This window comes from Meleagris gallopavo, chromosome 1 (assembly GCF_905368555.1).
Source record: "Meleagris gallopavo chromosome 1, MGAL_WU_HG_1.1, whole genome shotgun sequence".
In the NCBI taxonomy this organism is placed as follows: domain Eukaryota; kingdom Metazoa; phylum Chordata; class Aves; order Galliformes; family Phasianidae; genus Meleagris; species Meleagris gallopavo.
In genome coordinates this window covers 178,150,742-178,222,830 of record NC_139404.1, presented here as the reverse complement: position 1 = coordinate 178,222,830, position 72,089 = coordinate 178,150,742, and the positions used below count along the sequence as shown (strand labels likewise).

At 42.4% G+C, this 72,089-nt stretch overlaps 1 protein-coding gene and 1 pseudogene across 2 annotated transcripts; one reads left to right on the top strand and one right to left on the bottom strand.

The window, feature by feature from the left end:
- The first annotated feature begins 12,060 nt into the window (after positions 1 to 12,060).
- Positions 12,061 to 13,110, top strand: LOC146545805 (uncharacterized; annotated as a pseudogene).
- A 24,692-nt stretch (positions 13,111 to 37,802) lies between these two features.
- SLC35F2 (solute carrier family 35 member F2) lies at positions 37,803 to 56,232 on the bottom strand. Of its 2 annotated transcripts, none has more exons than XM_085216257.1 (8): positions 56,010 to 56,232; positions 50,740 to 50,915; positions 50,051 to 50,178; positions 44,789 to 44,948; positions 43,380 to 43,536; positions 42,534 to 42,586; positions 41,744 to 41,898; positions 37,803 to 39,122 (listed from the first exon to the last, which is right to left on the bottom strand). In XM_085216257.1, exons 1-8 carry the CDS (start codon positions 56,135 to 56,137, stop codon positions 38,904 to 38,906), a joined length of 1,176 nt encoding a protein of 391 aa, XP_085072383.1. In that variant the 5' UTR covers positions 56,138 to 56,232; the 3' UTR covers positions 37,803 to 38,903. The 2 variants fall into 2 exon arrangements, with proteins under 2 accessions (XP_085072383.1, XP_085072384.1); XM_085216258.1 differs by lacking the exon at positions 56,010 to 56,232 and adding an exon at positions 55,066 to 55,089.
- Between the last annotated feature and the right edge of the window lie 15,857 nt (positions 56,233 to 72,089).

Genomic DNA, 72,089 nt, shown 5'->3' with positions numbered 1-72,089 from the left:
GAAACAAAACTTGTCATAAAACCATGCAGACCTGAGTTTTGTACATCCCTAGTGAAAATAAATTGTTATTCCTTCTTGGTGCACAGTGCTATTATGGAATAAAAGGAAAGTCAGACACGAACAACCAGAAACCTCCTCCCACCCAGGACCCAGACCTGCTCCCAGCTAGCACTAATGCAGCTGAGCCTGAGGCACTGTCAGGATCTGACCCAGAAGCAAAGTTCTGAAAAGCCGAATCGTGAAGCAGCCCAAATCAGCAACCTCCCCCAGTCTGGGCTCCCCCAGCACTTCTTTCCTCTTTCTTGGCCAAAACCCACATCTGATATAATTAGCCACTTAGGGGTTACCTTCCCATCTGCTTTGCTAGACATATGTTTGTTTGGACTCATTGCAAGACATGTGTTAAGAGTGAACAATGATTTTTAGCAGAACTACTGGCCAGTAACATACAGGGAGCAAAGTCTTAACACTCACAAGCTACAGCACTAAGGTTAAGATTCCTCTTTCATTTATGACAAATATTCCTTGCCCTCTTCTTGTCTTAGCAATCACACCTCATGCCTCACTGATGAACAGTTAAATCCAATTTTTGCTTTCTACAAAATCAATTAACACATCTCAGCATGAGCAGATGGAGGCTGTGTTACCTGAGGGTATACAACTGCAGGCAGAGAGCAGCAACTGAGCAGTGCACAGACACCTACGCTTGTGCCTACAGACTGCAGCATGGCATGGCTAGGGGAGAAACGGGGACACGCACTGCCTGTTCAGCTAGCATACCTCTCTCTATATATACACTTTACCATTTGTTCCTTTCTGAAATGCTTTACGCAGGGCTTGGTTAGGCAACCTGGATGCTAACAAAGCAGCTGTCAGCCCTCCTTTCCATGGATCAGGCCACAGGCATAACCCTGCAGCTGAGAGCAGCTGCACTGTTCTCTAAAGGGAAGCCCTGGGTTTCCAGGCTCACCAATTCAGTGTGCTTGTATGTAGAAGGGACTCTGTAATGTTCCCAGAGCATGTCTCCTGCTTGTTTCTCCATGCCCTACACACTCTTTGCAGACTGTCTGGCAGCAGCAGAATCTGTGCTTGGCAGAGGACTGACAGTGACCCACTCCCCTCAGACACTGGTATAAACAGGTCGCCCATACTGGGCGTCCTGCTTCCCATTGGCAGAACAGACCTCATAGGCAAAACTGGCCACACATTTCACTATACTTTTACTTTGCCATGGAGAGCTGTTGCATCTCATAATTTTTCCAATTTGTGCACATCTCTCAACACGTATGTGAGGAGAATGGTGGCTTGGGCTGCTCAGGATGCAGACAGATCATCTGGGTGGTAATTTCTAACAGGGAGAGGTGGAACTCCATGATGAACCCAGAGAAGTGAGAGTACATCATGGGGACAAAGACTGCAGCCATCTGCCTGCAGCATCCCCAGCACTTGCCCTGAGAACATCCCTGGGGTACTTGCTATCTGCTGAGTCCTGTCTCCATGGGGAATTAAATTTGTCCTTCTGACATCAAAAAGTCCCTTGACACTCATCAGTTCTGCCAGATTCACTACTGTACAATTTTTATACATTTTTGTTGTTTTATCCAGAAATTTCAGATTCCCATCTCAGCTTAGTGGATTGCACATGACATAGCCAATGAAGGAGTAGATGTGTTACATTACTCAGTCCCACCAGGCTTAGTATAAAAGTAGTGCAGGAGGCAAGCTCTTTATATCAGGAGAGAAGCATTTTGGACTGATGTGACAGCCCAGCTGTTACACCAATTTCTTTGGCAGGAAGTCTTCACCACATAGCATCAGTTGGCAATATCAGTTCATTTTTAGCATCATTTTTAGGACAAGCATGGCTTGCCACACTTGACCTTTTTCTTCCCTATGGCTAGGTGCAAATCCTCGTTTGCAGTCTTGCTGAAACTTTAGCTAAGTTCCAGTTAAAAAAGAAAATGGAACAGGATTCACCAGCCCATCAGTTTGTCAGGCCTATGTCTCTGCTGCTCCTCCTCTTCTTGGTGAAGACTCAGGTGAGCAGGAAGAGCTCAGCTCTGCCCCCGACCCTCTTACGAGAAGGTTCAGGCTGGATATTAGGAAAAAATTCTTCTCTAAAAGAGAATTCTCTAAAAAGGCATTAGAATAGGCTGCCCAGGGAGGTGCTGGAAATACCATCCCTGGAGGTGTTCAAGAAATGTGGAGATGTGGCACTGTGGACATGGTGGGAATGGACTGACGGCTGGACATCATAGAGGTCCTTTCAGTCTTAATGAATCTATGACTCCGGGATTGTTCCCCTGCTATTAAGATGCCTCTGCCTCTGTGCTCCACATCAGTCTCTAAGTCCCATATGCACTGTGAACCAGACACATCAAGGACATAATGTTTGGGCAAGATCCACGGGCCATGATGTCTTCTCTCACAGTAGACTTGCCCAGACCATTATTCTGCTGCTGCTTTGTGTCTGAGATAAAAAGAAAAGTGTAAAATTCTGCTTAGAGGAGCAGCAGCACATCTCTAAGATTCTGTGATGATTCTCATTGCTAACACAGGGAACGGGCGGAGTGGAGGCAGTCCTATATCACTGAAGGGAACAACCTCATGACGAAGAGGATCTGTGCTATTAATGGTGCCATGAGAGAACAGCTGTTCCATTTATGGCCCATGAAATGTTTGAAAATAAACTTCTGGAAAGTGATAAGAACACTTAATAGTATGTCACCTCCTGGGAATAATGGGGCACTAGAAGAACTGCAGGTCATAATCCTGCTGCAGAGTGGATCTGAAGGAAAGCTCACTGCTCTCTTCTGCTGGTTTGACTTTCTTTGCTATAGCACATGGTCAAGAAATCATTTTTGTCAAACACCATTCAGATACAAAATTAGCAATGGGCATATACACAGATTGCCATGGTTTTATGATTTTTATTATCGGTATTCCACTGCATATCATGTAGTGCGCTGAGAGTTAAAGAGTTAATGCTCCAGTTCCATGGATGGTTGATAGTTCCAGGTATACCTGTCTCAGAAGAGAAGAAAAACTATATATCCCAGAGGACTGTTCACTGTTCTGTTTCCATTTTCCATTCAGAAGGGAAGATAAAACTGTTAACAGGTCACTAGATGTCCCATTTAGTCCCTTTCGGCTCATCTGCAGTGTGTGCTCCCTAACCATCTCATCTTCAGCATTAGAATAAGACCTTTGGTTTTGAACACACTCTCATTTTATTTGATTTATTAGCCTCAATTCCAATTATATTTATTATATTGTGTTATCTTGCATTCTGCTATCATATTTAGTAAATTAGCTTTCCTCCTCAGATTGCTGCCGCTGTTCAGTTTTTAGGCCCATCTGCCTACCCTTTCCCCTTTTTTCCCTTCCCCCTTTCCTGGGGTGTGGGTACGTGGGTCCCTCACCCCAATAGTCACAGAACTGGGCCAAACTGGGCAGTAAACCATTGACATTTTTGATGGAGATTGTGGGCAGGCCACATTGGCTGGGAAAAGAACAAATTTTAGAACAAATCTCTTTCTGTTCTCAGAGAGTTTTGTTGGAATCTTATCTCTACTGCAGCTCTTGTACCGAAAACAAGGCCCTGAAGTCCAGGCAGACTGCCAATATTCTGGGATAATTTGTAAACTTTCTAAGTGCTGTTAACTTGCTTCAGTGAAGAGAAAAAAAAATGTATTTGCTTTCTCTCATGAAACTGTTCTTTAAGAGATTGCATTCAGTCATTTTTTCTCTTTCAATACCCAGAACGTACTGGACCTTAATTAAGACTGCCACTCTGCACTATGGAGCTATATGTATATACGATAAATTGAAAACTCTGATGGAAGTATCTATCTGGTATCTGCGTACAATGTGGCATACAACTCCACAGGGAGCTGCTAATTTTATAGAACCTGTGATTTTTAAACAAGCTTCCAGTCTCTCCCTTGAATCCCTTATGCATTTTTTGAATGCTCATCCGATGATCATGTTGTTCATCTCCTTGAGTGTATCCATCATCATTTCACTCAGTATCTGTATTTATAATATTTTGAGGAAGCCTTCCCCAAAACCAAAGCATATGAGTGGCAGGGACTTGGGAGAGACTTTAGAGAGATGGGAATCGTCAGTGTCATGGAACTTTACTTCTGAACACCTGCAAGATCCTGAGAGCCTAAGCAGATATCTGAGACAGGGATGTAGTGGCTCAGACAGATCTGAGGAGACACAAATGATTTGGGGCCTGGCCTATGCTTATCGGGCCTTATTCAGTACAATCCCAGAGAGGAAGAGAGTCTCCAAAACTGAACAAGAGACTTTCCGAGCCGAAAGGGAGAGTTTCCAAGAGTACAAAATGAGTGAAAGAGTCTCCAAGCTGAAAGGGAGAGTTTTCAGGAAAGAGTCCAAGCTGAGAGGGAGAATCTCCGTGTCCAGAAAGACTCCTAATCGAGAAATAGAGTCTCCATATAGAAAAAGAGAGTCTCCAAGCTGGGAGAGAGAATCTCCGGGTTGAGAGAGTGTCCTAGGCAGGAAAGAGAATCTCAAAACCTGGCAAGAGTGTCTCCAAGCTGGGAAAGAAAAAATTTCCTATCTCAACAAGATAGCCTCCAATCTAAAATAGACAGTCTCCAAACTGAACGATATAGCCTGCAAGCCAAACGAGACATACTTCAAGCTGAACGAGACAGCTTCTAAGCCAAACATGACAACCTCCAAGCAGAACAGGACGACTTCCAAGCCAAACGAGACAGACTCCAAGTCGAGCTAGAGAGAAAGAGCATCAAAACTGAGCAACCTGATCAATCACAGAAGGCATCAGAATCGATGTCACTTCCTCCTGTGAGAAGATGGAAATTGAAACAAACATCACCCCATTTAGAACAGAAGAAAGAGGAAGAGAAGAAAGGAGAGGAAGAAAATACTATCAGTGAAGAGGAGAAAAAAGAGGAAGGAGATCCAGGGGAGGGTCCTTCAAGAAGACCACTGTCAGGGATGCCAAAGAGGGCAACAACAAGGTTTAAAAGAGAAGAAGAAGGTGAGGAAGACATTGTCACTATTCAAACTCTGAAAATGACCGAAATTCAAGGTTTGAGAAAAGACTTTTCATGTCAACCAAATGAACCCATTGTCACCTGGTTAATTCGATGCTGGGACAATAGGGCCAACAATGTGTTGCTAGGTAGTAGAGAAACTCGCCAACTGGGAGGTATTGCTAAGGACTCAGCCATTGACAAAGGAATTAGTAGATGCCAGGATGAGACCTTCACTCTCTGGAAGTGGATGCTGTTAGCAGTAAAGGAAAAATACCCTTTCAAAGATGATCTGATGCCTAAAATAAAGTAATGGACTACTGTGGAAAAAAGCATGCATCCATTATTTGAGAGAATGCACCGTGGTGGAAATGTTACATGACTGTACATTCATTCCTGACAATCCAAATCAAGAGCATGATCCTGAGAGAGTCAGGTGAACACCAAAGATATATATATATATATTTAAAAAAATATTTATATATATATAAATATATAAATTCACAAGAACTACTCCAGAAAAGTATGCCAGTACATTAGCAGCAATGTATGGCAGAGGGCAAAAAAAACCCTTTTTAAATGAACTGACTAATAGACTTCATTACATTGAGCTACAAGCTTGTGTTTCAGCCATTTCAAAAGTAGCTGAAAGACTGGACAGAATGGAGAGTAATCAAGAAAATACGATGGAGGAACAGTCTACTATGCTTTATCCTGATGAAACTGGTGAACCTAAAGAGAGACCTCATGAGGATCAGGATTATCAAAACAGCCTATTGGAGGGGCTAAGCCAATTGGTTTCCTTCCGACCTGCATCATCCAATATCTCAGCTATTAAAAGCAGACATAGCCCAACCATTTGCCATGGGTTGATCCAAACTGCACTGGAACAGGACAGTGCACATTGATGACATTTTTGTGTGGGGCAATGGAGCAAAGGAAGTTTTCAAGAAAGGGGAAAGAATAATCCAGATCCTTCTAAAAGCTGGTTTTGCTATTAAGCGAAGCAGAGTGAAAGGACCTGCACAGGAAATTCAGTTCCTAGATATAAAGTGGCAAGATGGGCATCGTCACATCCCAACAAATGTGCTCAACAAAACAGCCACTATGTCTCAGCCCACTAGTAAGAAAGAGACAAAATTTTTTCTGGGTGTAGTGGGCTTTTGGAGAATGCATGTTCCAAACTGTAGCCTCATTGTAAGTCCCCTTTATCAGGTGATGCAGAAGAAGTATAATTTTACATGGGGTCCTGAACAACATCAGGCTTTTGAACAGATTAAACAGGAGATAGCCCGTGCCGTGACCTGGGGCCAGTACGGATGGGACAAGATGTAAAAACATCCTCTATACTGCTGCTGGAGAGAAAGGTCCCACTTGGAGTTGGTGGCAAAGAGCCTCAGGAAAGATCCGAGGCCGACCCCTAGGATTCTGGAGTCGAGCGTACAGAGGGTCTGAAGAGTGCTACACTCCAACTGAGGAGGAGATCTTAGCCGCGTATGAGGCGGTTTAGGCTGCTTCTGAAGTAGTTGGTACTGAAATGGAGCTCCTTCTGGCACCTCGACTGCCAGTGCTGAACTGGATGTTTAAAGGAAATGTTCCCTCCACCCATCATGCTACTGATGCCACTTGGAGTAAGTGGATTGCACTGATTACACAGTGAGCTTGGATGAGGAATCTCAGCCGTCCAGGAATCTTAGAAGTGATCATGGACTGGCCTGAAGGTAAAAAGTTTGGAATATGACCAGCAGAAGAGACATTGTGTGCTGAAGAAGCCCCATCATACAATGAATTATCAGAAAATGAGATTTGTCCTGTTCACTGATAGATCATGTCATATTGTAGGGAAGCATCGCAGATGGAAAGCTGCTGTGTGGAGCCTCACACGACAAGTTGCAGAGGCCATTGAATGAAAAGGAGAATCAAGTCAATTTGTAGAGATAAAGACTGTCCAGCTGGCCTTAGATGTTGCTGAATGGGAGAGGTGGCCAATACTTTACCTTTATACTGATTCATGGATGGTGGCAAATGCCTTATGGGGGTGGTTACAGCAATAGGAACAAAACAACTGGCAATGAAGGGGTAAACCTATTTGGGCTGCTGAATTGTGGAAAGACGTTACTGCCCAAACAAAGAATATGGTTGTAAAAGTGTGTCATGTGGATGCTCGTGTACCCAAGAGTTGGGCTACTGAAGAACAACAAAATAACCAACATGTAGATCAAGCTGCCAAAATTAAGGTGGCTCAAATAGGCTTGGACTGGCAACACAAGGGTAAATTATTTCTAGCTTGGTAGGCTTATGAGATCTCAGGCCATCAAGGAAGAGATACAACATATAAGTGGACTAGAGACCGAGGAGTGGACTTAACTATGGATGCTATTGCACAAGTTATTCATAACTGCGATACATGCACCACAATTAAACAAGCCAAGAGGATGAAACCTATCTGGGGGGAAGGGTGATGGCAAAAGTACAAATATGGGGAGGTGTGGCAGGATAATTATATCACCTTGCCACAAACCCGCGATGGTAAGTGTTATATACTTACCATGGTGGAGGCAACCACAGGATGGCTTGAAACATATGCAGTACCCCACTCTACTGCTCAAAACACCATATTAGGCCGTGAGAAACAAATCCTATGGTGACATGGCACTGCAGAAAGAATTGAGTCAGATAATGGGACTCAATTCAAAAATTATCTTGTAAATACTTGGGCCAAAGATCATAGCATTGAGTGGATTTATCATATTCCCTACCATGCACCAGTTTCTGTTAAAATCAAATAATACGATGGGTTGTTAAAAACCATGTTGAAAGCAATGGGTGGCAGAACATTTAAGCACTGGGAGAAGCATTTGGCAGAAGCCACTTGGTTGGCAATACTCAAGGTTCTATCAATCATGATGGTCCCACCATCCCACATTCTGTACACATCCCTACATTCTGTAGAGGGAGATAAGGACCCTGTACTACAAGTAAAGAACATGTTGGGAAAAGCAGTTTGGGTCCTTCCAGCTTTTGGAAAGGGCAAAATTCTCCATGGAACTGTTTTTCTCAGGTACCTGGTCCACTTGGTCGGTGATGCAGAAAGATGGGGATGTCCAACGTGTACCACAAGGGAATTTGATGTTGGAGGAGTGCAATCAGTAATTCCATGTATATATATGTATATTGATATGTATGTGTGTTTAATGAATGTTAATTATTGTTTTTTTGTATATATGATATATCAAGCATGATGTAGCAATGTGGAATAAGTAGTGGAATGTCATGGTTTTATGATTTTTGTTATCACTATTCCACTGCATATCATGTAGTGCACTGGGAGTTAAAGCATTAATGCTCCAGTTCCGTGGATAGTTGATAGTTCCAGGTATACCTGTCTCAGAAGAGAAGAAAAACTATATATCCCAGAGGACTGTTCACTGTTCTGTTTCCATTTTCCATTCAGAAGGGAAGATAAAACTGTTAACAGGTCACTAGATGTCCCATTTAGTCCCTTTCGGCTCATCTGCAGTGTGTGCTCCCTAACCATCTCATCTTCAGCATTAGAGTAAGACCTTTGGTTTTGGACACTCACTCCCATTTTATTTGATTTATTAGCCTCAATTCCAATTATATTTATTATATTGTGTTATCTTGCATTCTGCTATCATATTTAGTAAATTAGCTTTCCTCCTCAGATTGCTGCCGCTGTTCAGTTTTTAGGCCCATCTGCCTACCCTTTCCCCTTTTTTCCCTTCCCCCTTTCCTGGGGTGTGGGTACGTGGGTCCCTCACCCCAATAGTCACAGAACTGGGACAAACTGGGTGGTAAACGATTGACACAGACTAAGGATAGGGTCTTTTCCTTTCTTAGGGAATCAGAAGGTGTTTGAATGCACCTGACTTTCATACACCTATGCAGGGTACAACAGCCTCCTCCCAAGGTGGGCTGTGAATTCATCCAGCCTCCGATGCTAGTATTCAGCCCTCCTGAGACAGATGGAGGAGGGACTCACAGATTAGCCCCGGGACAGCTGAAGCAGACAAGGTGGAATAAGGCACAATCCCAGCATCATTATGTTCTGCGCTACAAGTACCACTGGACTGGGAACAGGCCCACACTGTTTGCAGAACACCCCAGTGGAGAAAGGTATTCAGTAACTCAAATGTTGCCTCTGTGTCACTTGTAAGCAACACATAAAGGTGACCTTTCAAGGGGTATAGTCTCTCATTGCTGTAACAGCCAATTTTAAATTAGTGCTCACCTGCTTGGTGCATATATGAGAGAACAAACTGTTTCATCCAAATCTGAAGGAGATAGACATGAATGCATTTGCTCTTGGCACCACTAAGTCAGATCTGAAGACACAGCCGAAGCGCTGCAAGAAGGGCACAAAAGATATACTAAGAAATAGGGGAGCTCTGGTCTTACTGCATAGGTGTTCCTCATAAGACACTAACATTGTGTAGGTTCAGGATTAAAGCAGGTGACTTCTTGCCAGCGAGGACTGCTGTGTCCCTTTTTCTGCATTCGACATAAATCTCCATAGAGGTCATTGCCAGATACGGTACCCCAAATGCCTGCAGGACTGACGTGAATGTGGGCTGGTCTGAAGGGGACAGCGTGTGAGCCATCGAGGGTGAAGGCTGCTAAAGGGAATGGGAAACTGCCAAGTGTTCAGAGAGTCTACCTGATGGTTTTGTGGTGGTGTAAAAGGCAATTTCTAGCTCAGCTTTTTTTTCCCTATCAAGGCTTTGGGAATCGTATGGCATTTTCTCATCTCTAGTTCAGCTTCTAAATGACATCTAGAAGTTCCTTCCAACTTTAACCATTCTGCAACTCGATGTGATGCACTAACAAATGCATAACCAAGGAGGCAAATCAGTCACACCTCCACTTCCAATTTCAAACATTTATGAAAGGTAGCAGTGTTATCTGGATGGAAATTTGTACTGGGAGGCACACAGGCTCTGCACCACAAGAACATCCTGGCCACAGAAAGCTTGTACAAGCAGAGAGAGGACCAAATGATCCAAAAAGCCAATTCCCACTCAGCATTCAGCCCAATAGGTAAATCACAGCCTGAACTGAACCGAATGGGAGGGAGCCAATAAGAGGATGCAGGTCCAGAGGTGTGCTTGCTTGGCTTTCACTTGGAATACTACATCCTGATTTGCCTCATCCCATATAATCCCAGCTACCAGAGAACATCAGAAGTGTCAAACTGGCTGCACTGGGCTTCCAGTGCACTATTTCCCATTAGGAAAACTTTACCAAACTGTTGGTAAAGACTATTTTTTTAAACACTGTTCCATTTTGCTAAAAGCTAGAGCTAAGAAAGCCCTGGGGAAAATCTCCAGCACCTTGGGTGAGATTTTAAAACACCTCTTCTCCTTCTTGGTAGGGTGGGGAGGAATTATTCACAGTTTAATTCTCACTATACATCATGAGAACTGTTCACAGAGGTGATAAACAATTATATCAGCTGTTCTGCCAGTATGCCACTTTGTTTTCCTGTAGTTTATTTATGGGTAAATGCGAAAATTTTAGTAGAGAAGCAGTTGATGTTTACTGCAAATAGCAGTTTCAGTGTGCTGAGGGAGAAACAGCTGCAAAATAACATCCCTCAAAGGTCTGACTTAAATCCCAAGAAAGACAGAGAGGCTCTTCTATGCTTTTTGGTTCAAGTGATGCTCATTCTGCCTATCTCTTGGACAACTTACACTCTTGTAAAAATTGGATGGACCTGCAGACCAAGAAAACACACATGCAAAAGAACATATATTCAATTCTCCTTATTTCATTTGGACAAAGATCTTTGAAATAGGATGTTGGGCTTTTATTGCATAGACAGAAAGAGGAAAACTTGGAATTACTGCTACAAAAAAAAAATTATTTCCTTTTAAAACAATTATGTTATTTATTTACTTTGCATACAGCAATTTCCTTTGTTTGAATTTCAGGTTTCCTTAGTATCACTGAAGACCAAGCTCTGTTCTGCTATGAACAATTTACAAGCTCTGTTCTGCTATGAACAGTTTGCAGACAATGAAACAGTGGCATCAGATGTTCTTTATTCCTAGATAATTCCAGAACAAAGAGAGGAAAAAAACGATGAGAAAGATTTACATTGAGAACCAGCATGATACTTTCTTTGCTCACCTGTCTTCATAATTAAGGCTTAGAGGCATACAGCCAAAGCCCATCATCAGCCCACAGAAACCAACCTTTGTGATGTCTCAGCAGTCAGTGGAAGGAAGGAGACCTAATTCAGTCTCTTTGGAGCTCCAGGTCTCAGCTGATGCTGTGGCAGCAGCCACAGGGAGGTGATGGACAAAGAAGTGATGCTGTGGGCACATGACTGCCTTGTTCCCAACCACCCATGGCTGGTAGAGTCTATAGCCCCTTGGGACTGGGGAGGGAGTTCCTGAGTGCTCCTCTGGTGTCTAGTCAAGCCCATCACTGGGATAGGAGGCTCCTTGCCTGCCTTGCATTTTCAAGGAATGAAGATTCTTGCTTCAATTTGTAGGTTTCAGAAAGTTGTTGGCCAGAAAAGCCAAAACAAGTCCTGAGAATGTTGAAGGCTAACATAGCTTTGCTTTAATGCCATCGCTGCGGAGACCAGCTTCAGGGCAAGGGACCTAAAGCAAAAAGACCAACCAAAAAGCTCTTTTTAGGGCTTTTTTGAAGCCAGCAAAAGCACTGTACTGGGGAGGGAGTTGGCAGCTTATGGGCAGGCTGCTGAGCCAGCAGGGGTAGAGCTGGCAGTGCCCACTCTTATCTCTTGAGTTTGACCTTGACCCTTTGCCGTGAGGCTAAAAGCAGGCCTCGGGAGCTAGCTTCTGCCTATGTAATGTGCCAGGTGGGAAGAGGGTGTTACTGTACACTGACAACAGGGAGGAAAGTCAGAGCGTGAGCACAGCCCGTATGTTACTGCAACAGCAGATGTGGGGGGTGGGTCTTGTGGCAGAACGCGTGAGTGCTTTTGTCTTTGCTCAGGATACCAGCTCTCCTACTGACAGGTCCTGAGACTGCAGGTTCAAACATGCTCTCTACCAAATAGCGGGCTTGCCCCAAGAGGACTGTGGCGACTCAGACAGAGAGCCTGCCCAGAAATGTGGCTGTTCAGGTATCTGCCTGCAGGCAGTGCCTGAGCCTACTGCTGCCTGGGGAGGATGGGAAGGATGCCACCTGTATGAGGTGTGAGCAGATGGATGAGCTGCTCAGCCTGATGATGGAGCTTAGGGAGGAGTAGAGAGATTAAGGACCATCAGGGAGTGTGAGCGGGAGATTGACTGGTGGAGTGATTCTCTGCAAGAAAGACACAGAGATTGCACCCACTGAACTGTAGTGGACCCTCTCCCTTGCTGTAGTTGAGCAGAGAGCCAACTTGATAGGAGGAACAGGTCCCAGCTCGGTGATGCAGGTAACCCCCATCCCAACCTACCTCGGTTCCCCAGGTGCCTTTATGTAATAGGTTCGAAGCCCTGAAACCAGAGGGAAAGGTGAGTGAGAATGAGGTGGGAGGACTGCCTCCAAGCTTGTCTAAGGTGAGATGGTCAGCTCCACACTTGAAGACTGCCTCCTCCAGTAAAGAAAGTAGGGTGATAGTTATAGGTGACTTCCTTCTAAGAAGAACAGAGGGTCCAATGTGTCAGCCTGACCCTACCTGTAGGGAGGTGTGCTGCCTCCCTGAGGCCTGAGTCAGGGATATTTCTAGAAAACTTCCCAGTCTGATCCGCCCCTCAGATTTTTATCCTTTATTGATAGTTCAGGCTGACAGTGATGAGGTCACTGACAGAAGCCTGAGAACTATGAAAAATGATTTTAGGGGACTGGGGAGGTTAGTTGATGGAACAGGCATACAAGTAGTATTTGCCTGTATTCCTACAGTGGCAGGGAAGGACACTGAGAGGAGCAGAAAAGCCCATCTTTTAAGCACATGGCTGAGAGGTTGGTGCAAATGCAAGAGTTTTGGGTTCTTTGATCATGGGGCAGTCTACTTGGCATCTGGCCTGAGGTCTGGCAATGGGTATCACCTGTCTCAAAGGGAGAAATGGAGCTGGCAGGACTCGAAGAGAAGACTTTAAACTAGATATGAAGGGGGAAAGGGATAAAACCAGGCCTGCTAGAAATGAGCCTGGGGATTAGGGCTAATAATGGGATTAGGGCTGAGGTGAGGGGCTCAGCTGAAGTGCATCTACACCGATGCACGCAGCATGGGCAACTAACAAGAAGAATCGGAAGCCATTGTGCAACTTCCATAGGTAAGCTAAGACCTAGCTGCCATTATGGAAACATGGTGGGACCACTCCCATGACTGGAGTGCTGCAATGGATGGCTACAGACTCTTCAGGAAGAATAGGCAAGGAAGGAGGGGTGGCGGTGTGGCTCTCTATGTGAGAGAGTGCTTTGATGTTATTGAACTCATGGCTGGGGATGATAAGGTTGAATCCCTATGGGTAAAGAACTGGGGAAGGGCTGACAAGGCAGACATCCTGGTGGGTTTCTGTTATAGACTGCTGAATCAGGATGAAGAGACAGATGAGGTGTTCTACAAGCAGCTGGCAGAAGCTGCACAATTGCCAGCCCTTGTCCTCATGGCGGACTTCAACTTCCCTGACATAGGGGGAGTCCCCTGGGATTCAGTCTTAGAGAGTAAAGAGGTCCAAGATGACTGGTCACTCTTCAAGAAGGAAGTCTTAAAGGCGCAGGAGCAGGCTGTCCCCATAAGCCGCTAAATAAGCTGGCGACGAAGAAGACCGGCGTGGATGAATAGGGAGCTATTCTTGAGGCTCCAGGAGAAAAAGAGGATCTGCCTCCTATGGAAGAAGGGATGGGCAACTCAGAAAGAGTACAGAGAAGTTATTAAGATGTACAGAGAGAAAATCAGAAAGGCAAAAGCCAGCTTGAACTCAACCTGGCCACCCTGGTAAGAAGGAACAAGAAACTCTTTTACAAATATATGAACAGTAAGAGAAGGACCACAGAGAATCTCCATTCTTTACTGGATGAGGCTGGGAATGTGACCACTGAGGATAAAGAAAAGGCAGAGGTTCTGAATGCCTTCTTTACGTCTGCCTTTAAAAGTCAGACCAGTTATCCTCAGGGTTCTCCACTCTCTGACCTGGTAGTCTCAGCTGGGGAGCAGACAAAACCCCTCATGATTCAGGAGGACACAGTCACAGACCTACTACTCCAGCTGGACTGCCACAAGTCCATGGGGCTGGATGGGATTCACCCGAGGGTGCTGAGGGAACTGGCAGAGGTGATAGCCGAGCTGCTTGCCATTATCTATCAGTGCTCCTTGTTGACTGGTGAGGTCCCAGAAGACTGGAGGCTTGCCAGCGTGATTCCAATCTACAGGAAGGGTTGTAAGAAGGACCCAAGGAGCTACAGGCCTGTTAGCCTGACCTCGGTGCCAGGGAAGGTTATGGAGTGGATTGTCTTGAGGGAAATCACGCGGCACGTGTGGGACAACCCGGGGAGTTCGTCATGGATGCAGATACTCTGAATCCCTTGGTGTTTTCAGACAGGTAAGCAATAATTTATTGAGGATTGAAAGTTAATCTTTATAGATGCAGAATTCCAGGAGAGCTTGGCTGTTCAATTGCAAGTCCATGCTGGAGCAGACTTTAAAGTATCCCTTACAGCACATGGTTATATATATATTCACACCATCCTTGTACCAATATGGGCTTAAGGTCTGGCAGATTTCCCAGATCACCATAAGTCTCAAACAACAAAGGCACAATGTGCAGCCAGAGAAAGCTGTGAGCCAAGCAGACGGGGTCATGTTGTGCCACCACTTGCTTCAAAACCTCATAAAGGAAGGGCTGGGCATTGTCTGATCTCAGAGGGACTTGTTCGGATAAATTATTTCTACAGAGAGGATCTTGCAGTATAATGCTTCAGCTGTCCTTACTCTTTCAGACATGGAAAGCAAGAGAACACATCGAGCAGAATTAGACAAGTCCTCACTCAGAGGACTGGTTAAATAATCCACTGTTATGTTACGGTAAAGAAAGTTATGGTCTAGTTGCAGAGGCAGCATCAGAATGGACAAAGATGATGAAAATGATTTAAACAACACCAAAAAATCACCCTGCAAGTGGTCTGTTCCTGAAAACTCTCTCTCCACATAGCGTAAAAAATGTTTCAAGACAGTTAAAAGGTGCCTTCATTATTCAGTGGAAGGAAGGTGGATCTGCAGTGCAGCCCGCTGGGGGCATGCAGCCAAGCAGACGCTAATGCTTGCATTTAAATCCACAGAAAGCTTCTTTCTTTTGAGAGCCTTCTGGGAGCTGCAGACCTGTTTGAACTTAGAGAAGCTGAGGAAAGAGAAGGAAAGCTCAACAGCATCCCTAGCTTTTAGATACCAACATCCTTTCTGCCCAGTGGCAAATGATAATAATGAGTTGCATAAATCTGGTGGGTGGCCAACCCATGCACCCCCAGCCTAGCTGTGCACTGAGCCACCATAGCATCCCATCCAGTGCTTAAGTGCTTGCTTTACTCTGCATGAGTCAGCTGCTGATTTCAGAAGAGCTCTTCACACTTAGAAAGTGGAAAGCACTTCAGGGGTTTTGATGAATCAGCCCCCAGGGAAATTGTCACAGGGATGTGTTAAATTCAAATAGTGACCTTTTTAACAAAAAGATTAGTCTTATTTTGGCCATTTGAGGTTTTGCCACTGCCCAGTATAGAAGCTCTCTGCAGTACAAGAAATGGCAGGCAATATAAATGCAAATACAGCTAAAGTGTAACCGGTCTCAATATTTTAAAAGCTTTTTCCATTTTGTTAGGCGGAATGTGCATCCATTGTGTATCCATTCTGTCAAATGGTAGCAATGAGGAGTGCACAGCTCTGATCTGTCTGTGCATCTCTGCTCATCCAAAAGCTGCATCATTTGTTGAAGGGAAATGCAGATGGTCTGATGTGAAGCTGGTACATTTTATTTCACAAAAGGACTGCAAATTCCTCAGATGTACCAAGATGCTTCATTTTGGAAACTAGACAGCAGGGGAAAGGATGGAGTGATGCAGCTGTCTGTGGGTGTGGGGTGCATTTCCCAGCACACTTGCAGGGGTCTGTGCTTACCAGGTGGAAGAGATTAAACCAATGGGATTTCTGGCTCAAATACCCTCTTTCACAGCTGATATCACCCTTCCTATCATCACCTTTTTGGGCCAAATCCTGTGATCCACACTCTGCAAGGCTGAAGAAGCAGACCTTTCTCTGGGGGTTGAAGGATGCTGCACAGTACTAACCCCCATTCCGCAGGGGGGTTACTTTCTTTGCTGAGGATCTGTAGCTCTGAACTGGCTGAAACTCACTGCTATCCTTAGCTTCCAGCCCTGGCAGCAGGAGGAAATGCTACAAAACTCAGAAGCTGACTGCTCTATGGAGAAAGAGTGTTTTCAGTTTTCTACTTCCGAAAAGAAACAATCAGGGGTTTCATCTAGAAAAGGTATGAGGTCAAACGAAAAACAATACCTGGTCACCTCCTTTCTGCACTCAGCACATCCCAGCACTTCTGTTGAGGTGAGATGTGTTTCCTCTCTGTGTTCCTAGAGGAAGACAAGCACTGAAGTCTACTGTAATCTTTGACAAGCTCAGAGCTGAAGAAGGATCACAGAACTACAGAATTTCAGGGATTGGAAGTGACCTCTAGAGATGACCAAGTCCAACCCACTGCTCAAGCAGCTTCCCTACAGTAAGTAGGTCTCACAGGTAGGTATCCAGATGGGTCTTGAAGATCTCCATAGAAGGAGACTCCATAACTTCTCTGGGTAACCTGTTTCAGTGCTCTATCAGCCTGACTGTAAAAAATGGTCTTCCACATGTCTGTATGAAACTTTGTGTTCCAGTTTTTGGCCATTGCTCCTTGTCCTATCACTACATACCACCAGAAAGAGGCTGATTTCCTCTATATATCTGTGAGTCTTGCTCCATGTTTAGGCTGTGGTATCATCTCAAGTTAGCGTAGAGCAGAAAATATGAAACTGACACCTAGCATTCTGGCCCCAATCTCCATCAGGTATTTAGCCAAGCCAGCTGAAGGACACTTCTGTCATGGATTACTGTCCTGATATTCTCCCAGTACCTCTCATTCCATTAGTCCCAAATGCCTTGCATTGCACTGCTGGGTGAAAAATGTGCCTTATAGTGGGTGCAGAGATCAATGTGTGGATCCCCAAGGGACCCACATGGGACAGCTGGAGAGCTCCAAGTGAGTTGCAGTGCCAACCTGCACATCCTGCACAGAGCCAAAGTCCCTGGATCCAAACAGTATGGAGCCTGGTGAGCATGGGTGGTGCACAGGCACGTACTGTGGCATGGCTTGGATCACTTGGATGGGCGCTTCAGGTCTCAGGTTTGGGTTGTGGAGATTTAGTTCCGTCTCAACTCCTCTCCAGATCCCAATGATGACTACCACATGTAGCCTGCAGGATGTTATTTTGGGATCACAGAACATTTTTCCACAGGGCTTCGAAGTCACTCTTTGTTCTGGGTGCCCCATTCTGGCGGTGGATCAGGAAAGGAAGTTACTGTCATTTGGACCACTGCTTTATCTGTCTTAGCACTGGTACCCACTGGAAGCATCCAGGAGAATGCAAAAGGTGAATCTAATGCTCTGAGGACAAAGCGCTCCAGAAAGTCACGCGAAGAAAAAGCTCCCAGGAGTCTTCATTAAGCTTCAGAAACAGCAAGTCCTGCAGCCAGGCTGGTCTTGCCAGAAGGAAGAGGCTGAAATTACTAACAAAAAATCTGATCATGGTTTCTAATTGATTCAGCCTCTCCTCAATTCTTTTTTTCTTTGTGAGTCTTTGGATTCTGATTTGTTTTGTGTGTTTGTTTGTTTTTTGTTTGTTTGTTTTTGTTTTTTTAATTACTGTGGTATCTACTTCAGTATCAGCTTCTTTACTACCTCAGTTGTAGAACTGCATACTTAAATGTTCAAGTTAAATCGCCTCTATATCAGCACAGCACAGACAAGATAGGGGCCTGTGGCATGTACAGAAGTGCAGTGGTCAGGATATAACTGATATTATTGTGCCTTCATTATGAATGATAAAATGGTGTAGTTAACAACAGCATACAAGACAAACACAAAGACCTAGGAATAGGTAGGACAAGCAGCATTAATAGCAAGACAAAAGCAAATGAGATAAGCAGTATAGGAACAAAGCCCCTTTTTGGAGAGGGGCAGCAGTGTAAAAACATTAGGAATAAACAAAAGCCCCAAATTCTCCTACTCTCAGATCTGATCTTGGTGACTGAGTGATGAGGGACCACTTCCAAACTATTAGCTCCACGGTACTGTGCCATCACAGCTAATTTAGGCTATGACTGTAAAGGACTAAGAGTTTTCTCCATGTAGTAATGATGGTTAATATTGTGTAAGAATTGCCCATTAGCAAGTGTATTGCTAATGAACGAATTTAGCAGGCAATTTATCTGAAGAGTTTAAGGTTGGCCTGATTTGTCAGCCTCCTAAACACTCCTATCACAGAGATCTTTAACAGCCTAGCTAATACAAAGGTGTACTCAGATGTAAAGGTAGGACCTACCTAAGCTGCTGCTGAACCTTGTGTTAGCTATATATAAGTACAGTTTTATTTGCACACTAAAAGCTGCAGTGTAGCCAGTAGCAACCTGTGAACTGCCCAGTGTTATTATTTCTGCCCCTTGTTTAGAACCTGAAAGACTTGAAAGGTGAAACACCAACTGCTGGGGCAGGAGGTCATTTGCTTGATAGTTTCATGCACTAAGAGTCCTGTTTTCAAGCTCTTCCAACTACAGTAGATGCATATTTACTTTTCAGTTAAAGTGGAGTTTTCTTGTTTGTTAAAGTGACTTCAGGTGATGGAGCTGCAAGGAGGAATTCAAACACGCTGTGATCATCATTGTAAATCACATGTATTGGCAAGTCTATTCCAACTAAAAACCCAATTTATTAAAGATTTAAACTGTTCTTTGACTGACAATGAGATTACAATCATGTTACATTTTTAATCTCTTTTAACGAGGGCAAGGAATTTAAGCAATCCACAGACTCAGCCTCAGAATGAAGACAATCCTTCTTTATTTCAGACTCAGCAAAGCATTTTTCAGACTCAGTCTTTTATGCTGGGAGCTCACAGATCAGCCCCCTCATGCTGCCCTGCCTACCAGCTTGTCTGGAAACCTTGTTCTGCTGCACTGCAATTAAGCACAGAACTTTTTCTCATGCTCAAGGTGAACTCGATGTTGCTAAAGATGTTTTGGCCCCAGTTCTCCATCAAAGTAACTATAAGCAACTGTAGCACACCTTCAACATTTACAAGAGAAAATTGAATGAGAAGAATGCTATTTATTATGCTTGTGTAAAGGCCAGCTTGAGCTATAATTAGGCAGCGCTCAGCTGGATGTGGAGGAGGTCCCTGAGCTGTAATATAATATCTGTGTGGTATAAGAGTAGAAACAAATCTATAATGCCAGCCCACAAAGCAAATAAAACTGAGAATAAAATTGAGCAATTAAGAATAAATAAATGCAGGACTGCAACCTGCATCAGATTTCCAAACCACATTTTAGCCCAATGCTTCCTTTTAGCTGACAGATGACCTCCTTCCATGTTTGAATGTTTCTGTCACAGATAAGAGAGAGAAGGAAAGACAGAGACAGTTGGGGTGGCTCTGGGAGAGCTGAGGCCACACCAAGGTGTCATGAAGCACTGAGGGCGCTGGCGGAAGCACGGTCACCCTTGGAAGGAGGGAGTATGGCAGTGCAGAGTCCTGCAGGTCCATCCCAGCTGCCCAGCACCGTCCCTCCTTCCCAGGAAATTTACTTCCAGCCAACAGCACCACAAAATCTGCACACTGCTGCTTGGTGTGATTTCAACCAGATGTGAGTAGCTCCAAAGTTCATAAATGGGTTCAGAGAAGATGGGAATTAAGGAGAGCACCAAGGAGAAGCCCCGTTCTAAGCACCTGCACCTCCTGGTGGCCCTCTGGTTACTCACTGATGTCCTGCTCCCTGGAGATTCAACTTTGGTGCAGACGAAAGGGAAGAATGGGAGCTGAAATTCTTAGTCAGCAGGGTCACTCCTACTAGTTTATAGGGCCTGTGAGCAGCCGGAGCTGGCTGGGAACAAGCATGAGCCAAAGAGCTCCATTTCCAGGAGTCAGGAACCTGATTGGACCAGCACAATCTATGCATCCATCTCGGGTCTGAAAAACAGGTCCGCAGCACTGTGCCTACAGCTACCCTGCTCACACATACCCTGTGTTTTATTAGGAAGTGTGAAGCACTATCAAGTTGCAACTTCCTTTTTAGTCTCATTAACTATTTCACTTTACCACAGGATACGTAAATAAAAAGGCATCTGTAAGCTGTACTGCTGTCTTGTTTCTGCCAGGCCCTGGGGAAGGCTCATGGTATCTCCCCACCACAGAGAGGTCTTGAACCACATGCAACATACAGGTCACAACGCATTTGGTAAAAATGGTGATGAACCAAAAGAAGGGGTATTTAGAGACTAAATCTCCCATTTGTTTTATCTCTGTGATTCAGCATATTACACATTTCTGACCTTGGATCAATGTCTGGTTTTAGTGAGGATGGTGTTTACAAGAACCAATTGTAACTTGACCTACTTACGCTTTCTTGGTCTAAGAATAGCAAGTCCTGGACTGCTGCTGCCTGCCAGGACTGACAGCTGCTCATGAGATCACTACCAGGCATACTTCAAGGGTGTTTTCCACTTAAGGAGATCTACAAGATGTCTTTCGCCTTTTTTAGGTTTCACTTATTGAGAGGGAAAGAAAATTCATCTAAAAAGGATTGTGGCCTAAAAATGGCCTTGCAAAACACATCCTAAGGGTTAGTAAAGCAAAGTGAGAAAGAGCAGTGGCAAAAGAGGAGAAATCTATGCCTATGTCTGCTTTATTTTTGGTTTCTAGAGTTTCATTACCAGCTTGGACATCTCTGCAGCCTATTCCCTTCCCAGGCTCCTCAACACACAGAGCTGTCTGTGTGTAATGTGGGTCCATTTTGGGGAAAATTTGTATCCTCTGTTTCTCACCCTCCTAACCCAAGCCCATGCCATCCACACAACTCTGGCAAAACATAGGGTGCTTCCACTCAGCAGCTGTGCATGGACCCTACTGGTCCTGCCTCACTGCCCACCTGATGCCAGCAGGGAGCAGGACAGGGCCCATGGCTCCCATCACTTCACTGCAGATTTCAAGCTTTGGGGTTTTTCAGCTGCTGCCAACATGTTTTTCCAGAGCACATTTGCAGGATTTCTGGTTAAAGCTGAACTTTTTTTAGTTATAACTTCACTATTTTCCTACCTTTGGGATTATAACACACCTCCTGGGTAAGAAAAGCCCCACTATGCTGCCAGGACTTTCATGGAAGCTGAACCACGGACATCAATAATGAATAGGACTCTCACAAAGGCTATCACCAGCTTTTCAACAGGGAGCACAGCTTAAGGCATTATCTGACCCTGTGCAAGATCTCCTGATATCGGGAGCTGGGGTGTGGTGCTCCTCCATCTTTTTCTTCTTGCTTCCACTGCTCTGTAGAGACTCAAGGCAGCCAAGCACATATCCTGGTAGGCCATGGCTAAAAATCCATCTCAACAGCTGAGACAACAGCAGGAAAGAAAGACTGTATTTAAAATATGAAGCACTCATCAGCAGAATGTGAGATTTATTAATGTGATATTTATTTGCATTAAGCCAGTGATATTTATTAATACTCATCATTCATATTAGACATGTTTTGCAGAAACACATTTTTAACTGCTGTTCCTTGTCACCTGACTGCTGTTATTAACTGCCGTGGCTTTGTGATTTGCTGCTTTTGCATATCGTAAATCACCTGAATCACACATGATCGTCATCTTCTTGAATGAGCACTGCAGATTTATGGACAGGAATCTCCATATGTTCTCAAGTACATGAGGATAAATTCAAAATCTTAATGGCTATCTCTAATTTATAAAGTCTCTCAACCATTTGGTAAATAAAAGTTCTTCACAACACCTGAAAAGCAATTTCCACGTGCCCTTTGAAAGGCATTATTTTTATCATTATATTTTACTGCAACAATTTTCATCATTATATTTTGTCAGGTCATATCTGAAGATCAGAACACCACTTGAAAAAGTGCTGAGCAGTTAAATAACAACATTCCTAACACAAAAAATTTAAATCTATGTATGTCAGAATAAAAATATATGGAACATAGAATATTTGATGCAAATAGATGAATGAAGGAACAAAAGAAGTCTAAAGATGCTACTGGTTGTGGGACTGGGAAATAATGCTTTTCTACTGTCACGACTGAATATACCACGCTTCATTCAAATCACTGAGCAGAGAAAACCTGCACATTCAAATATCTGGAAAATATGCAACTCACCTGATGTGTATTGATAATATCCCTCATATCATTTTTTGTTTTGCTCTGTTTTATCAGTCCTCATCTTCAGGACAGCCTTTTCTGCCCCATCTGAGCACTTACCACACTTCCACAACGATCCCAAGGAGTGCAGGGCTGCAGACTGTGATGACAAACAAGAGAAATCCACCACTAAGGGCCCTCTCTGAATGTCCCAAATTGGAAGAGACCCACAAGAACCATGGAGTTCAACTCCTGGCTCCACACAGCAACACCCAAAATGCAAACCCAGTGTCTGAGAGCACTGTCCAAATGCACCCTGAGCTCCTGCACTCGGGGCCGTGCCCACTGCCCTGGACAAGATGTTCCATGCCCACCGCCCTCTGGGGCCTCCATGAGGCCTCCCCTCAGCCTGCTCTGCTCTGGGTTGAGCACACCCAGAGCCCTCAGCCGCTCCTCACACACTTGGCCTTCCCCATCTACAGCCCTCCTCAGAATGCTTTCTAACATGGGAAGCAAGTCTGCGCTGAGGTATATCCAAATGTGTGCTATCTCACTGTATTTTGCTGGGAGCTTCTTACATCAAAAAGACGGCGAGGAAGCCCTTAACATTAAAACTCTTGTTCTGCTTTCTGTTAACAATTAATATGGAGCTCAGTGAATGAAAACAAGCCTTCATAGAATTACATTATGAAAATTGTTCTAATGAAAAAGCATACGTACTTTATTAAAGTCTATACTGGCTGCTCAGCAGTCATGTACTTAATCAGAATAATTGCTCTAACTTCTGCAGTTTAGAGGAAAGCCAGAGATGCACACAACTGTTGATGTAGATGAAAATTAATTTACAACCTGAAAATCTGCACCATGTTCTGCAACAGCTCAGCCGAGCTACAGACACCTCCCCTCCTCCACTCAAGCTTGATGAGGTGGAGAGAGGCAATGGTTTCTTGCAGGAATGCTGAAGTGTGGTTGTGCTAATGCCCTTGTACCCTTTTTTAATATAATCAGGCTCTCTCTCACAACAAGATGACAAGGAAATGCCCCAGGAATTGAGGTGGATGTGTGTGGATATCTGCTGGATACTGAGTAGCAGCACTGGGTTAAAAACTGGTACCATAGATGATGAGAACTTCTGAAACAAATTCACACATGCAGAAAATTGCTGTGAACGGGCACAAGCACAAGGTGTAGACTGAATAAACAAACAGTTCTCCCTCCCTTCTATGTAGGCACTTCTATGTATAGATAAGGTGATTTTTATTTGGGAGTGTTGACAAAGAGTGCTACTCTGGAAGAGCTATGGTAGTGCTAATCAATTTGCCATGTGCGGTAGAAGCACCTAGGAGCTCACATACATACTCAGTTTACCTAAAAGGACTTCCACACCAAACCAAGTCTCTCTATGGGCCTTCCATGTGAGAAACAAAAGCCAGCTCAATAAGTTTGGATCTTTCAATGCCAGAATATGATACTATAGCGATACTTTATGTGGCAATAATCCTAACAGTACTCATTTGGTATCACCAAAGTAAGTTATCTGCAAAATGACAAATGATTGTCCTTCATTCTACTATCTGGCACTAAAAATAACATGAGAAACTTCCCATTTCCTACATACAAAGTAGACTTGCTGCTAGAAGAGTTGGACTTCCATTTGAGACATGAAGAAACCTTCAGGTCATAAGGTCCAGCCCTCTGCACTTGCAGGAATTTACTTCACGAGGAGGTCTCCAAGCCAGTAAAATCACCATATAATCAGAGCTGGAGATTAGCTTTGTTTTTCTTCTCATTCTGCTCTCAAAACACCAAGGTCAAGGATGTGCCACTACTGTGAATTCCTGCACAAATAGGGAAGATTCAGGTCCCTGCGTGTCATCAGTACTGTGACTGCAGAGAGCCTGTGAAAGTTTTAAGCACAGAAATAAGAAATTGAGTTAGTCCTGCCAGCTCCAAACATTTAAATACCATAAGTCAGACACTCCCAAAACCAAACAAATAATTTTCTTCAAAGAGCAGCAAATATAGATCTTTTTTTGAGTTAAACCATTATTATTTCTTTGGATCACATTTCTTCAGCAAACACAAGAGCAAGAAAATTACTGTTTTGAAAAGGCAAGACCCCACATCGTCTCAGGTCACCAGAATCCACAGGTATAAAAGCACCCTGAGGTACTTAAAAAATCACAAGAATTAGAATTGTGGAATTATAGAATCCTTAGATGGGAAGGGACATTTAAAGGTCATGTAGTGTAACTCACCTGCAGTGAACAGGGACATCCACAGCTAGATCAGGTTTGATCCTGCAGCCAGTTCTTTGCAGGTTAGTGCTTATTAAGTGGTAGATTAGTGCTAAATAAACTTGTCTCCAAATATTGTTTTTGTTTCCAAGTACACTGACTTGGCTCCTATTCTCTATAAAACTGGAACTTGAGGGTTGGGTTTCTTTTCTGCTCTTCAGTGCTCTTCTGTTTCACATGCAGGAGAACACTCATTTTTCAGAGGGTAGTGTGATAGCTTCCTTGCAGGTCAGTCCGGAATCTCTTTTTCCCCTTTGAAATGCCTTGGATTATGAGATAGTTTCAAGTTTAAAAATTGCCAAGGAAACTTCTTCAGAAGCGTTCTTTGAGTCAAAGATAAAAGTGATGCCCAGCAGGAACAGGCTAACATAGCCAAAGAAAAGATGAACTCCCAGCAGAAGCGATGAAATTCACTCCCTTTAGTTGAACTACTTTGTAAGTCTACACTAATCTCTACTAATATATTTTTTTTTCTTTTTCTGTGCACTGTCTACACCAATAGACAAGCAGTAAATCTGCCTGTGCTTCTGCCTTTTTAACCTAACTATCGTGGTGCTTATGATGCTTTCCCTGAGATCAGGACTTAGACCACTGCACACTGCATACGGTACACCAGATGTCATCAAAAGATGACACGTGCACACTTCTGCAGCAGGCAAAGGACAACAGGGCTGTGCAAGAGAACACCAGTCTGGACATTGAGAAGATGATCTTCTGGATTTAGCAATGATCTGCTGATACATCACTGAGCATTTAGCATCTTCTTCCTCAATAAATCTGAGATTCTCACAAAGTCCACTGATGTGGAATTATATATCTGAATTCAATGCTATGAATGCAGAAAAGCTAAGATCCTTTGGCAAAAAGGGAGAAATTAATGTGGAGAGGCAGGGTAAGCATCCAGACCAGAGATGTTGGTGGTCAGAGGAGTGGTTCTGAGAAAATAACTTTTATCTCCTGCAAAGCTGTACTACCATTAAGCCCTTATTGCTTGATTGCCCTTATGCCAATCATGCTCATAAGTTACTTCTCATTTCTACTTTCAGAAGTATTTACAGAGGAAGCTGATATCTTCCTATGCCCCTCTAATACCTGAGAAACATGAGTTTGGAAGATCAAATGACTTTCCTCAGCCACCTAACAGTCCTGTGACGCAACCTCTTGGCTCAGCTCCTGGGGAAATGGCTATCATCATGGTTCTTCAGGCTGCAGCACATCCACTGTGTTATTGGAGAAGTTGTAATAAAATAGCTTATTTCCATGCTTTCTGAGTAAACCTGCACTTCAGACACCTCCTTTGTGCCTGTGTGTATTGCGGGCCGTAACCCAAGAAGCTTGTGCCGACTTCTGCATCCCCAAACAGCAAGTGAATGATCCCACAACCTCACTATGCAAAGTGGCTTTAATGTATTTCTTCTAAGTTAACTAAATGTTGCCAATGTTCTCTGATAAATAAAAGCTCTAAAAACTGTTCTCAGTGGTGCAGTACTGATCAGGAAGAAATGTATCTCAAGGCAACTCTTTTACACTGAATTTTTCTATAAAGAATACTCTGAAGATTTGCCATAAATAATTAAACACCATTTTAAAATATTAATGCAGTTTGTTGATGGCTTCTGTTTTGTTTATGTTGCTTCGAAGATGTTGACTGTAGGCAAGTACAGATCTTATCTCTGATGAAAAAAAAAAGCTTTGAAAATAGTCTAACACCTTTGCAGTTGAAAGTCTTTCTCCAGACAGGGACTTTTAACTAAAGTGTGCTGTCAGCAAGGCAGCACTCTCGAGGAGGAGAATCTATAGATAAAACAGCACAGCAAAGTCACTGAAAACAAATCTGCTCAGTGTTTGACCAGCCAATGTCAGCTGTTTACAAATGCCAGAAATTTGGCTCCGTAACGCTGCTGTCAGCAATATGCAAGCATAGACAGAGATGGTCAGAGGCAGTAATTGATATTATTTCCAAACTAACTAATACAAAAAGTGGTTATTCAGGGCACTTCAAGGCACTGCTGAGAAAACAGACAGTAGTTGCAGTGCATCACTTTCCTTATCATAGTTCCCTTCCATTTAGGAAGAGCTCATGGGTATCAAGGCTGATGGCATCTAACAAATGAGTACTATCCCTGTATCTGGAGCCAATCACAAGGCTGCAGGTAATTAGAATGGTATTTTTAAATTCATGGAAATGTGACAAAGTTTTTCCAATTGTTTTTCTATTTGGAAAGATTTAAGGTTTACAACCAGCTGATGACAGGGCACTGCAAGGAATCTGGAGCATTCCAGTCTCAATCTCCCACCAAGCAGAGGGCACAAATGCCACAGCTCTGGTGCCAGCTTTATGAGTTGAATACCTCCCAAACTTCACTCTTTAAAGAATGATCCTACTTGGCCAGGAGCAACTTTTGTTGTGAGCCTCACGCCCTCTGCTTCCAATAGCTCTGCGCTGATCCATCATTATTATTTCTGTGCTGTTTGTTGATGCAGCTTGGTAAGCGTAGGTGTCCCACTGCCTGAACCGAACACTAGGGATTTCCCTTTAAAAAAAATAATAATAATAATAATGATAATAATAAAAAGGCTCATATTAAAGGAAACTGAGAAAAATGAAGTACAGAATCAAAAAAAAATCTTCCTTAAAAAAGTGGTAACTGCTAGCTTAAAGTGGAGTCCCAGACGTGGAAAAGCCCTCCTACATCCTTTCCTTTGTGCCAACACAATAAAATAACCATTTTTAAAATATCTGAATTAAAGTGCTTCCCACTACTGCAGCAAACCTGCAGATGTTCATGCTAGTCTGTTGTACTGAATGCAGGTATCCATTGTTTCTGCAATTATCTGCTGAGCACAGATTCCAGCACTGAACACAAATGCAGAGCATTGGTATGCTGGAGCTCCTGTGCTCTACTGTTTATGTTAAATGAGTTCACGTAAGTGCTATTGTAAATGGTGAAGCTCATTATATCCTCATAGGTATGTGCTCTTGGTTTCAAAATGAGAAGAAAGAGCTCCTGTTGATTCTCACGGCTTCGTCAGACACCCAGAACCGTCTGCTTGCCTGCAGACCTGTCACTGCAACATGGCCTTGAGTCAATTAGGCCATTTCAAAATTAAAAAAAAGAATATTAAACGTCACTAGCAGATGGTGAAGCTCTCTATTAAGTAGATAAAGTCTGGATACATTTTCAGGGAAGAATAATGAAAATAGTAAGCATATAATACTGCAATGTTGCTAGTCCCCAGAGCAGAAGCGTGGTTTTCTGGGCATGTTCTGCCTCAGTTAAGCAGTGGTGTAAGAGGGGGCATTTTCCTGCTCTGGATCATGGTCCTGTATGCACCAGTGATACATAACCAGCCTCCCTTCAGCAGTGTTGTAGTGGCACACAGGGCTTTTATGGGTGACTGACCCACCTTTCAAATGGGGCCCTCTCCAAACTACCGTAGGACCTTCCGATTGCTATTGCATAACACTACTAGCACAGACCTTTATCTTAGTAAGTTATCATTAAAATGTCACAGCATGATCAAAGCACTGAAATTCACAGTACTTTCCCTCTTTGCTTGAAGAAGTGAAATTATTAACTAGGTCATTAGAATAAAAATCTAGCACTGTACGCATTCACAACATTTTGCTTCCACTAATTAATTTCCAACTGAATCCCCTGCCAGAGGATCATCTTACTATAGTGAGACAGAGGTCACAGTATGCAGAAACTTAATTGGAGGGGAGGAAGCCCCAGAAGGATATAGTCCTGCTGCATCTCCATACTAGGCTGGACCAACAGTGCCAAGGGCTATGCAGAGCTGGAACTGTGCGAGCTCCTGCAAATGCAGCTGTGGGGCACTGTTGCTGTGGGGCTCTGTCCTCATTGCAAGCATCAGAGCATGCACAGGAGTGTGTCGCCTTCATAATTGAGACTTTTAATTAGCTCTTCCTATCCCTGACATAGGCAGGATTACATTTCAGCAACAGGATGGCCAGGTGTTCAACAGCACCATGTTCATGTTCATACCAAGATGTTCTTAAGCATCCAGGTGTGTCTGTGGCTTGTGTGGGTGCAGTGGCTTGGGTGGGTGACCCTGGATGGATCCATCCCACCACAGCATTCTTGCAAACAGCTCTTGTCTGTGTGGCCTTCAGCAGTAAAGGCAGAAGGTGGTGGGAATAGAGGCATGCACTGTGTCTGTGATGCTCCTCCATGAGGCCACTCATGGCCACTCACTCCTCAACCCACTGCCTGACCATAATGTCTCGAGCGACCCCAGATGCCCCTGCTTGCTCAGACAGTATGTGTAGGCAGGAATTGCTGTCAGGAAAAGGGGAGAGCAGCACACACACAAGTTAATTTTAGTCAACGTCAGTGAATGCGACCAGCAATGAGACCAAAATTTATCCAGCAAAATCATCCTTAGGTCAGTCTGTCACTGACAGAAACTAAATTGCAGCTGTCATCTGCTCTCTCTTCCCTTCTTATGGAAAGAGTGTGAAAGGGTTGGCTTAAGGGACATTGACCCATCAGCACTGTCTATAGGTTGTAGAGCACAAACCTCAGAGGAGCTCTTCCCTGAGGCTACAGGTTGACCCAGTAACAAATAATCCAACATACAACATCCCCAATTTACAATGAAAACTGAATATTGGATCATTTTAATAAAATATCACTGATCTGTCACTTCTGCTAACTGAACTGGGGACATGAGACAGTCCCTGTGAAAGACTTAATAGCATTACCAACAAACTTGTCCCTAAATTCTGCCAGCAGCCTTATAACACTTCTAAAAGACTTTTGTATGCTTTAGGCAGAAACAAAAAGTAGCAGTTCTACAAATTCTTTCAGTACGGAGATGAAAGGTTCTTTTCTTTAAAAAAAGTTGCCAGCTCTTAGTAGATCATAATTCTAGTAATGGAGTCTTTAGGTTAAGTCTCTGAGCTGGAGTATTTGTCTTTTAAAATGTCTTTCATGTTTGATTAAATCATTATCTTCCCTCAACGTAGTATATTTTTTCTCAGCAGTCATTCAAGCACTATCAGAAAATCTGTGAAGGCACTGTAAAGTAGGGAAAGTAGAGAAAATAGACACCTTGAAATAGCCAGGAATTTTGAAAACACCTTTAAGATAACCCAGATGGTTTGGTGCAAGATTTTCTCCAATCATGTTTTATTAGCAGTAGTCACAGCAGCTCACTAGAGCCTCTGAAGCAGCCACCCCAGCCACTGCATCCTATCACAGTGCACACTACAGCATTTGCAGAGTAGCATTAAGGGATGGGGAATGTGTGCTCTGCAAACTGTCTGGCTGTCCTCTATTAAAAACAGGCCTCACTAAAAGAAAGCAGGACCCAGGTATGCACATGGGCCAGACATTTAAGAGGCTGCCATCACATTTGCATTAATTAATCTTACTAACACTCATCATTGTAGTCTCCAGGATGAAGCACGTGCAGGTTCTTGGAACCCAAATGATTCACTGCAGAAACTATGCAGCAGAGGGGAGCAAAGGATGTTTAAAAGGCACCTGGACTGTGGGTAGGGTCTTCTGAAATGTTGTCACAACAGGACTGTGCTGCAATCGAATACAAAGCAGGGCCTTAATTTGGTGTTCTTCTGTGTTTCCCAGAGCCCTCCATGCACTTCTGACTGTGAACGGGGCAATGCTGTTCTCCTCACAGATGCAAATCCTCTGCTTCAGCTCTGGCTGAAGCTGCAGCCTCCATTTGTGCTAAAAACTGAACAGACCAAGCTCAGGCTTTGTCCTGCAGCCATGCATACCACAGATTCTGTCTCGGCTGCTGGCATGGTTTTGGTTCTTCCATTCCATCCCTGGAGCAGGTCAGGGCTTAGAATGGGCTACAACCATTCCCTGCAGGCAGTGGAGTGCAGCCATTCCACTGGGCATGAAAATGCTGAGCTATATGGGTCTAGGCCTTGCTGTGCCATTTGCTTAGGAACCCAAATCTACCTCTTTTAGTTATCAGTATTCGGTCTGTAAGTATATGGTATGTACTGATACTGCCATAAGTGATTGGCTCTGGGGCAGCCTACCAGCTCCAAGAGCACCTCCACATCCTGTGTCTGTAGGACAGAGGGCTGATGTGGCCCCACCACAGCCAATTGCATGGGCCTCCCCTCTGCCTTTCCTGCTGCAGCTTCCCACCTGCGAGAGCAGCAGCTGAAAGGGACACTTTAAAATTTTGTTTTTATTTGGGGAACTCTTGCAAATATTTGTGATTAAAGTTTTAAGATTTTAAAGATATCCCATACAGTAAACTTATCTCCTGTGGATTTCATAGCAGACTACAAAAGTGAGGCTGGGACCTGCTTCAGCTGGAACATAAGGGTGATTTGGGGCATCAAACCTTCACTCCATTCCCACAGACCAGTTTGGTGGGAGGACCCATGCCAAACAACAGCTCCACTGCTGCAGTGGTCACCAACTGCAAAGCCTGAGGGACATCTGACTTTGACAGATGACTCTCAACTGGAAGCTGAGACCTGGAGAGAATCCTCTCACCGAGTGTCCCAGCTGAGGCCAGGCCTTGTGGCTACTGCCAGGGCTGCAGTGGGCACAGCAGTGTTCTGGTGCAAGGAGAGCAAGCAGATCCTTCCTGCCTGATGCCTCAGATTAAGGAAAACAAGCAGAATAAAAGCCAAATCTCTCCTGCGGAGCACAGCGTGTGTCACCATTTGCAAGTTGGTGCAGCTCCGAGATAAGAAGGCATCTTGTGTATGCACACATGAAAGCCATATGTAGCCCCTGATTGATTCTCGATAATGCAGACATTTCTTATGTTTGCACAACTAGACAAATATCGTAGGGAGGAAGGCACCATATCTTTGTGCACACTGAATCCTATTTGACAGAATTCATAACCTTAATATCGCATTAACGCGGCATGTGCATTTAAGCTGTAATTGCATTCCAGCTGCCTGAACGCTCCCCTTAATTTAGTCATGCTTCTTTAGTTTTGTTGTGAGCTATAAATCATTCTTGCTCTCAAAAAATAAATTAATTTACAGATGTTACAAGAGATAGGATTACCCAGCAGGATATCTCTTTTTTTTAACACATGCAATGTATAAACTTTATTAAATAAAAGTAATTTCTTCAGGGAAGTCCAGGAGGCACTGGCACGAATGGCAGAAGGAGACAAATTACAAAGACTTCTTAGCTTGAAGGAGCATAGCAGTCTCCTCACGATTGATTTGAAGGAGCTCTGCTGTGAATAATTCACCAAAGCAAGAATGCTGGTATTATCCTGCACTGGCTCAGCTTTTAAGTACTGACTGATTTTTTCAGGGCACAAATATTACGCACATATGCATATTATCATCACAAAATGAAGCGGTGGCTTCTTTAAGGTTGGTTGGCTTTCTACTCCAAGCAAGCTTTTTTAGTCATTTCTAATTTTTGTCATGATTTTGGTTAGTTTTTCGAGGATAGAGTGTTGTAGTGGCACAACAGTTTGACGCTCAAATCTAAAACATTCTGTACTTTGTTACAAACATCTGTGTGTGGATATCTCGTTCCTTAAAAAACAGGAATAATGATCTAAAGCAACATGAATCTTTCCTGGAGGACTGAGGAGCATCCATGCTCATGTGCAGACCACATTTAACCTGTTTCCAACCATCCCTTTGGTTATGTGCAGTTGAGTTACATTGCAGTCTACTGGAAGATGCACGTCTCGCTGTCAGAGTGCTCTGTTGCTGACCAAAATAACATGGCCCTTGACTGTCATAGCAGCAAGAATTCTCCTAGAGTTGCTGTTTACATAAACTTTCAGTGACCTGTAACTCTGGAGATATTGCTCTGTTCCCAGCCCTCAATACAAAATAAGCCTTGGTATTTTTGTAAAGATACTTTGACATTCTTAAATAAACATAACAGTTTCATTTTGTACAATAATACATCTCCATTATTTTTCTTAGCCATCTTCTGTAGTGCCTTCTTGGGAAGTCATCTGTAACTGATTCAGCATTCATTGCCTGCTCCCTCAAAGTATTCCCAATGCTCTGACAATGGGATTTTTGTGAGCAAAGTATACCTTTAGTACAACATTTCAACTAGCTATTCCCAGATCTTGCATGTCTTTGGAGACATAGAAGTTAAATACATTTATTGCTTTAAAAACTCGGCAAAAAAAAATAAAATCCCAACCAACCAGCAATACCTGATGCAAATAAATATTCAAACTTACTATAGAGAAGGGGGCTTGTACTGTGTTTTGGGAGTTGCTCACTCCAGAGATGGGCTGGTTGTGGAGGCATCTTCAATATCCCTTTAGTTTCTCTGCTTTTGCCTTCTGGAACATTTACGCAGTGGTCTTGCTTTGTTCAGATATCTCATTTTTTTTATTCTCCACAGCATATTGGATTCTCTGTGGAGCCAGAAGCTGGACTTGAAGATCCTTGTGGATCCCTTCCAACTTGGGATATTCTATGACTCTATAATCTATGATAATTACAGGGGAGGGACTCTTTATACAGGCATTTAGCAACAGGACAGGGGAAATGGCTTTAAACTGGTAGAGGGAAGATTTAGACTAGATATTAGGAAGAAATTCTTTACTGTGAGGGCGGTGAGATACTGGAACATATTGCCCAGAAAGGTTGTGGATGCTCCTCCTTGGAAGCGATCAAGGCCAGGCTAGATGCGGCTGCGAGCAACCTGGTCTAGAGGGAGGTGTAGCAGAGGATTTGGAACCAGATGATCTTACATGCCCTTTCCAACCCAAGCCATTCTATGATCTCACTGCTTTCTGCTGGCATATAGATGTTCTCACATCCAAGACAAGCTGCATTTCAGGTGTGTGGAGAAGGTACGAGTGGCACAGCAGGGGGAATACGAAGAATGCATTCCACCTGGCCCATCTACCACGGATGGGATGTGGGCCAGGCTGTAAGCAGCTTTACTCCCGGCTTTGAGCTCTGTGCTCTGACCCAGCAATCAGCCAGGTGCAAAGGTTTTCCGTCTCAGTTTCCTCTTAGTTCATCAGCTGTAGCTGCAGTGATTGCTCAGCTTTGTTGTGCAAGTTCTGCCCTGGTATCAACAGCCAAAGAGATCAGCTGGAGATGAGGCAGAGAAGTAAAGTTTATTTTGAATACAGTGATGTCATGAGCTTGAGTTTGCCAATACTGACCCAAGGTCCTACATCTTAGATGAAAAAATCGCAACTGTTCCCAGCTGGTGGCTTAACAAAAATACATCAATGTTGAAGGGCATGGGAACCTGCTCCCAAAGGCTGCTTACTCCCAGAGAGCTGTTCGTTCTTTTTATGACCAAAAGGCAGCTCACAAAAAATTCAACTCTCCCACTTCCAGAATTCAGTGTTTGGGAATATAATATCAAGACTTTGAAGAGATGCTACAGCTTAACTAAAATAAATTTTATTCTGAAACAACCAGCTGCAACGTTTTGATCTCTGTTATACAAGAAATTTCCTTTGGCTCTTTCCTATAAAAATCTATAACTTGCAGTTTTGAACACTCTTATACAAGAGAAAAATTAAATTGTATCTAAAGAGGAGTAAAGGGTGCACACAAATCTTGCTGAACTTGCTATGGGCTTCCCATAGCTGCTAAGCTCATCTTTCTCTTGACTTCCCCATAAGAGGTTAATTTCCTATCTTGGATAATCCATTACTACAGATGCTAACACCTGTGAGAATGGGAAACTGAGCTTGGTTGGGATCTCCAGACCTGGGTTGGTTCCACCCAAAACTGGACACCCTAAATAAGAACTTCTGATAAGGAAATATTTGCATCTCTACAGGAGAGCTGCATCAATCCCTCCAAAGACTGTAAAAAGAGAGCTCAGGATGGTGAGGCTCTGACACCTCCAACGCTGTTTGTCTGATAAATGCCTGTTTAGATGTAGTTAAAAATCACAGCTGATCAGATTCTCATCAGATCTAACTCTAAAGTTGTCAATAACTTAAATATTTTGGTGAAAGACCAAGACTGACCCAGGAGACTTCGCTTTGCCTATTTAGGAATCTTCTGTCTGCTAGTCCAAAATTGCTCATGACTATCTCATGACTTGTGCTGCTTCTCTCTGTCAAACGTCTTAAATTGACTGAAATGGATATTTACAAGACAGATATTTATAACTCAATGAAAAAGCACACAATACATAACACGAGAGTGAATGCTGCTGACAAGAACTGATATGCTTGTCCCAGACATCACATCATATAGAACTGAATGTGTGTGATGTACGAAAGGTCAAAAAACTTAAAATAGCTGATGTACAAAAGCTCGTCGTCTCCCTCAAATTCTAGTGCAGATAATGTCACCATTCAATTACTGCTGCACTAATTCCTCCTTTTCCAATACATCATGACATTCTGATGCCAAATAATTTTTGATGTCCTCGTAACCAAACTGTGGAGGAAGGCTGGATGTCACACATTTTTATTGAAATATTTCGGTTTAACGCAAGTGACAACTGGACTATTTCTCCAGCTTCCTCCACTATTAACAAGATACATGTGAAAAAAACTTCCATGCACCTTCTCTCAGAGGTTCCAGATGATCTGTCATCTGTGATTCATTAACTGAATATTTACTTCCTCAGGAGCAATGTAGCTGTCACTTATGCTCTTAAGCAGTAAGCCTTTCTCAAAGAGCCTGTACCTGCTTCCTTCCCACCCACAGGACAGACAGTGGGCAGTCTAGCAGGCTTCAGGATTCAGTGCCTTTTGCTTTGGACATTGCAAATCTAGGCTTCAAATATCTGTTGTGACACAAGGACACACAGAGGCAATGCAGCAAGTGCAATCACTTCTTTTTTTTTTTTTATAAAACTCCTCTTCTTGACTGTAAAATTATAGAATCACAAGGTTGGAAACGACCTGCAAGATCATCTAGTCCAACCGTGTTCTTATTACCATTGCTACCACAAGCTACTAAAGTACATCTCATAGCTCCTCATCCAGACAGTAGGCAGTAAAGAAGGGTAGGATGCTACAGACAACCACTTGTGGCCAGACATTGCCCCAGCACAAAATGAGTGAGCAATGAGGAAAAGAGAAAGCTATGCCTTTTTCTCCCTAGTGTGATTTCCACCTCTTGCATGGAATTCTCTCTAAAAGATGTTCTCAGATCAGGTAAGATCTCTCTGATCACAGATGCAAAAACCCCTGTGCACCCAGACCATGGGCTTGCTCCACTCTGAATACTGAGTAGCATTGCTGCAGAAACTGACACATTTCATTACTTAAGTTTGGATGATGCTCCATTTGTACTGCACACACCAAGCTGCTTTAATTAGATGGTTCTCCTGTACCATCACTGCTACGTAGTAAAGATCACGCTTGTCAGAGTGGAGTACGTTACATTTCTAGGTGTGTTATTATTTCCATATATTCCCCCAAAATGCAAGTTGGGATCGTGGCAGCTACCAGCAGGAAGCAAAGGATGCACACTGTTTTCAGGACAATGGAAATCAGCAGCTTCTTCATCAGTAAGGTAAACTTTCTCCTGTGGAAGATGTCACACCCCTCTGGCTCTGCTCTGCCACTCAGCCACTAAGGGACACTGGCTGGGTCTCTGGTAGGGCTGCTGACACAAGTTGGTGGCACAGCATCCCCTTTGATGCCTGTCTTTTAACACACAGGGAAAATCTTCCCCCTTGTCTTCTTGCAGAGAGAAATATTAGAAGGGATGCTACCAACTTAAGAGCTAACTTACTTTTCCCAAGGTTAGCACAGTTTCAGCTCACTGCTGCCAGCCTGACTGAAGGCACATGCTGCATACACAGCCCATCTCACCACCAGAGACACAGAGCTGCTTCTGCAAACTCCACGGAGATACTGAAATGCCACCCAGCGACCACAGAAAGAAAATGCAGCAGATTGTGCCGGAGGCTTGCTTCACCTAGGATTCACCGAACCCAATTTCAGCTGTGTCAACATTAAATATTTAGTGATCATACATGACACAGAATAGTCATCAGGAAAGCATCAGCAGCCCGAGGAAAGGGTACAGTGCTGTCCTGGAGAACCTAGGATGTGTCACCTGGCCTCCATGTACTGCTCCAGGCCAGAGGCCTCCTCTCAAGACTGGCTCCTATCTGCTAGGCCCTACAGATCCACAGACTCCATAAGGTGCCTTTTGACAGGACCCCAGGAAATCTTTTACACAAACTATATAGCCAACTACATTTAGGAGCTAAATCTCACTCTAGGCCAAAAGGTCTGCAGTTTTGGAACATTCACCTATAGATTCAATAGGACAAGAGGCAATGGCTTAAGTTGTGCTAGGGGAGGTTCTGGTTGAAAATAAGGAAACATTTCTTCTCACAAAGTGGTGAGGCAGTGGCACAGGCTGCCCAGAGAGGTGGTGGAGTCACAGACCCTGGAGGTGCTCAGGAAACATGGAGATGTGGCACTGAGGGATGTGGTTAGTGGGCATGGTGAGGATGGGTTGATGGTTGGACAGATGATCTTAGAGATCTTTTCAACATTAATAATTCTGTAAGATTTACTTGCCATTTGTTTTATAACTGCACATAGTTAACTTATGACACATGTAGCAGTGGGTGGCATTTAGCTCCAGAATGTAGGCATCAAAAGTTAGGTACAGAATACTACAACTTCACCCAGACGGCCTCTCCCAGGTATCCAATGCCACCTGATCTTCAGCTTTCTGTCCAGCTTCTGATGTACAGATACTTATAGATGCACCAACTGAGGTGCCTTAATCTATCAGCAGAATCTAACCCAAACTGTAAAGCAAGAGATAACTGAGCCTAAATGCTTTTCACAAAAACATCAGTACTTCATTACCCTTCCACGCACCAAACGCTCAGTGAAAAGGTGATGTCTGTTGCTTTAGTATGAGCTGAATAAACATTTGCTGTTGCTGAATAAAATGGAGTAAGATTTTTGATTAAACATTTTACTCAAATGAACTATACTAAAAGCACACAGTCTGTGTCATTTGATTATCACTATCTTCAGGAATTGACATGTTTACTCATTATCATAAAATTCTGTCATTAAAGAAATCATTGGGTAAAGAAAATAAAATAATTTTAAGCAATTAAAAGAAATTTGAACTTAAAAAATAAATAAATTGAGAGCCAACTCTTCAGCTGCTGAAAACTTTATTCACTGTTACTTTGCACACCTGAACTGTGAAGATTTATACAAAAAAATAAAGATCCTTACATTATTTTACTGATGTTAAAATTGCAGCTTCAAGTATTTTAATCATTTTGCTGAAAATATAAAGAGAGGGAGGAAAACTACCAATGAATCTTCTGAAAGCACCTAACCTTTTGAAGACTATCATTACTGTTGCAATGAGGATTGGCTAAAGCCTTAAACTGTTTTATGAAATGCCACTTGTATTCAAATCTTTCTGCAGAAATGTGTCCCATTTCAGAGAGAACTTCGCCAAGAAATGAACTTCAATTCAAACTTCTTTTGCTGTCTCATCCAGAAGAAATAAAATCAGTTCTTATAGAACAGAGTACTGATTTTGTCTCCACCTAGTAGGAGTGCACCAAACAGCAAGCTACTGAGAGAAAAAATTACAAACACACATATGCAAGCCGCCCTTACAAATAAAATAGAAAATAAAATACTTGTTCTCTGCAGCAGCCCCAGCTGCAACAAAGAATGCAGCAATATGAAGAGACAAACATTAGCTGGAATGTAAGATGCAAATGCCTCCAGTGGACAAATAAGGTCCATCAGCACATGGAAGGTGTGTGCGCATAATATGTCTTACAGCACTAAATCCCATGAGTGGCTCCTGTAAGACACCGAGGGTTCCTGGCACTGATGTGGGAACCATGCAGCCCTCAGACGGCACCTTGCAGATTTAGGTCCCTAATGCAATATAAAGCATATCTACTCCATTTAGTGACCTGAGAACTTTCTTTGGCTTAGTTTTTCTCCCCAAGCATTTGCTGCTAAGCTAATTAAGCATTTAAAAATAACAGTCTCTCACCTTGTAGGGACTCCACATAAATATTACTCTGTCTTCTTCGAAGGGCCAGATTCTCTGCAGGAGAAAATCGATATAGTTTCACTGATTGAGGATCTGGCCTTAAAAGTTTATTCAGTGCATTAAAAAGAGCCCAGAACAACATACGCTCTGGCAGTAGAACAGTTCTCCAGATTAATATTTGAAGGAAATTTTGGCAATAAAATAAAAGTTCTGTTTTGAAATGCTGCCATTTTTCAATCAGTGCTGACCACCACGGATTCTCCTCTCGTAAACTGTACGGTTAGAGCTGGCGTTTCGCTGTCATTTTCATCAAGCTTCAGAGCAGCATTGTCCAAGCCAGCACTGTGTGGCTGTGGCATGGTGGTGGGCTCTGCAGTCTGAGTTGGAGTTGAGCAATACAGGATGAAGCCCACCATGATGATGACAAAGGACAGGATATAAAGACCTGAAAACTGGCAGAGGAAAAAGATGTGTTAAGTCTTTTGTCATGCAAAAAGGTGCAAATGCTACCTTAAGAAGGCAAAAGCCACCCTTTCTCTTAGACATATTTTAATAAACTTTATCACCATGCTCTATACTCAAGTCTGGAAATCAAAATTCACCAACTCTATTTACCGATAAGCTGCTGTTTTCCTCTGCGCCTCCTCCTCAACACTGTTGGGCAGGGAATATCTATGAATCTCAGCAGAAAGAACAAATGGCCCTAATTGTAGTGATACCTAAGGGAAGCTTTTATACATGTGAAGGTTAGAACGCTGCTCCCCAGAGAATTTTAGTTATCACAAATATTTTACCTCCTGGCAAGAAATGAACCTTTTCCTCCTACTGCAATTCACCAAAGCATCTGTCTCTCTGCACAACTCAACCATCTGCAGCGCCAAGTAAGTGGAACCAAAACTGGTTTGCTCCCTACATCCAGCAAGTCCTTGAAGAGAAGATGACCATGGCACCTTCTACAAGGTGGGTGTCTGTGTGCCTTACTGCAAGTGAGTAGTTAGTGTGTGAGGTAAGGTCACAAACTGCTGAGGTATACATCAGGCATTTGATTCACTATCACTCACTTGCCCGTTCAAAGTCTAACAACTGCCAAGATTCATCCATCTTGAAAGGAAAATAAATGCTTTCTTCATAATATCAGATTCAATAATACAAAGTGCTGAAGTTATACGCAGCCAAGAACACTTTTCATCAAGTTTGTTAAGATCTTCTTCATTGCCGTTGCCAAACCACAGATTAAGAAGTGGGATGATGGACATAGCGCATCTTCAGAGAACTATAGGATTGTAGCGGTTGGAAGGGACCTCTGGAGATCATCTAGTCCAACTCCCTCCTAAAGCAGGTTCCCTACAGTAGGTTGCAATACTTTATACTTTCAACACAGCTTGCCAAATTCCAAAATGTACCCAAATCTCATCGGCTTCCAAAGATTTCCTTGAAAAATATGTTATATTAGTCAAGCAGCAAAGCTGGATGAAGTGAATGGAGCTGAAATAGCAGTAGACTGATCCAAAAGAGACTGAGGGAACCAAAATTAAGTCACTTCAAATCCTAGCTGGTAATCATTTGGCTAGGAAATCCCTGGAAATAACCACACAAACGGAAAAGCAAGCTAAAGCACCCTGACCTTGTGATATCTGCTCTGTCTCCTTCAGTCTGTGTCACAGCACCTGTAGAGCTTTTCCAGGGTAGAATCTAAGGATGTGACTGAATATCACCACGCTTGTGCTGGGAAATTCACAGTCACTGCCAGACCCCTCTCACAGTGAGCACAAAGAAGTGGCTGCACTTGATGCTGATGCTTCCAGAGACTGTTGAGAATTAACCCATCCTTGAGCAGATTCTGATTTTAGTCCATACAGGTCATATCCCTTTATTCAATACCAAGCTGAAAGAATACTTGAGGTATTATCAAGGACTGTAACTCCATCTAGCATCTGCATTTTCATTTCACTCTTTGTAAAGGAGTTTATACAACATAAACATTTGAAGACCTTAGTTAACATCTCTTGAGGGCTGTGGCATTATTATTGCTCCCTTTTTTGGCTGCTTCATTGTTTGTAAACACAGGTGCAAGTTTGTATTTTCCAAAATATATTTTTGGAAGTGACTCTGAAAGGACATTTTTAATTCTTAAAATGTAAGTACAGTTCATTTTCTACACTCATTTATGATGGATGCTCTGTAGTTTTGAGCAGATTGGAGCAAATTTTGGAACCCAAAACATAGAGGAAAGCTGAGCTAAGAGTCTCTTGAAAATTAACATCTAGCTGTCATTGGGTCCTACCATTCCAAAATTGGTTCTCCATGATGCTGAAGAGAAAGTAACCACATACAAATTAAGTATCTTAAGCAAAGTTCACAAGCTTCTCATTAAGCCCCTCTAGTCACTGAGTGACTGATTTAATTACTCCAAACACTGTAATTTGCTATGTTCCCACAGTGATTCTGGATGGAAAGTGTTGGGTGGGATGAAATGTTTTCAGCACTGTCATTAAGCTTGAACAAGCACTACAAAAAGTATTTCAAAGTGCAGAAAATGTAATTGCCTTTTGGACAGCAATCAGAATAATATATTTATCTGCTTTTTTTGCTTTTTTTCAGTTCCTTTAGTCACTCTTCAGCAGTACTAAGAACTTGAGTCTTCTCCTTGTTATGTTTCTAATAAACACATCACATTTTTAAAAGAAAATGTTGATTTATGGAGATCAAGCCAAACTGCTACTCTTTCAGAAGAGTCAGATTCAAACACTTTCTTTGGATGCTTGCAGAGATTAACCAAATCAACCACAGAGCTCTGCACAGGGAGTATGGCAAAAACTCTACCATTTACCTTGGGAAATTATTATTATCTTTCAATGAATACACATCCCATGAAGCGTGAAATTGTTCCTAAAAATCACTTAACTGCCTAAGGGTGCAATGCTAGGTAATTAACTGTGAGTCCTGACTGACATCTGTCAATGATGACTGATACAGAAATTTACAACTGCAAACAATTGTTCAAGGGCTCGTAAAATGTTTTATCCATATTTTTGAAATAAAAACATTAACTATAGTGAGAGAAATTACTTACTTTATAATAAAACAAGAAGAGTCCAAAGAAAAGACTGTAGAGGTCTGCAGTAAGAATGCCCAAGTTGACCGAGGTTGCACTCGTAACTTTAATCACTACTGGCATGAAGCTGTACAGCCCAAACATACACAGGGCAAATACTATGAACAGTAATGCTGAAAAACAAAATGACAATTTACTCCTAATGCAGAGAATAATAATCTCAAAGATCACTGATATTCTTCAGATGTTTCAAAACTCTACATGTTTATCTTTCAGGATAAGGACTGCTAAAATATAAGGAAATGTAAATTTAAGAAAAAAGCAACAAAAGTACTTATTTTCCAAGACCACTCAGTATTGCAAAAATGATTGTATCTATGCAAGATTGTGCTTGTTCTTCCCTAGTTAACACAGCAGCTGTCTGAAGACATTTAGAATCACGTTTCCTAATAACGTGCAGTTCTGTTAAGATCGAAATGAGTCACAAAACCAGTTCTCCCAGTATTTCACGTAGGAAAGACAAGAGAAAAATGTTCTTGCAATGTTCCAAGGCCAAACATGTTTGTGATTAAGTGAGTTGGACTTTTATACGGAAAATGCAAAATCTGAACTCAAATTTTCATGTTCAACCCAGCACATCTTGTGTCTTTGCTGAGCACTTCAAAGTTTACAGAGAATAAATTTGTGACAATATAATAAGAACGTTGCTTAAAATTCAGAGAAAGAAAATGAAAACATCAGCGTGTCAAATCTAAATGATTATCATTTTTTCAGTGTTCTGAAACACATCCTTTTTCTATACACATACCAATTTTCCAGTTCCATTGAATTTTCATTATATCCTTATGTTCCAGAATGGCTCTAGAATTAGAGAAAAGATATAACAAGTAAAAAAGAAATAAACAAACACACCTACTTGTGTTCAAGTAGATAAGTAAATGAGCAGAATATATAAGAAACATTTTGATTTGCAATCCTCTAATTTATGTTTTAAATGTTTTTGAATGGCACTAACTCCAACATCTAACAAGCCTGAAAAAAGACTTAAAAACTAAAGTGCTTGAAAGTCAAGAGCACTTTTATTTAATTCTTATGCCTTCTTCCCAGACTTTTTCATCCTTCAGAGATTTACTTTTATTTCATATACCGTTTGAGGAAATCATTAACTATAATGATGAGAAATGAAGAACATAAAATTCATTAGTTAGGCTTAAGTGCATGTGGTCTAGTAGGGTTATTTGTAACAGCATGCATGGCTTCACTTTAAACCAAAGTTTAATACAGAAGACCTCTAACAATTACCTCCTAAACCTTTCCACAGAGAAAAGCCACTAAGAAATAAGTTCCTGCAAGCAGTCCTCAATGTACTGCATGTCCTCATGAAGGTCAACAAAATGGAAAATAAAGCCAACTATCATATGTATTCAGTTGCAGGAGTTGAGCTTTAGAATTGCTGTAGTAACAGCAGAACAAACAAAAAGCATATAAAATGAATGCTGACCAGCAACAAAAATAAAATTCAAATAGAAATCCCATGTAGGCCAAATGGACAGGCAACAAAGAATTAATTTAACAGTAATATAATTTCATTGAAGACAAGCAATCATCTGTAGAATAGTCTTAATTAGTTTTAAAATAAATATTAGATCCTTACAGCTGCAGACCGCTGATAATAGTCCCAAACAAGCCCACCATTCCTAGAAACTCGACTCTGCTCAGATTTTTCACAATGTATTCCTCACTCACATTAGATATGGCATACAAGGAAGCACCCAGAAGAACTAAGATATCTCCAATCACCACGTCACTTCCTGTACAGAAATATTAATCCACAATAAGGGCAATGCTGCAAACATTTTTTTAAAAACAAGTTTCCTTAAATAGACAAGCAAATGTATCTCTACTATCTATTTTCTTAGCAAGCAGGGGGTAAGGAAATGTCTATGTGCAAGTAGGTTGCTGGCTGACCCTGCTCATACCTCTGGCATAATCTGGAAGGAGCTGAGCATGACACTTACCAAGCCACTGCAGTACAGTGTGGTCCAGTCCTGCTTCTGCCAACATTAGGCAGAAAAACTGGAGAAAAGTCGAGATTAGAGATGCTCTACACTTTTCTGAGTATCACCCCTGTTTTTGCTGTAAGGCAAAAATGCATCTGTTCATTTGAGTGGCACCTGGATTGAGTTTCAGGTTTACGGCAGATCTAAAGTAGGTACTCTAGATGGGTGGTAGCACGTGTCATGTGTGATGTGTGTGTACCACGTGAGTGGGTCTCCCTGTAATACAACCGTTGTCAATAAATGCCATCACGGATCAGCCGTTCTGCAAGACAATCGCTGATGTTTAAAACCTTGAATTGATTTCAAACTTCCTTCCCTAAGCCAGTTGGCGATCACTGCAAAGATATAGCTGCAATATGAAGGTAACCAACAGTAACAACATGCAAGTCACTGAGTAATGCTCAGGTGCCCTGCAGGGAAAGAGCATTTGTCTCCCTTAGGGCCAAGATATTTGTGTCACACAGAATTAAAGCTTAACCTGAATTTATCTTTCTACCTTATCTAAAGCTGAGGTCCCAGAATAATGCCAAAAAGGCTTAGCTTTACACTGCCTGATGATGGTAATGATACTTTCCTGTCCTGCTATTTGAGCACATAGAAAATTGCACATTAGAAAAGTCTGCTCATAGGCTGACAGAGTGCAAATAAGATAAAGCCTGTAGGGAGAGGAGGCATCTTTTCTCAGATCATCTCACACATGAAATGAACAAGCCTTCAAGAATAAGGCCTTTCATCAGGTCTGATAAACAGCAAGGAAATTTAGCATCAGCGTTTCCCTTTTAACCCGTTTATAAGCAAAGAAAATCTCACAGTTCCTCATGAACTAGTATCTCCTCAGCCACGACCTTCCTGGACAAGAAATTCAAATAGCAGTGTGTTTTCTTCTTTTTTTAAAAGAAAGCTACACCCTTCCCCCTGCATTTGCTTCTCTTCCTCCTTTGCAAGTTAGCCTACTGTGGAAGCCACAACCCCATTTTTCCCTGCGCAATACAGAATTCCTTACCTTCACTGTCCTGCCTCCCTGCCAAAATGTCAGCACCCACCATCGTTCCGACACCCAGCAAGCAGACAGCAACCGCAATGAAATGGATCAGCCGGTACCTTGCACGGAGAATGAACCAGGACAGAGCCATCAGCACAGGAATCCCAAAACAATCCAGTAGCTGTGTGCAGAGAAATGATTTTGATTAGAAGGCCACTCCAAATCTGGATTTCTCTATCCTGAAAGAAATGCTCTGGTTTTTATTTTCCATCACAACCAGATGCTACTGAAAGACACAAAACAACCCTTGTGGATTCATTTCAATGCAGGACGGATCACACCCACATTTTACCATAAAATGCATGTCAAAAGTGAGGAGGGCCTGGTGGGGCATTGCCTCCAGGAAGAAACTCACTAATCTGGAAACTCTTGCAGTGATGGATCTAATCAATCCCTGCAGCTTCACAAATTAGTGCTAGGACATTGCACTGAAGCCACGTTGCTTCCTGTGACACCAGTACAAGGAGGTTGTTCACTGACTCTTCCTTTCTTCCCCTCTATGCTTTGTCTAGCTCATCTTTCACTCCTCCTCAAATCTGTGATTAAAGTTTGGGGGTACATTTACACAGTGTTAAAATCCGAAAGTGCTGAAGGATACAGATGATCCAACGTCACACCAAGGCAAGTAAGGCAAAAATCTGCAGGTTTTTGCTTTCTTTTTTTTTTTTCTGTCTTCAAGTGGATCCTACCAAAAAGCATTGGTAGTGTGTTGAAAGCCATGTGCAAAATTGGTGAAAGGAGAACAAGATAAGAAAAGCAGCTTCTTTAAGTCACCTTCCCAATCTCCCAGTTTCCTAAAATTATGTACAATTTTCAGTTCATTACTCTGCTAAAGCTGACTCTCAGTCAGAAACAGGTAATTCTGTGATTTGTCCATGCCACAACAGCAAACACACACAAGAGCAGGAGCACAGAAGCATTTTGGATGTGTTTGCAGACATTGCCCTGAGCAGATTTTAAGTTCAAGGATGTCTGCACTCCATGGCAAGCAGTGACACTGGCTTCTGTTTCCTTTCTTCATTACTACCTCCCTGTGTGTTCCTAAAATCTTATACACCTGCCTCACTCATGCTATACTCATTTTTCCCTTGTCGCAGTGGAAAAAAATAAACAAGAGTTAGCTGTATATTTAATGCAGAAAAATGAGTAGCAGCATTAAATGGACATAATGTTCCAGAATAACCAAATAATATCAAGAACATTCAGCTAATCATAATTGGTTCAATATTTAATTAACAAAATAGACGTTGTTTCCTAATTAAGAAAATAGACGTTGTTTCCTAATTTAAGAAAATAGACATTGTTTCCTAATTTGACTATAGAAAAATGAAGTGGATTTTCTGACCTGCCTCAGTTGAGTGCCGTACATTAGAGATTAGTTTACAGCAGAACATGTAGTTAGCCTTCCAAAGTCTGCTCACAAAGTAGTCTTAAACCCTTAAAACCTGGCCTCCTAAAATCAGTGCAAAGGATGGGGTCCACGTCACTAGGGCCACGGCAGAGGCATTACAAATAAAGGCAAGAGCCAGCAGTCCTTCCTTGGTCAGCTTTTGCCAGCTTCTACCTACCACCATACTCTTGTGCTCATTAGTTCAGCCACTGCCCATAAGGATTTTAACAAAATAGACTCAATAAAGCCTTGCAAGCTTGAACTGTCATAGCTACAAATATTAAAGCCTTACCAGTACAGCATTAAAGAGGTTGTTACAGATTAAACCCTGACGGTGCTCTCTAATCCTTCCACCTATTTGTCTCTGTTCTTTGGACTATTTCCAGCTTGTCCAGCTCGAGAGGTCTGCATAAAGGAACAGGCACTTGTCCAGGCTGTATTGTCAGACCTTAGAACCACACAAGTTGTAATACATCGTATCACGTATCTCAGGGCAACTTCACTCTGTTGAAAAAGTAATATTCTGTGAGCTTCTGCACTTTTTTCTATCTCATCTTTTGTCTGGGCTCGAAGCACAAAACAAAGAAACAAACAAACTTATCAACAACAACAAAAAAAACCAGTTGTTTTTCTGGCACTTCCTCCTAATTTGACTTTTTTGACAAGTATCAAGAAGAGTCATTTATCTGTTTCACCAACAAGTATGGTTCAGCTCTCATAAATCAAGATTTTCCACTTCTGTTTTGAATCAATTCTGAACATGGAAATGTATACAAAAGCACAGAATCTTAAACAAAGATTTCTCTGAAATAGAAATTTCTCTGTGAAGAAATACTACAAAAATACTAATTAAAAAAAATGTTTACACAAAAACACATCTCCCCAAGAGCAGACATCTCCTCTGTTAATAAGTAAGCTTTTGCTTCTCTGTTTATTGAGATGTTACCATGCAGCTTTCTAACTTCCAAGCAGTTTTCTAACTCAAACAGAGAATGGAATCAAAACCTTTGGGAAAAAAAAATAATTTTGATGTAAGGAAGAAGTAAATAATCAGCCATGACTTCTTTTGGTAACATCAGATAGGAAATTGCTGCGTCCAGACCAATAACTGTTGTAGAACTACAGCATCCTGGTTAGTGCACTTGCAGCCACCACATACAGTCACCAAATGATGACGAGCACACACACTGGCAATCTGTTTCAGGGGGCAGTTACACTCAGAAAAAAACATATCTGATTTCCGCGTATTGGATCTCGCCTTTCTTTCATCTACCACATTACAAAGCTCTTTGGTAGAAAATGCTCTCTTCTGTACAGGATCAAGATTAAAGAGGTGCAAAACAGAAGCACCATCACAATGAATTGTGTCAATGGAACTGTTTAAAAGAATAAAATTTATTTATGCAGGCTTTATGACATTTATGACAGTACTGTGGTACTGACTATTATTATCAGTAGAGCTTCAGCAAACTCACCTTACTCAATTCCAGCCTGTATTTTTACACAGGGGAAAAAAAATCCACAATAACATGTTGATTTTGACCCAAGCCAAGCTTTGGCCACACTGCTTCTAGGAAGGTTTTAAGTGTAGAGTGAGTAAATCATTAAAAGATGTTTTAATACATGGTTAATCAATTATCACGGACTGCAGGAGGTCATTGGTTTGTTATAACTGCTGGCTCCAGCACTAAAGCTAAACAGCTCACCCTGCACACTATCCCCCATGGTTCCCAACAGGCAGGTTCCTGCTAAACGCCACGTGCCCAGCCTGGATTTTCTCCTGTAGAGGTTCATACTCTTCCACAAACTGATATTCTACCTATAAAAAAAATTTCTCCACCTGAATTATCAACAGAGAAAATGCTAGTTGTGCCTAATAACTTTGGCAACACAAAACCATAGCTGCACCACTTCTAGTTTTGCAATGAAATACGTGGTCAGACAGCAATACAGCCACGTCCTCCCTCCAGCCTGGAGCACACCAGCACTGAGGAAGTCTCAGCCACAGCGCAGCAGGAGTTCCAGCCGTGCACCAAAGTCTTTTCCGTATTTACGGAGAAAGGGAAGTTGCCATCCTGATATTATCTCTAAAAATTTCCCCAACCCTTCCCTGCAATGCTTAGCATTTCATAACTAAAGGAAAACCAAGTGCGTTTGTTTTTTTTCCTGTGTTTGTGTGAAAACACATGGAAGTTCCTTGCTGAGCAGAAACCTACATTTAAACAAAAAGGTAAAACTAAGGGGAAGCTCCAGCCAGCCAGCATTTTTGTAGTACTTAAACTGTGTTCAGGAAGGTCTTGAATACTCCTGCTTTGCTCCTACACATGCTGAGCTTCCACTTACAGCCACTACTGAAGCCAGAGGCTCTGAACCACAGATTCTAATGTAACTGCAGAAGGGCTGGCTGCTGACAGCAAACGCCTTGCATGGGAGCAAACTGCAGGCTTTTTTGTCTTGAATCCCATTTCAACCCAGTGACTTCAGAAAATGTGCAAGAAACGTGACTGCAGCTGGTAGTTACAGCAAATTCACAATCACTGAACCGGCACTTGAAGCACCAGTCTGGAGGTTCTCACATGCACATCCAGTAAATGTTTGAATCTGGCAATTGGACTCGATGACCCACTGTACCTATTCTTTCTTACTATGAAAGATATCGTGGGAACAGCTTTACCACTTCTGAGAAGGATCAAAGTCATGGCTTTTTCAGCTGTAAAGTGTATGATCAAACAGCATCTCAATGATCAGCTTAGCTTGATCTTGAGCCTGAAACATGCCATTCTTAAGTCTGTAATTTCTGAGGCATTATTTGTAAGTAAATTAAAGACTTAATGAGCCATAATACATAACTATGAAGTGGCAATGCGACAAGAATAACCCCTAAGGCACATTGCTGTTCCTTCAACAGTACAACACTACTACAGCTTTCTAAAGGGAGCCTACACCACAATGTTTATTGCTTTATAGGTATTTCTTTTAAATATTAACTTTTGTTACTTTGACTCAAGAACAGTGATATTTACACATTCCTTTTTAACTAACAGCTAATTTTGTATGATACACTATGCCTTTGTTTAGGTGAATGGGGCCAGGGCATGATCCACAAGTCCATCATTAAAAGCAGGCATAGGCTGCCACCTTCTATTCTTGCTTCAGCACTGCCTCCCCTCCCTTGTCCTGGCAGCCACAGTTCATGTCTGTGGAGCATGGCAAAAACTGCCACCACAGTTCTGCTGCTATTTTAGAACAGATGTGCAGCAGTGCAGCAATGAAGTACCGAGCACTGGCACTGCTGAGGACATGACTGTTGACTGATATTTTGGCATACTGACCTCCCTCCCATCTCACAGGGAGCGTTCTGAAGTGCCACAGCCAAAAGCCATAGTGTTGGCCCCTCGTTGCATGCTCAGAAACACCAGCTGACTTCCAATATGTCCTCACATCTTGCAAAGCTTCCCACTGCTTCCAGGCTGATCTACCTCACTCCCATCAAACAGAGCTCAAGCTGAGCCAGTCAGTGTTATCCGGTCCAAAATCTTTACACTGTGTCATGAAAAAAAAACCCTGAGTGGTTGTCAGCAAACTCTTAGAAGTGCTTTATATCAAAATAATTGGAGTTCAACTCAAGAGTTGGCAATGGGTAATATCAGCCAATTTTCTCCGCTTCCTGGAAATGATGCAGGATGCTCTTCTCTGTACTGCAGAGAAAATAGATATTGAAAGGCTTTTTCAGGTTTAAATAGCTTCCATGTCTGTCCTATGAATCTCATTTCAGAAATGAGTCCAAAACCACAATCAAAGAAGCAGTTCAAAATAGAGATAGCAGTCCTTACCTGTACGCTCGTGAGAGTCGTGTATTGGTAGGCTTTTACAATCATGTAATTGGCCTCAACATCAGCCAGTCCCAAAAAAATATACTTCCACCACCTCTGCTTCAGAATTTGAAGAAGACTGTCACCACCTGTTTGGAAAAGAACAGCAGTCAATGTGTTTCTTTCAAATCAAATACTGCACAGGAATCTTTCTTTTAAGAAGTATAAGTAATACTGTGATGCTGAATTTGGGTTGCCTCTGCTTAAGGAAAGTATAACAAAAGTAAAATATAGCCAGGGAGAAGACCATAGAAATGGTGAAAAGCACAGACACTGTTTCAAAGATATATATATATATATATATATATAAATTAGGAATGTTTAAAGAGTAAATTAATACAGTATTATAACAATATTAAACAGGCTCTTGCTAAGAATTTTTTTTACAATGCCGATTTTCCCCTAATATGACACAGGAATTGAAATAAAAAAGAACAGTATAAAACGAATATGAAGTGAAAGCACGTTACGTGCACATTTAACAATGCAATTCACTCCCACATGTTATTGCAAGGCAGTAATTTCAGCAGGATCTTTACAAACCAAGTAATTAGACCAAGTATTGAGTAAGTTCTGTAGTTTCAAACTGTAGGGGAAAAAAAAAAAAAAAAAAAAAGGAAGCAGAATCTTTCATCCCATATTTTACATACCAGTCCTAAATGCCAGCATTGTTGTATAAACTAGAAGAAGCAAAGAATAGTTGATAAAACTCTGAAACATTGGAGTATTCACTTGGTACTGTTCTGCCAGGTACTGGCTTGTAACAGCAGTCCCGCAAATAAACAAGGACAGCATCTGGCCCAGAAGGATTGTTTTCAAAATATGCCTGTAAATATGAAAGACAACAAAGTAAGCTTAGAATTAAACATTCAAATTAATTAATTATTTTACAGGGAAAAAGCTATTTTATAGATTGGTATTTCTTTTTTCTTTTTTTTACTGCCTATCGATGTTCTTCCATTTCCAGCAAGCAGCATATGTGTCCATACTGAAGGTCTCGACCACATGACAGCCAGCAAAAATTGGTAAGGCTGGTCCAAATCAGCTAATAAAGACTGCAATACACCTGCAAGCATCTCCACTCAACTCAGCTAGGCAGGTTCAGCCCAATGATCTATTCTCATCACATTTCAGCACGCGCATTCTGAGTTACACCTCCTGTTCTCCACTGCCTCATCTCAACTTTGGTCATCAGGAATCTGCAGTGTGAAGAGTGGCACAACAGTTATCTCAGAAGACTCGAGCCTTTGCAAGTGAGTTGATTCTCTAAGATGAGCAGTGCTATGGAAATACAAAAACATCAATACTTACTGTGGATTTTTTCTGCTACAATTTGTTACATTCTGGTGCAGCTGATGATGGAGTTAGGAGCACATTTGTGCCAACAATCATGCTAGCTTCTAAAGTGCAATTCACAGCTAGGGGAAAAGAAAAGCTCATGGTCTTTCAATAGCAATTCCTCACATAATATGAAGTGACTAACCTAGGTGTCCCTACACAGAGAGCCATGCAAAGCTCGCTGTATGTCCTTTTCCTGTCACTGAAGCTATGCAGTCCTACCACCTTACTGCCTGCACACTCACAAGTAATGTACAGCGAAATCACCTCAGGGCTGCATTGCCTGTGTGGGTCTGTCCACCTCTAATTTGTTTACTCTGAAGACTACCAATGACAATTTATTTGGCTGCATAACACAGCAAATTTGTTGCTACGGAGTAATTGAGCAAGGAAAGAGCATCTCATTAGGATTCTACGTCTATCCTGTGCCCACAGCCCTCCAAGTGACAACATAGGGCAAGTCATTCCAGACACACTACCAGAAAGTAATACTTGTTTTTTTTTCCAACGTGTGTCACTTGAATGTAGTAATAACCAGCTAACCCAGCTATAATGTGCAATGCAGCTACAATGTGCAATCCAGCTGCCAATGTCATCTGCATGAAGGGCGTGCTCTGGGGAGTCAAAGCCAACTCAAACCATGCCTCCCTTTGGATGCAACATGACTTCTTTGCACTGATTGAAATTCAGCTGCATGAAATTTATTTTCAGTTCAGCCTGATCTCAGAGTTCACCTGACTTTAAAAAAGCTACTAAACACATTTTTTTCCAAACCCTCTTAGATGAGACAGCAAATCTCTGTGAGTCCAGCGGTACTTCACTTCCAAGACAGACAAGTACTACATTTTGCTACAGCTTGCCTTGAGCACCCCAGTAACGGTGCACATCCACACTGTAAGTTTATCTTCAGACAACCTTGTAAGACTCTGTCAAGTGTGAATGCCTCCTTCTGATGCGTGAACAAGCAGTCTCATCTTTAGCACTTTCAATGCTGAAGTAAGGAGAGACAATATTTCCCATGTTTCAGCTCAAATTTTTTCGTGGCTACTTTGTAGCACAGTATTAACTGTACACACTGCTGTAAAGCACACCTACATAAGGAGTGATTGCTGACAAAAAGAAATAAAAAGCAAAAAAAAAAATCTGTGAAGCTACTCTACTTCTGTAATACTGGATTACTTTTTATTCTGGCAAAGATCTGACTGTATCACTTGGTGAACATATGAGCAAAGATTTGGCACACATCCTGGCCATTCCTTCTGACTGATGCAGAAATGTTTTTTTACATTCACCTGAAGAACTCAGGCCACCTAGCACCATGATGAACATAACACAGGCCAGCTAATTTTCAAAGATGAGATTTCCCTCCTCCTTCCAGGAGGCTGAACACTGTTCCCAGCTCTCCTGTTGCAACGCCGTAGGCAATGAGGGGAGAAGCCTCACTACAATATGGAGGAATAACGTGGTGAACAAGAGCAATGGGAAACATGCTTCCAGCAGCAGAGACATGACCACCCTGCAGGCCTGGGCCTGTTCAATATCGGCCTCAGTTGAGTCAAGATGGTCAACACTCCCACAAGCTCTGCAAGAAGCAGCCCTCGCATCTCCCAAACACCTGCACTTCTCAAAAGCAGAGGTCTCCATATGCAGCATTTTGGCACACTGTATAATAATCATGCTCCGGCAAGAAGAAAATCTGCTGCCACTCAAATCTACTAACAATTGATCAGCTTCAACCACCACTTACCAAAACCAGCCTGGTTCTCAATAGGGCTGACCCTCAGCTATCCTAACAACTAAGGTTCTCCAGCTTAAAGCACTCAAGGAATTATATTCTCCCATTGTTACAGTGGGAAGAGCAGCAAGCCCAGAACCTGCTCACTTGATGGCTGCCACATCAGCGATTGCCACATGGTTAATGTATGCCAAGGCACTCCTACTGCATTCCCTTCCACAGCACTGAAGGCGAATGCAAGGCAAGGTAACTCTCACTGCCTCACTCTATTTTTCTCCTACTCACAGATTTTCATGCCAAAGCGAGTTTCTTCAAACCAAGAAACCAAGAGCACATTCCAGTGCTCAAGGCAGCAGTTCAACACGGTAAGGCTACCCACATGGAACATGTGCTCAAGTGCTTTCCTTGTGTTGTATGAGTTAAGTGCCCATCAAATTTACACAGCAAATTAAATAAAACACCCTTACACAAAGTGCTTTGTCCTCTGCCAAATTTCAGAGTAAAATTTAAATCCTATTGGTTACATTTTGCAAGACAACTTCTTATCAGAAAAATGCATGCAAGACATCTGTTTCCATTCACTTCATGATATAGCTATTGATTAATGTGATTCTTATTAATAATTCATCAGGTTGGGTTTTTGTTTTTTTGAAATATTATTAATAATTAACTCTTCCATGCTAGAAATTGGTCTTTCTTTTTTAATGCATTGGCAAGGACTAAATCAATCTGGACTCTGATGACACAAAGTGGTCTGAGACAGCCTTTTAGTTGTAGTTTGTTTTTTTGTTGGTGATGTGGGGTTTTTTTGGCGTTGCCAGAATTGTTGGTTTTGTGTTCTTTTCTTGGGAAGTTGTTTTTGTTTTGCTGGGGTTTTTGTTGTTGTTGTTGTTTTAGCTTTTTTTAAACCACTTTGCAAGTGACTATTGAGTTATCACCTCACCTCTCCCTTTAGAATCACAGACTGATTTAGGATGGAAACAACAGCCTAAGATCACCAAACTGAACTGATACACTGTCAGGCCATACATCCTATCCGACTATTCCTGTAAGAGGCTGAGAGACATTTTGGAACAAGTGAAAACATGGCACAATGTGTTCCATGGTCACTGCTGCTCCAGCTACTTGGCATACAGCTTTTGGCATCATGAGAACACCAGGCTGGTGGCTCTGTGGCTCCAGGTGAAACACAGAGGAAAAACACATCAAAACATTAAAACATATTCAGTTCATAGATGAGGAAGTTCAAGAAACTCTAATAGGCCCACTGCTAACAGTTTTATTGGTTATTATTTTAATAAACTCTGTAATTTTAATGTGATTTTTTCCCCGCAAAAAAAAAAAACATTTTTCAGAAACTAAAAGTTTTATTGATGTCACCAGTTAAACACCAATATGTAAAGCCTGGCAACACACTTCATACAGAGCATTTACTCACATTTCAGCTTCAGCTTCTGAACACTTCCCAAATGAGAGAAACAGAAAGAAGAGAGACCACTTTGTTTGAACAACCTTGCATAGTTATGTGAATTGGTACAGGAAACACAAGTGCAAGATGAAGCCTATTTCATTATTACGAGGAGAAAAAGGTTTTTCCAGTGTCAAGCTTTTCAGTGTTCTGCTTTGAAACTGAGGTCAATTAATTTGTAAAAGGCAAGGAACTGGAGTGGGAAAATAACATCAAAGTCCGTTTAGTCTGCTATATGTGTTAAACCTTTGTATGACTCTGGCCTCTAAATCTCAAGTGGCTGAGCCTCCAACCACCTGGGAAAAAAAAAAATTAAAACTCAATTCAGTAGCATGGAGAAGCCTTTGGAGAAGACAGCCAGAGCCCTATTTTCTTTGAAGCAGCATCCAGACTCAAACAATACAGCCCTCTGGCAACATCTGGCAACACCAGTACCTGTGAGATCACTGAGCAGTTCCTGTTAGTTCCATCTTGTATTTTGAAGCACTCCTGAAATGCAGGAGGAACAGAAAACTTGTAACCAGAAAAAGAGAGACAGATTTCACCCTTCGGAATAGGTCTGTACTCGACCAACACAAATCCCCACACATCCCAGCCATCGCACTCTGGATTGTAAGCACGATGCCGGCAGGAGCAAGCACTTCCTTGTTAGCTGGGAATGCCCGGTGCAGTGCTTACCTGAAACCATGTCCGAAGCCCACAGAAAAAGCCTTTTAAATTGACACTTATTTATTTTCTCCCTCAGAAGCAAACTGAATTTGTAAGTGAATGGCAGCTCCCGAGGGTTGGGGGCAGGAGACCATCTGCACTCACTAAGGCAGCGCTGACTAATGCAGGGACACGTGCCATGCCTGCACCGCTTGCTTTCCTACAGTTTTTCCGTGCTTTACCAGCGCTGCCGCGCTAAGTGATATACATCAGTGGGACTCAGCCCCGAGCTGATTCCAGAGACGAGAGGAAGGGGAACTCTGTCCTTCTAGACTCCACACTTACTCTCAGCTATTTTGTTCCGCTACCTTCTTCCCTCCTGTTTCCCCTTCTTTCTTTGCCACGAAGTTGACAGAGACGAAAACAGAAAAAATAATACTAAGCCAGAATTGCTAGGATTAAAAATAAATAAATAAATCACGGTGCATCAGCGGATACGTGAGCTGACACCCACAGCCCCGCAACCCCGCACACCACTGGCTCGCTGGGCGCCCGCCGTAGCTCCGCACACGCGGCAGCCGGAATCCCTCCGTTCCCGTTCCCGCCCTCACCTCCCCGCCCAGAGCTCCCAGCCCATCGGCACGAGCGCAGCGCAGCCCGGCCGCGCTATCGAGCCCGTTCCCCCGGATGCGAGTCCGGCTCCACGTGGAAGCAGCGGGCCGCGCACTCACCAGGTGCACAGCTTGTCGCCCAGCAGCGCCAACAGCCGGCGCGGAGCGGCAGCGGCGGTCCCGGGCGGCGGCGCCTCGGCCGGAACGGCGGCCCGAGCGGCATCCTCGGTGGCCCCTGCCGCCTCCATGGCGCGGCGCTGCCTCAACCTTGCGCCCGCCGCGCGGGAATGGAGTGAGCACCGCGGTAACACGGCCCGGCCGCGAGCGGAGGAAGGGAGGAGCCGCCGCCTCGCGCCCAGCGGAGCTTTGTGCCCGCCGAGGGGCCGCCCCCGGGAGGGGCATGCTGGGCCCGGGAGTTCCCGGTGCCTCGCTGCCGTAGCGAGCCTCGGCCCCCCTGCCGTGGGGCGGCCCGGGTCCCATCCTTCCTCAGTCCCAGCAGTTACCCCAGACCTTCACCCTTTGATTTTTCTCAGATTTCTACAACTTGAGCTCCTCCGGACTTTCAGTCCCCACCTTTGGTGACGAGTGCCACCCCTGAGGATTTATCGTGCTCGGGTGCCCTCACCCACATCCTGGCAAAAAGCACGCAGCTTTTTGTGGAATTTTGCACGATGTTGTTTTAGTGACTGACTTTTGATGACACCCTACCTACGTCACAGGTGATGGACTCAAACCCGAGGTTCCTAATAAAAATGAATGAAAAAGAAGCCCTGCTGTGACTCTCACAAGAAATCAGTCTGTCGAGATTAGCTTCAGTGCTGTGATAGTTATGAGTCAGGTAACGCTGGTCATGCCTTTCCATAATTTAGAATGCAAATAAGATCGCAGGGCCGAAGCAGAAGTAGCAGACATTGCTTATGTTGTCACAACTGCTCTCCACAGCAGCGGTGCTATTCTCTTTGCCTCTCATGGTGTTTTTCACACATTGGTGATCTGCTGATTCTCCAGAGGTGGGAAATGAGTCTCTGGTGCCTTTTGCCTCCAGTCAAGCTCTTGTCTTGGAATTGCTCAGCCCAGGTGGGCTGTGTCTCACAGGTACATTTGTTAGACTTTGGGACTAAGTTCAATCCAGAATGTGATAAACTTTGCTGAGGAAGGTTTTATGGCCTGTGGATAAGCACAGCCATGAATGCAGAAATACCTGAGATATCCAAACGTGACTTTGCGTTAAGGCAGCCCTGCTTCAGGCTCCTGCTTTTACCACGATTCTGTGTTCACCTCAGGTGTGACCACCTCTGCACGTTCTGGGATGTTAGCCATATGGCTGCCTTGAGCCATGTGCCAGCCATGCTGGTGGCTCCAGGGACTCCTTCCATGCAGCCCAGGAGCTGGCAGTACGGCTCCCTCCTGCTGCCTTACCGATGGAGACTGCTTTTGTTTAGAGAAGGTATAAAAGTATTAGCACAGCCATACAAATGCGACACAGCCATATCTCCTATCTTCATCTGCTCAATGTCTGCAGCCAACCAACTCTCTTCCTCTATGCTACTTTTGTAATTTCTGTAATGGTCACAGGTAAAAAGCAAATAATTTTTAAGTTGACAGCATCTGCTCTAAGTAAAGTGAAATGCTATACTGCACACACAGACAACTGTATATTACTGCTTTCTGCTTTTATTTTATCTACAAAAGGAAACACAAAGTATCATGGGTGAACTTAATCTGAAACTGCTGAAGTGATTCCAAATAGAATTTCAAGCAAGCAGAATTGTGAGGATTTTTTTTATTGAAAGTATTTATACCACTAGAGGTCCTCCGTGGTCAGATTATGATTTCTACATTTTTTACTATAGATCTTTAAGAGTGCTAAATACAAAGATTACTGCCTACGAAGAAATTTATTTTCTGCACTATAATATAATCTTAGAGTAGCAGTGATTTTCCATGCTGAAGCTTTTTATGGTAAAAAGTCGAAGGATTTTTTCAGAATTTTTAATAGAGATTTTTGCTTTATTTTGAAATAAAATGTCATTTTATTTTTTAGTTCAACAATTGCACATGTAACATTTCAAATTTTTCATTAATTTACACTATTTCTTCACCATAACTTATTTTCTCTTAGAAAAAATAAAGATTAACCTCCCAAATCAGGATATACATTTCAAACAATAGAACAACATAGAATGCAGATTTCGTCTGCTGCTTCATGATTGTCTTCTTACTTTTCCAAGTCAAAAGCCAGTTAAATGTTTGAAAGCTGCTTGGAAGAACTGTGCAACCTTGGGAACTTGAGTAGTAGGACTGAGATTAAATTCATCTCTACAAAACACAATACCACTTATCTGGAAAATAGTAACAAATACTTGTAACATATGCTCATTATTTAGAAACAATTGGGAACTAAAACAAAGAAGTACTTGCTGTTCTCAGAATGGCCATGAGCTAGAAATGTCTAGCAGCAGCACAAAGGGCACACAATGGCAATGGGCACAAACCGGCACTGCTGTGCACACGGTTGACAGAGCATTGGCACAGGCTGCCCGGAGGCTGTGGAGTTTCCTCGGAGATCTTCCAAAGCCGCCTGGATGTGACCCTGGGCACCCTGCTCTGGGTGTCCCTGATGGAGTAGGGGCTGGGACAGGCAACCTCCAGTGGTCCTCAGCCATCCTGTGCCATCCTGTGATGCTGAAATTCTGTGATCAACTGGAATCAAGGCATATATTTGCCTATCAGCAGTCCTGGAAAGACTTCTTCTGAAACATGGCATACATGCTAGTTAGTATGTTCAAGACAAATGTACAAAAAATGCAAAAAGATTGGCAGGAGACCATGGGAGTATTGCTTGTTTTACTAGCAAATGATGCTGACGTGGGCAAAGCTGCTGTTAAAAAATGCACTGAGAACAAACTCTGGAAAATGAAATAGACTTTAAAATAAATTAGATTGGTGGTAAAGAAAAAGCACGTGTATTTTAAAGTTTACTAATTTCAGGTTGAAAATGAGAAGACAGTCCTTCATTTATATTTGCAATATAAATAGTTTAGTTGGGCAATCAAGCCCTGAAACAGATGTTCTATAGGAGCAGAAGTGACAAGAAAATAACCCAGAAGCCAAGCATTCACCTGTGAGGACATCAATGTTCTGAGGCTGGCCTGTTCATCTGAGGTGTGACCCAGGAAAAAAAATAGGTTTTTATGGCAGACATAGTGCCTTAGAGGCCTGAGTAAAACAACATGAACATTAATTTCAGCCGTAGTCAGCAAGATCTCAAAGACCACTTGGCTTCACATTCAAACACAACTGCCTCCAGTGTTCAGTCCTCCAGTCCTGGCACTGTCATAAATGATATCAGAAGTGCCAAGGAGCAGATGAAGATTACAGCCTCACTGGAAGGGCAGACATAACAATGCCCAAGGATCATCAACATTTGCATCTTCTTAGAACATGTTGATAGCATGACTTTGTTCCAAACACTCTGTCCCAGAAATGAAGAACACTCTTCCTCAGTCCTTGGCAGATTTCTGTGACCTTTTAGAAGTACATTTTTCTGATATCTGCTTGGAGTAACATTTAACACTTCTATCTGTGCAACTGCAGCCTATAATAAGATCTCTCCAATATACAGCTTCTCCTTTGGACTAAAGAAACTAGTTTTGATTTTTTTTTTTTAAGTTGATCACTTTGATGACTATGAAAATAGTGCTTGAAAAGACACAGCCTAGAGTTTTCTGTTTGCAGACTGGGTTGCAGTTTATTAAGGAATCACAGAATCATAGAATTGCTTAGGCTGGAAGGGGCCTTAAAGATCAACCAGTTCCAACCCCCCCTGCCATGGACAGGGCTGCCACCCACCAGCTGAGGCTGCCCAGGGCCCCATCCAACCCAGCCTTAATCATCTCTAGGAATGGGGCATCCACAGCTTCCCCAGGCAGCCTGTGTCAGTGCCTCATCATCTTCTGCATGAAGAATTTCCTCCTAACATCTAACCTAAATTTCCCCTTTTAATTTAAAGCCATTCTCTTTTGTTCTATCACTATTAGATCATGTAAAAAGTCAGTCTCCCTCCTATGTGTAAGCTACCTTGAGTATCAGAAGGCCACAATGAGGCCTCCCTGGGGCCTTCTTTTGTGTAGATGAGACCCCTGTCTCCACTCCCAATCTAACAGAAGAATTAGGCTTTCAAAGGTTGGTTTTGAACAATACTGGCACTATCACTTTTTCTTCACACCTTACTAAAAGAGTTGTAGGTACAAATATCCTAATTGTTATAAAGGTAAGCATGTGAATGTACTTCTCCAACTGCTCCAGCCTGATGAATGTTCCTTTCAAAGTATTTCTTGGGTTTTATTAAAAAATATATACATACTATTAGAACCACAGAATAATTTAGGTTGGAAAGAATCTTTGGAGGTTATTTGGTTCATCTCCTGCTCAAAGCAGGGTCAGCTAGAACAGGCAGTTCAGGACAATGTCCAGTTAAACTTGAACGTGTCCAAGGTTGGAGATTTCACAACTCTGAGCTCCTGCCCCAACTTATAAGTACCTCACAGTAACACAGATGGCAGATCCACCACCTCGCCTTGGTAGCCTCTTTCCTGTTGCAGTCATACGAGCTGTACCACCATGCTGTTGTGTTTGCAATGAGATTGTGGCCCTGTGATCACACACAGATCTCTAGTTCTTCCTGTTTATTTCTCATGCTGTATGAATTAATATACAGGCACTTTAGGGAAGAAAAGGGCGTAGGTATCCCTAGAGGAATACAAGAAGATTTCACAGAGGCATACTCACTCTTAAGGTGGCTGGCCTTCTGATTTTGTCACTCAAAGCAGCTAAAGAACATTTATTACTCTTACGGTTTATTCTCCAGTCAATTGCAATAGCATGAGAATTGCCATTATGGACCCCACTCCCCAATTCTTTCAGTTTAAAGCACACCTCACTAGCTTAGCCAGCCTGTTCCCAAAAATTGGTCTGCCCCTTCTAGACAGATGAATTCCATCCCTCCCTAACAGATTATAATCTTCACAGAAGGTTCCATTATCATAAAACCCCTAACCCTCACAACAGTACCAGCCTCATAGCCAGGAGTTGACATGTATTATGCATATTTTCCAGGCTTCCCTCTTTTCTCCATCTGGTAAAATGGAAGAGAAGATAACCTGGGCTCTAATGTTTTTCATTTGTGCTCCCAGAGCTTTATAGTTTTCTTTGATTCTTCTCACATTCCACCTTCCAGCATCATTCGTACCCACATGGAAGAGCTACAGGCTCTTCTGTGTCTGTGCTTTTGATACAGTGTGGCACCCTTCGAGTAACATCCCGGGAAGCAGCAGAACTCTCAAGACTCCCTGTCAGTCCAGCAGAGAGAAGTGTCAGTGCCTCTTAACAGGGAGTTACCAACTGCAAGCACCCCGCATTTATTTTTACAATACCCACTGCAGGCCACGGGTGGTGGTTTCTTCATGTAGGTCTTGGGAGTCAGAAACACCTATTGCTGCAAGAGCTTTGTATCTGTTTCTGCTAGTGGAGCTGGATGGTAGGGACTGAAGCCGAGCTCTGGATCCAAGGTCCCTCTCTCTCAGTAATGTCCCCAGCTGGAACATGATTGTTAAACAACCCATCAGTCTCCCTCTCAGCACATCTGATTTAGTGCAGGTATTCACCTTATCAGTAGGAGAAGGTCCCGGGGCACTTGGAAAAATCACCCACCTGAACTGAAGATCTCATTTTTACTAGTTCTGCCTGGACAGATGCATCTAACATCTCTAACATCCTGCATATGCAAAACCCATTCTTTTTCATGTCGCCTACATGAAAAAAACATCTATTTAAATAACACGATCATCAATTCTCTCTCAGGAAAAAAAAAAAAAAAAAACTTTTTCTCAAGAACATTCAATTTCAGTGTTAAGTATTCAAAGATTTTGTTGTAAATTTAAGCCTGTTCTCTTATAATTGGATTTTAGGTTTGATATTTTTATTTTGAAAATCTTCAGAAGTCCTGAAGTCTTTCTTGAAGTCCACTTTCTTGAAGTTCACTTGAAGACTTTAAGTGAAGAGAGAGCAGAAAACCTTTCATGAAAGTAGAACAAAAGTTAAAGAGATTAGGTGTCAACCGGACTTGTTGAACCACATTCCACTCTTTGTTTTAATCTTGGCAAGACATTCTACTAATGAGTAAATGATGTGAGCTGTACCTTTAACAAAAAATTAATTTAGCTGAACTTTCACCAATTGGAAGATATTGGAAGACATTTTGTATCTACAGTGTAGCATATCATTAATATTTAGAATAATACGTAGAAGAACACAAAATGAGCAGGGTTGAGTTGTTGTTTTTTGTTATGTTTTGTTTTGTTTTTGTTTTGGTCAATATGAGTCTCAGAAAATATGACTCTTCCAGACATTCAAGCAAAACTTAGCTGCCACGTTAGCAAAATGTTAAGTACTTTATGTGCTCACGTGCTTTCCTATATGTTTCTATTAAGATATGTAATCAGGTTATTTTAGGCATTCCTTTTCCTATTCCTAGAACTGAAATTGATCACAGAATTCTCTTTATCTCACAGTCTTCATATAAACACATTAGAAAAATCAGTATTATACTGAAAACGAATTAATGAAGAAGGAATTATTCTTGGAGATTTGTTAGGAGGAGAGGTTTTACAAAATAAACTGTGTTCCTATCCAAAATCTCATCTGTTTCATGGTGAAATATGCTCCCTAGTTCAGGATTTTATCTGATTTAAAACACTGTAATATAGAAGCGCTCTACGAAATTCAGTAGTCTTATCCAAAGATATTCAACTTCCAACATTGACTAGAACTTTCTTCACTTTTTTCTTAGAACTTTTCCTTATGCTCCTGGCCATCAGTCATGAACACTACAAGTTAAGTGTCCAAGACTAAATGTCCATGTAGCAGCATGCTGTGATTATTGCTTTGTCATTCTGTTTGAGTATGCAATATACCATACAAGATAAATACTTTCTATTGCATCTGTGAGAGAAGAAAAGGAATGTCTAGACTGATTTACAAGAATTTTACTACAAAATGACTGTTTCATGAAACTTGTCATTTCTTGTGTCTGTCCAGTTCATTATGTTCAGTTTTGTTCCGTTTGTTTGCTTGTTTGTTTGATCTGTGTGATGCCTCTTCAGCTTACAGATTTTTCAGGCACACTATACCCAGCCACTTGATCCATCAGCATCCCTTAGTCCATTACTACTCAACCCACTGATACCACTAAATCCTTTGCTACAAAATCTGTGCCAGAACTTGAAGATGAAAAATGGCCCACAGATTTATCATTTTTGGTGGATTTGGCCACTCATTTAAATGAGTTAAACATGAGTCTTAAAGGGGAAAATCAACTTGTGCTATGTTTCAAACCGTAACAGTGTTCAAAATGAAACTTATGGCAAGCTCCAGTTATGGCAAATCATTTTATGCATTTTGATATGTTGGCTAAACACAGTCCTGTGAACAGCAAAAAAAAAAAAAAAAAAAAAAAAAAAAGCTACTACTTTCCATTCTGATAATGGAATCTGAGAATAGGTTTCAAGATTGCTGGAAAATCACTAATTTTTTTGTACATTTGTGTCTCCATTTTCAGTTGAGATAAATACATTACCTGTGAATTTTCAGGTTGATTGTACAGATATTCAACTCAAAGAAAAATCTGATCCTGTCTCTTTGCCAGACTCTTAAGAGTCTTGTCTTACCAGAGAAAAATACCTCTTACTTCACAACCCCACTTTATTCATGTCACTGCATTTCCTCTTTGAAGAATGAAGCAGTGGAAGACTAAGCTTTCATCAGAAATCTCTGGTGAGCACCATGACAGCTCACTGAGAACTGCAGTTATGTCCATCGAGCCAAACCGAGCTGTTAGCTTCACACACACAAGGCCAAATGTCCCACTAGTTTTATGATTTCTTTTTTTTCCCCTTATTCTTCAGTTCTAATTAAAAAAAAATAAAAGTTTTGTTACCTCTATACATGAAGTATATTATATGTATTTATATGCAGCCTATGACAATTCCTCTTCACTCAATGTAGCACAGAAAAGCCAAAAGGTTGGACACCTATGGGCTAAACAGAACATACTTGAAGGTAACGTGTAGACATGAAATGGGCTTTTTCTACTATTGTGTGTGAAAATGTTTATTTTTAAAAACTCTTGTTTGAACTTCAGGACGGATTTTCAAGCGCCGCCTCCTCATGGTCCCCTACGGAGGAGGCTCAGCGCTTCACTCGTGGCAGCAGCGGGCGCCCCCTGGCGCTCAGATGAAGCCTTTACCACATCGCTCAGCGAAGGGGGAGGGGCAAAGAGCGCGAGCGCGCCAACGCGGCCCGCGTTTTTCAGCCCTCGCTCACGAGGGAGGCGGGCGCATGCGCATGTAATTACGACAGTGAACGTGCGAAAAACAGCAAATGCTCCATCTGTTATTCTGGTGTCAGTATAAAATATTCAAGTGTAGCTAATGCTAAATATTAATCATTTAATTAGTAATGATTGGTTTTTAAAGAGTGAAGAGCCACTTCCTCAGCATGCATCACACTCACTCAGCATGCCAGGCCACGGCGTATGTGCTGAGGAAGGAAAAGCAATTTCACTGGTTGTGGCTGAAAGGCAGGCCACGACCCTCTCCTATATAGCTCACCCTTGTATCTGCCCTGTTTCCAAAACTTCCTGTTGCATCAGTTTCTTTCCATCTGGACAACTCAGCATCTTTCTAATTACAGAATCACAGAATCATAGGGGTTGGAAGGGACCTCTAGAGATCATCGAGACCAACCCCCCTGCCAAAGCAGGTTCCCTACACCAGGTCGCACAGGTAGGCGCCCAGGCGAGACCTGAATATCTCCAGAGAAGGAGACTCCACAACCTCCCTGGGCAGCCTGTTCCAGTGCTCCGTCACCCTCACCGTGAAGAAGTTCTTATGCACATTCGTGTGAAACTTCCTATGCTGCAGCTTATGTCCGTTTCCCCTCGTCCTGTCTCCACGTACCACTGAAAAGAGACTGGCCTCACCACTATGGCCGCCACACCTCAGATATTTATAAACCTGGATCAGGTAGACCCAGTTCACTTAGCCTTTCTCCATAGGGGAATTAGAGGTTATTAATTATTATTAATTAATTAGAGGTCATGTTTAGGCAAAAGCATTTTCGGTCTCACCTCAGCAGCTCCACACGCCGGATTTACCCTGTCTCCCACTGCCACCTGGTGGGTAGTGCTGCTCAGCTGATATGTCAGGCAAGGAGCTGCCTTTCCTTCAGCCCATTGTTATGTCGCCGATAAAAAGAGAGCTATGCGCCCATGAGTGTCAGTGTATTGTGTCAAACCAGTCATAGGATGTGGGCAGCAGCATTACAGGATTTGAGCGTTGAGTACCCCTATAAATCTTTGATCCCAGTAAGGATCTTTTTTCCTTGTGAACCCAGACGATTTCTTGGCCATAAGAGTTGAAATGCTGAGAACAAAGATGCTCAAGTGGTCTTTGAGAAACCTCAGGCAGATGTTAGTGTGAGGGTTTCACCTGTTGATAATAGTTTTTGTTTTCATCCCTTAGATCATTCAGATTCATCCCTGGGATCGGGAGCAGAACTTGAAGAGACTTCACTGAAAAAAGGCTTGTCTGTTTATTTTCTGAACCAGAACAGTTTAGTTTGAAGGGACAGAAACATCCCTGATGGTAACAGAATGACTCAGAAAGGTAGTGAAAGTGAAATCCTTCCTTCCTGCTTGGGGCCACGGAGAATTGGTTCTGCAAGGGCATGCAGATCCTTGAGAAAAATAATCCTGCTTCCCTCCACACACTTCTCCCCTCACTTTTTGTTCTCCCATCTTCCATGCCTCTCAGTCCTTTCGGAGAGATGACAGGCAGCGCAGGAGGCTGGGATCAGTGCGTGGTGGCTCCTCCATCAGCAGCAGTGCCTTTAGAGTCATGTCTCTCATGTCATGGTCTTCTTTCTCCTGCTCCAGCCTGTTTTGTTTTGTTTTTTACTTTTGTCCTGGCACTTTCCACCCTTTCTTAAACACATCTTTCACAAAGACACTATAAACCCATCTGATGGGCTTAGAGTTACCACCAGCTTGGCTGATGGACTCACCTGTGTGTGACAGTCCCTGGAGCCAGCTGGAACCAGCTGTGTCCTGCACAGAGTACCCCTGACCTCTTTCCACAGAGGGCTCACTGCAGCCCCGCCTAAAAAAAAAAAATATATATATATATATATCCTTGCCAGTTTTGTTCAATACACAGATATATACAATTTTATAAGCTACATGACATCCCTGTGCTATAGTGCAGCCAGGGATAGGAGCTGCGTGGGTTGGATTTGTGGTTTCTTTCACAAGCTCCTCATCCTGTGGAAGTGATGGTGTAATCCTGGAGAGATTGTGTGAGTCGGTGTGGTGCTTCCTGCTGCGCTGTATATTGCACTGACAAGGGGTCATGAGGTTGAGTTGGCCTCTGTTCTGTTCCCTGGGTTCCCCAGAAGTTGCACAGACGATCCTGAATCCTGGTCATGAGTCTTCCCTCTCCATAGTCTTTTTTCAGAAACATCCAGTTACTCTTGGTACCCTGCAGTGTTCTTAGTTACAGAGTTGGTTAAAGAATATGTTGTTGATTATAAAACATTTCTTTCTGATTTGCTGTCACTGTCTGGTTGCTCCAGTCATTTAGGATGCTTTTGCAATCCATGATGATCACTGGGTTGTTTGCACAGCTGTCTGTGCTATCTTGGCTAGCTGTTTCACTGAGTGCACCAAAACCACTCTGTTGTTAGGGGCAAGTGGTTGATCATGCTTTAACTAAGTGAATTTTATTAATTTGTTGTCTTTTCCAGGGCTTCTCATTAGTTTATTTGTTTTTCTTTTCATAGGCTGATCTCCCTTTGGGATCATATATCCAATCTTAGATTTGGGATCTTCAAAAGAATAAAAGGCTTTGAGAGTTGCAAATAATATCATACCTGTCTCTTGGGAAATAAATAAATAAATGAGAGTGTGACTTTTACAAATGGAGAAACCTTAAAAATAGCCATCTGTAGGAGGATCTGGGTTTGTCAAAAATTTGGAAAGAAAGTTGCCCCTAATCTACACTGTTCCTCTATTGGTCACAGGGATATTGGGTGGTGTGGTTCTGTACTTGGTGATAAACTATCTAGATGTATTAGTCTGCTTGGAAGGGTGGGTGTAGCAGATGGATAATGATTCCTGTTCTGCAAGCATACACATCATACACAGATCACAGATTCACTCCATCAGTCTAGTTTAACCACTCCATTATCAGTAATCCCAGAGAAGCTGGTCACTCATTCTGCCTGGTTGGCATGCTGGGTCTGTGGCTAACAGTTTAGCTCTGGTATGTAGCAGTTCTCCTTCTACGTTCTATCAACTGACCACACGCAGTGCTCTCCTCACTGGGCTAGCATCTAAAACTGTTTATTATGTTTTGTATTAGATCATCAGTATAAACCGGCAATGGTTTGCTAAACAAGCGGCTTGAGGCCCAGTCTCTTTCAGGTTCTCCAGCCTGAAGCAAATTATCAGTTGCTGCTGCAGCTTCAGTAAACGCTCCAACCTTTCTCTCAAATAATGTACAAGAAAATAAACATTAGTTGTGTTATCAGACTATACTGGCTTAATCTGGTCGCTTCAAGCTCAGCAGATATATTCACGCCTCATTTGCCTGGGCAATTCTTCCAGGTAAGTGAAACTCAATGACATCTAACAGACACATTGTTTGATTTTTGTAAAAAGTGCAGGGGGAGTTATCTTCCCATCCTGGCTCAGCAACTACATTCATGTATCTTGTCTTCTCTGTCCTTTGTGAGGCTTGCAATGGTATAGAGCATAAGAAGAGTCACAGGATAGGACAGAGACATTGGGAAGGCAATTATAGCTAATATTCCTCTTCAGAAATTATCAGAATGCATCTGGGGCAAAGGTGAGTATCTGGGAAAAACAGGAAATCATGAGAGGGAGCAATAAATTGGAGGGTTCCTTCAGCAATGCAAAGCTAAAGAAGATAGTAATGACTTTGACCAACATACTCACAGGTTCTATAGCACAACACTGAGACAAAGAACATTCTTTGTTAGCTGAACTCTGCATTGTTTCATGCACTGGCATTTCCCAAACAGAAGATGTAGGAGGTGGACTTCATCATACAGAAAAATGTGTGGAATCCCACAAGGAGTCATTCCAAATGACAAATGGAAAATGTGAATGAAATCTAAGACTGGCAAATGACAAAGAAGACAGCATGAGAATACTTCACTTGTTTCATAGTAGAATAAATTGCCATTTTTGAATTTGGTTCTTAATCTCACCTAATGCTAGTCTTACTCTCACTTAAAGGCAGATTCTTATGCATCTTAGAATCATAGGATCATAGAATTGCTTGGGTTGGAAGGAACCTTAAGGATCATCCAGTTCCAACCCACTGCAATGGGCTGGTTGCCCTCACCAGATCAGGCAGCCCATGGCCCCATCCAACCTGGCCTTGAACACCTGCAGGGACGGGGCTTCTCTGGGCAGCTGTGTCAGCACCTCACCACCCTTTGAGTAAAGAATTTCTTTCTAATATCTAATCTGTATCTCCTCTCTGATAGTTTAAAACTGTTCCTCCTTGTCCTATCACTCAGACCATGTGTCAGATGCCATATAAATATGAGTTATTAATTCAAACAACAAAGAAAATGAGGAGGTGGCCCTGGCAAGCGTATCTCCTGTGGCCGAGCACCAGGCTGAGCACTGTACCCACACACTGCTTCCCCTGGCTCCATCCTGGCACCTTAAGGCCAAAGTGCATGAGTTCTGTTCAGTACTTTGGAAGAGTAGATTGGATATTCCTGTGTTTTCCTAATACTTTACTGAGTTAACTGTACTTCAGTAACTGTGATGTCTAAAATGACAAGATTGTGGAGATAGATACTACTTTAATTGTAGTAAACAGACACTGTGGAAGAAAGTGCCATTGTTGCTGTAAAGCTGATCTAGACCCAGAAAACATCAGGCTGGAAGCAACTGCACTGGGTATAACACAGTGCTAACAAGATTTTGAGGGAGGAGATGATCGGCAAAGAGAGGCATCCAAGTGGGACAGATGACAGGCTTGTGTAGGTAGTTTATTTGTGTGAACAGGAATGGCCTGATAGTTGGCAAGCTGTGAAGCAACTTACCAGTTATAAAACATTCATTAGGCAAACACACAGTTCCCAGGCTTTGATGTTAAGAGCCACAAGTTTTAGTTCCCAGGCATATCTTTGAAATTATGATGCAGTTCCTTCTGGAAAATTGGGTTTGAGAAGTTAGAAGTGTTCCTATCTCCATCTGGGTGTTTCTGTTCTTACTGACTGCTTCCATGAGTTCATTCTGCTGAGGGTTGTTTCACTTGCATCCATTTTGCAGAGCCATTAAAATGCCTCAAGCAGATCTGTGATGATATGTAGGACCCATGGATTGTGATTATTCAGTTGTGCAGCTTCCCTTCCCCCCACAATGTTTGTACACATCTATGTGAACAACACAAGGAACATCTTCACCTTAATCAGACAAGGACATATCCTAAGAGGATTAATTGTGAAATGTATACAGGAAATCATTAATAATACCATAAACTGAAATAAGCTTATAACTCCTGCTACATTTTTCTAGAATCTTCCTCTCTTCTTTGCCTGTAAAGAGCTCCAGGCATTCCAAACGCCGTACCAGGAAAAAAAAAAAAAAACAAAAAAAAACTTCCAGCAACATATAACAAACCAAGCAATAAATACAATTTTTTTTCCAACATATTTCCCTTTATTTGATGAAGGTTTTATGACACATTAGTTTTTTTCTCAACCACCTCAGTTCCTGCTAACACATCCCTAATGAGAATTTGCCACTCATAGTGTTCCATAAGTCTGTGTCTTTTCTTTTCTGAAGTCTGAAGCTGGAGCTGTATCAAAGCTGAAGGATATGCAATCTGTGTCTGTATCTTCCAAGCAGAGACATGTTGGCATTCTGGTAACACAGTCATGAGAACTGCACACAAACCAACATAGAGAAAAGACATTGCAGATTGCTGGAGATGTAAAATAAAGCAGAGCTCTTATTACACACAAGCTGTGAAATTTAATCAGGCTTCAACAAAGTTCTCATTTTTGTTTAGCTTTTAATTTACCTGTGAGTTGCTGAGCTCTACAGAACAGAAGAAGCTTAAAGGAAAATGTTACGGTTACACAGACTGAGCAGAATTGTTTAAGTCCAGAAGCTTACAGGTGGTTTCCAATCCTGCAAAGGCTGTCTCTGTGATCTCACACAGAAAACCTGGATATGGTTGCCTCAGCCCCACTTCTCGACATGCAGATACCACTGTAGCACACTGAATATGGCTACATTGATATTTCTTATATAATTCCCTATGACTTTGATGGGGGTTCAACAGTCATCCATCAAAAGTGTATTTCTCTAACTTACAGAACACAAATTGCTAGCAGTACATAATCTTTACTTCTTTTTTGATACTTCCATGCCTGAGGGCACTTTTTATAACTTTTCTTTTAAAAGCACTTTTTTAACATCATCTTCAATGTTAGAGGGGCATAAGACTTGTGGTTCTGATCTTACCATTTGTTGGTTTTCAGTGCAGCCAGAAACTATCCTACAGCCAGTGTCATTTAAAACACAATCTGAATGGTATGATTGCCACAACCTTAATCATAGTTTTGAGAAGAGGTGCACAGCAAGCCTTTGTCAGACAAGAGACTGCTTGAATCGGTGTCAGCATTACCAACAAGAAGAAATGTGCTCTTTGCCACTGAGTCTCTCGTAAGCAAATTCAGTGATACTGAGAAAATGTATTAGTTTACACTAATAAGAGTGCTTGTATGCAGCTTTGTCCTCATCAGCATTCAGCACTCCTAGCACTTAATCCCAGTTTCCACTGATGCAGGCAGGCATAGACCTGCTCAGCAGCTACTGCAGAACTGTCTCTATATTCATAGTGCAAAAGTGAACAGGTTTTTTCACCATATTGTCAGGTGAATATTTGCTCAGTGTACCATTGGCCTGGGTTTCTGTTTTCTTTCACTCCTTACAAGTCCCTAGTTTTATGCATCATCTTCTAATACTTTTTTTTTTTCTCTCTTAATGAATTACTTCAGGATATTTCTATCTGCTTCTTACTTAGAGCAGAAAGTTCCATAAACTATAGCTGAAGTTTATGTTAACTTCAGAGTGACTCAGCAGCACTTATTTTACGGCAGACTTTAGGGCAGACTTTAGGGCAGACTGAACATATCAGTGTAGTGCTATTGTGCTACTCAGCTACTAAACTTCTATGTGTGCGTCAAAGAAATCAGTGAAGAAACAACAAAGAATGTTATGGTTTAAGAAATGTCCTTCCCATTACCATGTGAAACCCATCTGGCTCCATGGCACTGAAGGAGAAGGTGAATCATTGTCATTAGCAGGAAGTATCCCATCTCTAGTACTGCTCTATTGTGAGAGAGGAAGAGCTGACAACATTTCCAACAGCTTATCCATAGTCAGCAATTCTCTGATGAAATGAGCAGCTGTGACAGCCTCCAGACTGATAACCTAGGCCATACATACGGGCCTGCCATCCTACTGGTGCCTCTTTTCTCTTAGGCTCTTTGGAAAGCAGTTTCTCAGTCCCAAACCAGGGTTGAATATCGATTACCGTGGTTCACGTCTCCCATAGTCTCTGTATGACATGTGCCTGTTGTTCAGCAGCGTCCTGACCTCTGTAATCCATGGTGACCTACCCACACCAAAGAAAGTTAGGAAAAGTCCACGTGAAGTCAGTAAAAGTAAAAAGAAACCAGTAACTTACAGATTGCAGGGTTCTGAGTTATACTTTCATGCAGCCACCTATCTAATAAAGCAGTAGATTTAGAGGTAGGCATTTTTATTATTATTTCCCAGAATTTAGGTCTGATTCACCTTGGGAAGATCAGACTCAAGCTGTCAATGCCATAATGGTGGAAATCAAAAGAAGGTCAGGCTCAAGTTGCTGCTTTAACCTCTCTGCTTTAACTGTTTCAGCTCCTCAACTCGAAACAATTTTTATCTCTTTTTTCAGTTGCTGGTCAGAGATCTTTGAGACAAGCTGTATGCTCGCAGCGCCTCTGCACTCTGTCAAACTAACAAAAACTGCATGACTTGGAGATAAATTT

Coding starts and splice junctions, on each gene's coding strand:
- SLC35F2 (XM_085216257.1), bottom strand. CDS start 56,137: ATGGAGGCGGCAGGGGCCACCGAGGATGCCGCTCGGGCCGCCGTTCCG. Junction 42,587..43,379: donor ATTATCAGCGGTCTGCAGCT/GTAAGGATCTAA, acceptor CTCTAATTCTAG/AGCCATTCTGGAACATAAGG. Junction 41,899..42,533: donor TCAATGGAACTGGAAAATTG/GTATGTGTATAG, acceptor TTTGTTTTTCAG/CATTACTGTTCATAGTATTT.